The sequence below is a fragment of the Lithobates pipiens genome, unplaced genomic scaffold, assembly GCF_037356315.1.
Source record: "Lithobates pipiens isolate NorthernLeopardFrog02 unplaced genomic scaffold, aLitPip1_a1.2 Scaffold_157, whole genome shotgun sequence".
NCBI lineage: Eukaryota > Metazoa > Chordata > Amphibia > Anura > Ranidae > Lithobates > Lithobates pipiens.
Window position 1 is genome coordinate 1,023,530 of NW_027507746.1, and position 72,089 is coordinate 1,095,618.

General features: G+C 47.5%; 1 protein-coding gene across 1 annotated transcript; it reads right to left on the reverse strand.

Annotated features, from left to right (window-relative positions):
• Nucleotides 1-18,869: 18,869 nt before the first annotated feature.
• Nucleotides 18,870-45,471, reverse strand: LOC143981437 (activated CDC42 kinase 1-like). Its single transcript, XM_077479276.1, is given in 13 exon segments — nucleotides 18,870-20,949; nucleotides 23,103-23,198; nucleotides 24,120-24,511; nucleotides 24,706-24,767; nucleotides 24,843-25,007; nucleotides 26,468-26,562; nucleotides 29,088-29,234; nucleotides 30,583-30,709; nucleotides 30,865-30,987; nucleotides 30,989-31,131; nucleotides 33,474-33,626; nucleotides 33,732-34,052; nucleotides 45,276-45,471. Coding segments are annotated over 13 exon segments (1,950 nt in total). The 5' UTR covers nucleotides 45,279-45,471; the 3' UTR covers nucleotides 18,870-20,826.
• Between the last annotated feature and the right edge of the window lie 26,618 nt (nucleotides 45,472-72,089).

Below are 72,089 nucleotides of genomic sequence, written 5' to 3' on the forward strand. Positions count from 1 at the left end.
GAAATCCAGGGGCAGAACCACTACGACAGAAATCCAGGGGCAGAACCACTACGACAGAAATCCAGGGGCAGAACCACTACGACAGAAATCCAGGGGCAGAACCACTGCGACAGAAATCCAGGGGCAGAACCACTACAACAGAAATCCAGGGGCAGAACCACTACGACAGAAATCCAGGGGCAGAACCACTACCACAGAAATCCAGGGGCAGAACCACTATGACAGAAATCCAGGGGCAGAACCACAATAACAGAAATCCAGGGCCGAACCACTATGACAGAAATCCAGGGGCAGAACCACTACGACAGAAATCCAGGGGCAGAACCACTACGGCAGAAATCCAGGGGCAGAACCACTACGACAGAAATCCAGGGGCAGAACCGCTACAACAGAAATTCAGGGGCAGAACACTGACAAAAATCCAGGGGCAGAAATGCTATGACAGAAATCCAGGGGCAGAAACGCTATGACCGAAAACTAGACAGAACGCTGTGACGAAATGCTGGGCAGAACGCTGTGACAGAAATTCTGGGGCATAACGCTGTGACAGAAATGCTGGCCCGAACACTTGTGACAGAAATGCTGGGCAGAACGCTGTGACAGAAATGCTGGGGCAGAACGCTGTGACAGAAATGCTGGGCAGAACGCTATGACAGAAATGCTGGGCAGAATGCTATGACAGAAATGCTGGGCAGAACGCTATGACAGAAATGCTGGACAGAACGCTATGACAGAAATGCTGGGCAGAACGCTAAGAGAAGCCCCGGATTGGAAGCCTGGAAGGGGGTAGAGGAGGGGCTGGCATGACAGGGTGACTAAGGAGCATTAGAAGGGGTTAAGGTGAGAGAGTGAGGAGAGAGGGGTGTGTCAGCAAGTGTGAACGGAGCTGAAGGGGCGGAGCAATACAAAAAGGGGGCGAAGCCGGGAACGGGGACAGTGAGAGGAAAAGATCAATGGAGGAGGCAGTTTTTCTCACTGCTCCTCCACTTATCAAAATGGCGGACGTGCGGGACCTCGTGGCACAGCTGAGGAGAGCGGCGGCAGAGAGGGGTACAGCATGGCTGCAGCAGCAGGTGGGGGAGATCATAGCGGCAGAAGGGACAGTGGTGAGGGCGGATGAGCGGCAGCAACATGCGCGGAGGTCACGGCATCCGCCGCGTTTTTTACCTGGGCCTGCCACTCGGCCACCTCATGCAGATAGGAGCCCTGTGGAGGCAGAGGATCCAGAAGGACGGATGGATCGGTCGGAGGGATAGCTGGAGCGAGCACCAGGGATCTGAGGCAGAGGCAATCCAAAAAGGGGCGGGACCCACCGGCGGGACGTTCGGCTAGGAAGAAGGGCTGCCAGAGCAGTTTGGAGAGTCGCACGGAGAGGGGCAGGTCCGGTTCACATCGCCGGTCTGCCACGGCGGAGAGGAGTCTGGCTGTACCGCAGCCCAGGCTAGTGGCCTCAGGGGTAGGGGGACAACCGGTCCGAAGGAGAATTGTCAGAGGAGGAGGAGGAACCAGTGCCACCGAGGGAGAGCAGCGGGTCGGCTGTGGGAGGAGTTCCTGGTCAGCCTGGTGAGTCCAACCATTCCATTACTTTGTCTACTGCTTTGCATGATTCCTTGGGGGGGTGCAGATGGGTGCGGAGGTGCCGGTGCAGGTGCAGGTGGCAGTCCAGCCACAGGTGGGGGCAGCTCCTGCTGGGGTGGGTGCAGCGGCGCAGATGGGATACCTGTTAGAGGGCCTGCGGGCATTGGTGGGGAAGTTTGCTGGGGGTCCACAACAGCCAAGTCCAACGGCCCTGTGGACAACGCCGGGTCTGGGGGTGGACGAAACCAGTACGGGGGCCACACCCGCCGTGGCGCCTCCCACAGCGCAAGCAGGGGTAGGGTGGCCACAGACAAGGTGCCGGATAAGGGGAACAAGGATGCGGTGGTGAGGACCGACGTGGTGAGGATTGCGGACGTGGCCAGATGCGAGGTGTACGTCTGCTTCGAGGGCCCGTTAGGAGCGCATCTGAAACCGGAGGTTCGCAAGAAGATTGGGAAGGGTGAGTATGTGGAAATCTTCTCGCTGCTTCCATTGGAGAAGTTCAACTTGGATAGGGTAAAGCCCGATGATTCCAAAAAGGAGGACGAGGAAAAGCAGCGGTACAGGTTGATACCGTGCACTTTTTCAAACTGGCTCCAGGCGTTCGCCATTTTGGCGAGTGTCATAGGCGAGAAGAGCCCCGAGCACTGCTCGGCGTTGTTCTGCTATATGGATGCCATAGGTGAGGCTCACAGGGTATATGGGGGGCTGGCCTGGCTCCGCTACGATGAGCAGTTCAGGCAGCGGAAGTCGGTGCGTCCAGAACTGCGTTGGGATCACAAGGACATCAGCCTCTGGATGAGATTGATGTCCTCGGCGCGGCCGGAAAGAAGTGGGGGGTGTGCTGGCAATTCAATGAAGGTGCCTGCAAGTATGGGGGAGCGTGCAGGTTTAAGCACGAATGCTCGGGCTGTGGGGGAGCCCACAAGCTCGCCAGGTGTTTCAAGAAGGAAAAACAGGCAGGAGACTCTGCTCACAAAAGGGAGGACTCCGGTGATGCTGGAAAGGATGCTGCCTTTCCTAAGTAAGTATCCGGATGGGGAGGCGGTTTGCTTAATGACGTCGGGGTTTCGGGACGGTTTCAGGATTCCGTGTGCTCTGGCGGTGCCGCCGCCGATGACCGGAAACTTAAAATCAGTGTTACAGCACCCGGGGGTGGTGGACGAGAAGTTGGGTAAGGAGGTGGATTTGGGACGCATGGGGGGACCATTCGCAGAAAACCCTGGGGGGACTTGGTGGTGTCACCTTTGGGGGTCGTCCCCAAAAAAGAGGTGGCCAAGTTCCGCCTGATACATCATCTTTCCTTCCCTAAAGGGGGCTTGATGAATGACTTCATCGACCCCGAGGCGTGCACGGTATCGTACACATCGTTTGATGCGGCTGTGCGATGGGTTAGGTGCTATGGGCAGGGGGCACTAATGGCAAAGGCTGATATTGATGATATTGAATCGACTTTCAGACTGCTCCCGGTGCACCCGGATAGCTTTCGGCTGCTGGGGTGTCACTGGCGGGAACAGTTCTATGTGGATAAATGCCTGCCCATGGGTTGCTCGATTTCCTGTGCCTTCTTTGAGGCATTCAACTCCTTTCTGGAATGGGTGGTGAGGGACGTTTCAGGCCTGGAGTCGGTCATCCACTATTTGGACGACTTTCTGTGTGTGCGATTCTGCTGTCCACGTTGCAGCACATCGCAGGCAGGTTTGGGGTCCGACGTCGGAGTTGAGTTTCCTGGGGATTGTGATTGATTCGGTGGCTATGGAGTGCAGGTTGCCTAGCGACAAATTGGAGGCATTGCAGCGGGACATTAGGGAGATTCAGGGGCGGCAGAAGGTTCAGTTGAGAACCTTACAGTCGCTGCTGGGCAAGCTGAATTTTGCCTGCAGGATCATTCCCATGTGGAGGGTTTTCTGCCGATGGCTGTCAGCTGCCACTGCGGGTGTGCAGGTTCCCACTCATTTCATTCGGCTGCGCCGCAAGCATAGGGCTGACTTTCGGGTGTGGCATGACTTTATGTCCACCTACAACGGTAGGGCTATGTGGATGTCCGGCCCGGTGAGCAATTTCGGTGTGGAGTTGGTCACTGACACTGTGGGATCCACTGGCTATGGGGCGTTCTTTCGGGGCCGGTGGAGTGCGGAGCCTTGGCCGCAGTCCTGGAGGACAGCTGGGCTTCTGGGAAATTTGGTACTGCTCGAGCTTTTCCCAGTGGTCCTGGCGTTGGAGCTATGGGGGGAAGATTGCAAAAATGTTAAGCTGTGGATCAACTGCGACAATATGGGGGGGGGGTGCAGGTGGTCAACCGTATGTCAGCCTCCTCCCCGCCGGTCGCACAGCTGCTGTGGCAGTTGGTGTTTAGGTGCTTGCAGTTAAACATTTTTGTTTATGCCGTCCATATCCCTGGGGTGGAGAACTCATTGGCGGACTCTCTATCTCGTTTCCAGTGGGACATGTTCAAGGAGTTGGCACCGAACGCGGAGGCGGTCGGGGTGCCTTGCCCGGACTAGATGTGGGAGCTGCCGTTGGCATCATCGCGGGATGGGTCCGGCGGTCGCTGAGTGAGTCCACCTGGTCAGCCTATTCGAAGGTATGGTTAGAATGGTCAGGTATGGTGAGGGAGATGAGGGTAAGTGGTCGGGGACCCGATGGGAGATTGCTGATGCTGTACTTCGTGACCAGGAATATGGAAGGAGGAGTGTCCGCCTCTTCGCTGGATCGGAAGATGGCGGGTTTGGCGATTTTGTGTAAGTTGATGGGGGAGGAAGACTGGACGAAGGACTTTTGGGTTTGGCAGGCGTTAAAAGGGTATCGGAGGCAGTTCAAACGGCAGGATACTAGGCCACCAGTTACGTTTGCAAACCTGCAGGCGATTTGTGCATGGCTGGGCTCAGTGTGTCCTTTGGGATACGAAGCGTTGCTTTTTACGGCTGCTTTCTCATTGGCGTTTTATGGGGCGTTTCGTATTGGGGAACTGGTGAGACCCTCCAAACGGATGCCGGGTGGTCTGTTGGAGGAGGACGTGACTTTGATGGAAGACTGGGTGTTTGAGGAGATCAAAAACGGACCAACAGGGCAGGGGGACTGTTATTTCTTTGTTTGCGTTCCCGGGATCGGGGGTTTGCCCGGTGGCTGTAGTGCAGAATTTCTGGGCTGTACGTGAGAGGGGGGCAGGTCCTTTCCTGCAGCATTAGAGGATGGGTTGTTCCTGTCAAAATTTCAATTTATAGCCGGCGTTGTTTGAAGGAGGTGGGGTTAGACTGCACGAAATATGCCTCGCACTCCTTCCGTATTGGGGCGGCCACGGAGGCCGCCAAGTGCGGGTTGGATGAGGCGGCTGTTTGGAGAATTGGTAGATGGGAATCTCGTCAATTACGGACATATGTGCGACCACAGTTGGCAAGGGAGTGATGTTTAAAAAAATTAAATAAAAATTTATGAAAACCGTCCTTGGGACGGTATGGCAGGGTGTGTATGGGGATTTTGTGTTGGGGATGCTACCGGTAACTTGGTTGGGGACGCTAACGGTCTCTGTACAGGTGATGTGGGATTTGGGCTGATAGTGCACATGTTCAGTTGTGGTTTGTTTTTCATTTTCAGATGGAGGTTCGCATCGCCTCGTCTGGATTGTTGGGCACTCGTATGTGTGCTGGGGGGCCAGCAGGGGAGATGAGCACCCAGACGGCAGGCAGTTCGGGATTTCCAGACGGGATGCTTGCATAAGATGGTTGGGGATCCCCGGGATGAAGTGGGCTAGAGTGGTGGAAGAGGTGGACAGGTATGCAGGGCTGGACAGGCCCCTGGACGTTTTGGTCATTCATGCCGGGGGGAATGACTTGGGGGTCTGCAAGGTCAGAGACCTGTTGGCGGAGATAAAGGTTGACTTTATGCGTTTGAGGTTTCAGTTCCCAGACACGCTACTGCTCTGGTCGGATATTGTGGCCAGGACGGTTTGGAGGTGGGCAAGGTCTACAGTCAGCATTAATAAGAGAAGGATTAGAGTCAATAAGGTGATAGGACGTTTTGTGGTACAGAACGGGGGAATAGTTATTCGGCATAGAGAGTTGGAGGCTAATGTGGGTCTGTACCTGAGGAGGGATGGGGTCCACCTGTCCGACGTTGGAATCGACCTTTGGTCGATGGGACTACAGGATGGTATTCAGAAGGCCCTGAGGGTGTGGGGTCGCCCTCAAGGTTGAGGTATCTCCCTTTCAGGCTGTGGCGGTTCGTCTGGTGGTCTTTGATGGTTGGCGGTAAATCAGTGGTGATCTAAAAGGGGTGGGGGGCTCAGTGGTGGTATGGGCCCCTCCGGTGTATTCCTGAACGGTGGATGGAATACTGGTGTGTTTTCACTGACGGGAGTTGTCTCCGAGCGGTCACAGCTGGAGGCCTGGTTATGTTAAAATAGGTACCGCAGTGAATTGGTTATTTTGGGGATTATGTTGGGTCACCGTCAGAGATCACCAGACTAAGGTCATGTTATTATATGTTAATGTTAATTTGTTGTATATAGATATTTATATATATATATATATATATATATATATATATATATTTTTTTTTTTTTTGGTTGGAGTAATTTATTGGTTATTGTGTAATAAAGGCTGTTATGGCCATTATACTCCAAAGAAGGTGTGGTGTCATCATTTAGGTAAAAGATTGGAAGGGGGTATTGAGGGGTATAGTAGGTAACAGCAGAATGGAGAGGATCATTTTAGTCTACACTGGTCATGACAGAAATGCTGGACAGAACGCTATGACAGAAATGCTGGACAGAACGCTATGACAGAAATGCTGGGGCAGAACGCTATGACAGAAATGCTGGGGCAGAACGCTATGACAGAAATGCTGGGGCAGAACGCTATGACAGAAATGCTGGGGCAGAACGCTATGACAGAAATGCTGGGGCAGAACGCTATGACAGAAATGCTGGGGCAGAACGCTATGACAGAAATGCTGGGGCAGAACGCTATGACAGAAATGCTGGGGCAGAACGCTATGACAGAAATGCTGGGGCAGAACGCTATGACAGAAATGCTGGGGCAGAACGCTATGACAGAAATGCTGGGCAGAACGCTATGACAGAAATGTTGGACAGAACGCTATGACAGAAATGCTGGACAGAAATGTTGGACAGAACGCTGTGACAGAAATGTTGGACAGAACGCTGTGACAGAAATGTTGGACAGAACGCTGTGACAGAAATGTTGGACAGAACGCTGTGACAGAAATGTTGGACAGAACGCTATGACAGAAATGCTGGACAGAACGCTATGAGAGAAATTCTGGGCAGAACACTGACAGAAATGCTGGGCAGAACGCTGTGACAGAAATGCTGGGCAGAACGCTGTGACAGAAATGCTGGGCAGAAAGCTGTGACAAAAATGCTGGGCAGAACGCTGTGACAGAACGCTGGCAGAACGCTGGCAGAACACTAACGGAAAGATGGCAGAACGCTATGACCGATACGCTGGCAGAATGCTATGACAGAATGCTATGACAGAAAAACGCTGTCAGAACACTATGACAGAAAAATGCTGGACAGAACGCTTTGACAGAAAAATGCTGGCAAAACGCCATGACAGAAAAACCGGGCAGAAACGCTATGACATATGCTGGCAGAACGCTATGACAGAAATGCTGGCAGAACTCTATCACAGAAAAAAATTGGGCAGAACGCTGGCCGCGATAGAACCACTGAAAAAGAAAATAAGAACAAGTAAAAGCAGCAACCTGGTGGACTGAGATCCTCTGTCACTGCTGCAGAGATGCCAGTTAGTGAGAAGAAAAAAAGGAGCGACGGGCGGGTGACCGCCCATCCCCCCTCCGTGAGCACCAGGACCGACCAGGCGTGCTGATAGTGAGGATGGATGAACATATGGAACACCAGCCGATCCCCCGCCACATGAAACAAGGGGAGAGGGGATCTGGCGTGCGGCCGAACCACTAGGCAGGCGCTCCCCCTTTGCAGGAGATGTGTGTGGGGAGCAGAGCCGGCAGCCTATCCCCCCCCCCCCACACACACACACACACACACACACACACACACACACACACACACACCGGAGAATCGCCGGGGCCACCACGTGGAGCTGGGGAGAGAGGAGGCGGGCAGCTGGCTCCCTCGTGGAGCTAGAAGCATGGGGAGTGGGCGGGCACCTGGACGACGGATGCACCCCGCTCCCCCCGGCATGAGCGCCGGGAGAAGCGGGCGGCATGCTATCCAAAGGGAGCCGTAGGTGGTGGAGGATGGATGGACGGCCCCTCGCCCCACCCCCGGATGCCGGGAGGAGCGGGCGGCAACCCCCTCCCCCCGCTGGAACCTGGGCGGCGAGGGTGGATGGCAGGGCGGCCTCCATTGCAGCGGCCGACCATCACCCAGAGAACGCCAACCCTGGCCAGCCTTCCCACATGTCTCCCAAAGCTGCAGTGCTGAAGACACCCGGTGAAGCGTTCATACATACTGGGGGAACATCCTTGTTTCCTAAAGGGCTTTGGTACTCTCAGATAGTCCCACACATCACTGGCATACCTTTGCTCTCGGTTTTTTTCGATCTCCTGCGTGATTTTACTGTGAACATAGGGAAATTCCAACCATACTCTGTAGCCACCCGCTTGTTCAGCAGCCGCTGGGATCGTGAAAGCCTAGGCAGAGCTTAGGCACTTCCATCCCCCAGGAAGCACACAAGAGTTAGGCGATTTCCGTACCATGGTAAAAGGCAATCTCTTAGGTTTGGACAAACTGAAATTTTTGGGTAAAGTCTCGATAATGGTTGTAGGGGTTCCCGCCTGAGGCAATACACTCCCCAAATTCAAGGCTAACCAGTAGGGATGAGCTTAGAGTTCGAGTGAAACTCATGTTCGACTCGAACATTGCCTGTTCGCCTGTTCAGCGAACAGTGAACAATTTGGGTTGTTTGCGGCAAATTCGAAAAGCCGGAACACCCTGTACAAGTCTATGGGAGAAATCTAAAGTGCTAATTTTAAAGGCTAATATGCAAGTTACTGTCCTAAAAAGTGTTTGGGGACCCGGGTCCTGCCCCAGGGGACATGGATCAATGCAAAAAAAAGTTTTAAAAATGGCAGTTTTTTAAGGAGCAGTGATTTTAATAATGATTAAAGTGAAACAATAAAAGTGGAATATTCCTTTAAATTTCGTACCTGGGGAGTGTCTCTAGTATGCCTGTGAAGGGGCGCATGTTTCCCGTGCTTAGAACTGTCCCTGCACAAAGTGTCATTTCGCAAGGAAAAAAAGTCTTTTAAAATCACTTGCGGCTATAATGAATTTTGACGGCTCCCGTAATACAGAGAACACTCAATGAGTGTTCTCTGTATTACGGGAGCCAACAATTCATTCATTGATTGATTAAAAAAAAAAAAAAAAAGAGTGGGGTTCCCCTAAATTCAATTACCAGGCCTTCAGGACCTTCAGGTCTGGTATGGATATTAAGGGGAACCCTGCGTCAAATGTAAAAAAAAAAATTGACGTGGGGTCCCCTTAAAAATCCATACCAGACCCTTTATCTGAGCACGCAACCTGGCAGGCCGCAGGAAAAGAGGGGGGGATGAGAGAGCGGCCCCCCTGCCTCCTGAACCGTACCAGGCCACATGCCATCAACATTGGGAGGATGCTTTGGGGGTTTGTGACCCCTCAAAGCACCATGTCCCCATGTTGATGGGGACAACGGCCTCATCCCCACAACCCTGGCCGGTGGATGTGGGGGTTTGCGGGTGGGGGGCTTATCAGAATATGGAAGCCCCCTTTAACAAGGGGACCCCCAGATCCCAGCCCCCACTGTTTGAAATGGTAAGGGGGTACAAAAGTACCCCTACCATTTCACAAAGAAAGTGTAAAAAATGGTTAAATAAGACAAACACTTTTGAAAAATTCCTTTATTAAAAATAAAAAAAATTAAAAAAAGATTCCAGCTGTAGTAATCCACTCTTGCTATCCAGCGATGGATGATCATCGCTCCGGGGTCCAGCGATGGCTGATCTGATCCAGCGACGGGTGATTTTCAGTCCAGCGCAGTCCATCCATGGATCCGTCTTCTGTCTTCACTGAGGAGACACTGCGGGGATCCCGGCGCCTGACGTTTCTTATATTAGGAGGCGGGGCCACCCGTCACCTGACCCCGCCCCCTCTGATGTTAGTGGGGGAAGCTAGGGCTTTCCCAATGACGTATGGGTGACCCGCCAGAAACCTGCGTTACATCAGGGGGGGGGCGGGGTCACCCATACGTCATTGGGGAACCCCTGGCTTCCCTCACCAGCATCAGAGGGGGCAGGGTCAGGTGACAGGTGGCCTCGCCCTCCTAATATAAGAAACATCAGCGTACTAACATAGGTAAAGTTTATCCAGGGAAATCCGATCGCCTCTTGGGGGATCAGGAAGGAGTTTTTTTCCCCTGCTGTAGCAAATTGGAGCATGCTCTGCTGGGGTTTTTTTTTCGCCTTCCTCTGGATCAATTGTGGGCATAAAATCTGGTATTTGGATTGTACGATTATTTTTTATTTTATTTATTTGTTTTTAAGGTTGAACTGGATGGACTTGTGCCTTTTTTCAACCTGACTAACTATGTAACTATGTAATGGCCTGCAGGGAGATGGGAAAACCAGCAATTGGGCTCGCTTTAGGTGCACACTGAGGAGATGACACAGTACACTGACTGTAATTACTGCAGCTGCCTGCCTGCGTTACAGAAACAGAACAACACCAGAAATAAGGCATAGCTTCAGGTGTATACTGTGCAGGAGGCACACAACATCCACTGTAAATAATGCAGATGCCCCTATTACAGAAACAGAACAACACCAGCAATGAGGGGTAGCTTAGTGTATACTGTGCAGGAGGCACACTACACCCACTCTAACTGCTGCAGCTGCCTGTATTACAGAAACAGAACACCAGTAATAAGGTGTAGCTTCAGGTGTATACTGTGCAGGAGGCACACAACACCCACTGCAGCAGCGCTAGGTTCCCAAGCAACAAAGACACTGTCCCTGCCTATCGTGCTCTTTCCCTGAACGCCGCAACACGCTACACAAGGCTGCCGTGCTGGTGGCCTTATATAGTGTGGGGCGTGTACTAAACCCCCCTGAGCTATAATTGGCCACAGGCAGTACTTCCGGCACTGTGATTGGCCAAGCATGTGGGGTCACAGTGCATGCTTGGCCAATCATGAGCCAGTAATGCACTGCGATGGCGCCGTGCATTGTGGGCCGTGAGCGTGAGTCTCCTGCAATCAAGGCTGGACTGGGACAAAAATTTGGCCCTTAGACTTCATTCACACCAGCCCACTTTAATTTTGCAAACAGGCACAAAAACAGTATATAAAACTATACACAATTGTGCAAAAAAATACATAAGTAGCATAACATAAGGAGTCCTCACTAACCTTTTATTATTTCACTTATTCTCCTCTGTATTTTTCTCCTCTTTCTCACATCACTGCGTGAAGTTGAGGGCAAGCCGTGCAGCCATTACTTTGTCACTGAAATTGGCCCACTGAGCCATCGGCCCACCGGGAGACTCCCTGTAGTCCCGATGGCCAGTACATTTCTTCTGTCCTCCTCAACTGTCCTCTCCAACTGTCCTCCCCTGTGTCCTCCTCTTTCATCATCTGTTCCCCCCTCTACTCTCCTTTACTTCTCCTACAATCTCCTTTTCTTCTGTCCTCCTCTACTCTCCTTCCCTTCTCCTCCACTCTTCTTCCCTTCTCCACTCTCCTCCTCTACTCATTTCCTTTTCATCCACTCTCCTCCTCTCCTCCCCTTCACTTCTCCTCCACTCTCCTTGTCTCCTACTCTCCTCCTCTTATCCTCCACTCTCCTTCTATTATCCTCCACTTTCCTCCTCTACTCTCCTTCCTTTCTCCTCTATTCTCCCCCCTCTACTCACTTTCCTTTCTCCTCCACTCTCCTTCCCTTCTACACTATCCTCCTATACCCTCCTTCCCTTCTCCTTCACTCTCCTTCCCTTCTTCTCTTCCACTTTGCTCATCTACTCTCCTTCCCTTCTTGTCCACTCTCCTCCTCTACTCTCCTTCCCTTCTCCTCCACTCTCCTCCTCTACTCTCTTTCCCTTATCCACTATCCTCCTCTACTCGCCTTCCCTTCTCCTCCTCTACCCTCCTTCCCTTCTCCTCCTCCACTTTGCTCATTTACTCTCCTTTCCTTCTTGTCCAAAGTGGAGGAGGAGAAGGGAAGGAGGGTGGAGGAGGAGAAGGGAAGGAGGGTAGAGGAGGAGAAGGGAAGGCGAGTAGAGGAGGATAGTGGATAAGGGAAAGAGAGTAGAGGAAGAGAGTAGAGGAGGAGAGTGGAGGAGAAGGGAAGGAGAGTAGAGGAGGAGAGTGGAGGAGAAGGGAAGGAGAGTAGAGGAGGAGAGTGGACAAGAAGGGAAGGAGAGTAGAGGAGGAGAGTGGACAAGAAGGGAAGGAGAGTAGATGAGCAAAGTGGAGGAGGAGAAGGGAAGGAGGGTAGAGGAGGAGAATAGAGAAGGGAAGGAGAGAAGAGGATGAGAGTGGAGGATAAGAGGAGGAGAGTGGAAGGAGGGTAGAGGAGGAGAATAGAGGAGAAGGGAAGGAGAGAAGAGGATGAGAGTGGAGGATAAGAGGAGGAGAGTGGAGGATAAGAGGAGGAGAAGGGAAGGAGAGTAGAGGAGGAGAGTGGACAAGAAGGGAAGGAGGGTAGAGGAGGAGAGTGGACAAGAAGGAAAGGAGAGTAGATGAGCACTCTCCTCCTCTACCCTCCTTCCCTTCTCGTCCACTCTCCTCCTCTACTCTCCTTCCCTTCTCCTCCTCTTATCCTCCACTCTCCTCCTCTTATCCTCCACTCTCCTTCCCTTCTCCTCTTCTCTCCTTTCCCCTCCGCTCTTCTCACCTTCTCGTCTCCATCACTCTCCTCCTCTATCCTCCTTCCCTTCTGCCCCACTCTCCTCCTCTACTCTCCTTCCCTTCTTCTCCTTCACCTTGCTCCTCTACTCTCCTTCCCTTCTTGTCCACCCTCCTCCTCTACTCTCCTTCCCATCTCCTCCACTCTCCTCCTTTGCTCTACTTCCCTTCTCCTACGATCTCCTTTTCTTCTGTCCTACTTCACTCTTCTTCTCCACTATCCTCTTCTTTCTCCTTCACTTCTCTTACATCTCCTTCCCTTCTCCACACTGCTCTACTCTCCTCCCTTATGCTTTGCTTTGTGCACTGGTGCTCCTCCCACTATCTCTTCACTGCACTCATCCTTTGCTCTCCTCCTACTTTGTCCTCCTTTGAACTCCTCCTCTGCTTTCCTCCAATGGTCTCCTCTGGAGCTATGTTGTCTCTAAAAACCCCATCCAAGTCTCATGTGAGCAGGGCATGGGACAGACAATGATTGGCCTAACTTAATGACTTGTGATTGATTGAGTGCCTACTAACTAGAGACCTGGGTCAGATCTGGGTTTAATGGTGCCTCCCACATTGAAATGCAAAAACTTTACAAATTGTTATTAAGACAATATCATAATTTAAACACACATGAATAGAGAATGGACAGCTCATCTCATTCAATTAACTATGGAGTAAGAGTAAGAAGGATGGTTATCTCCCATCTTATCCAATGACCCCTGGAGTAGGAGAATGGAGGATGGACAGCTCTCGTCCTATCCAAAGACCTATGGATTGGAGGATGGACAGCTTGCATCTCATGCAATGACCTATAAAATGGGAGCATGGACAGCTCTCATCATGTGGTGCTCACAGCCCACAATGCACTGCGCTATCACAGTGCATTGCTGGCTCATGATTGGCCAAGCATGCACTGTAACCCCACATGCTTGGCCAATCACAGCGCCAGTAGCGAGGAGAGCCATAATCCTGCCTGTGGCCAATTATAGGTCAGGGGGGTTTAGTACATGCCCCACACTATATAAGCCTGCCAGCGTGGCGGCCTTGTGTAGTGTGTTGGCTTGCAGGGGGAGAGCAGGATAGGCAGGGACAGTGTCTTTTTGCTTGTGGACCTAGCGCTGTTACAGTGGGTGTTGTGTGCCTCCTGCACAGTGTACACCTGAAGATACCCCTTATTGCTTTTTTTTCTGTTAAATGTAATTTTGTGCAGCGACTGTTCTAAACATGGGAAACACATGCCACTTCACAGGCATACTACAGACACCCCCTAGACACGATATTTAAAGGAATATTTCACTTTAATAGTCATTAAATTAAGTGCTCCCGAAAAAAAACCCACCATTTTTAAAAAAATGTTTTGCATTGACCCATGTCTCCTTGTCCCCTGGGGCAGGACCCGGGTCCCCAAACCCTTTTTACGACAATAACTTGCATATTAGCCTTTAAAATTAGCACTTTTGATTTAGAACGTTTGAGTCCCATAGACTTCCATGGGGTTCTAAAGTTCGCACGAAGGTTCTGGTGCGAACCGAACCGGGGGGTGTTCGGCTCATCCCTAGTCTGCAATAAGTTTCACACTCCTAACATACAGAGAGAGGTGAGGTGCACTTAAAGTGGAACTATAGTTTCCCCCTTTCAGGTTCTATGCAGAATGACGTTTCAAACAATATCCAGCAATGGTGTGTATGCAGCAACGTGTGTCAGGAAGTGGCCTCCTGATGTTATTTGAGGTTTCCCTACAATTCAAAGCCACTTGTCCATGAGGAAAGCCTGATCTATATGGAGAGGCTTATAACAGTGGCAGCTATGGCTCAATATTTCGGCAAAGCAATGCCAACACCCACCCCCCCAGAGAAACAGGATGGGAATGCGGCGATACCAAGACTCCTCGGCCAATCGGTTGTCAGGAACTGCTGCCTGACTGGCCAGGAGGAGAACCGGGAAGACAAAAAATAGCGAATCTTCCGGATTCTCCACTATTGTCTTCCTGGTATTGCCGCTACCCTTTTTATAAGCCTATTAGAGGCTAAGGCTCTAATCACATGCTTCTGGTGCCCCACATGTAGATTAGGAGAAGAGAGGGAAGAGAAGAATTGATGAAAGAAGGGGGGAGGGAGAGGGCAGAGGAGAGATGGAAGGACGGAGGGAAGAGCAGAGAAAGAAGGGCGGAGAGGAGAGATAGAGATGAGGAGAGGGCAGAAGAAGAGGAGAGAGAAAGTCTTAGTCTTGCTAATAAACATTTTCCTGCAGCTGGTCAAGTTTTCACTTCATCATGTGTGGATCTCTTGTGATAAAACACTTGCCTGTACCCTGCCCAGTTTAGTTCAGTACTGTCCTGCTGTTGAATAGTTTTACATTGCTGTATCATCTTCGGTCTCCTAATTCTTGTAGTAAAGCCCTAATCTCTGCTCCTTGTCGCTAGTACATGTCGGCATAGTCTTGCACATTATAGCTGTCTGGCAACTGACCAATTTTACCTTGCTGGAAAGTGTCCTTCAGTGAGAAATGGGCAAACTGCCACCTATATTCCACTAGTCAAAGCAGGTTAAAGCTCTCCAAAAAAGACCTTTTTAAAGCCAAATGACTCTTATTTGAGTGCTGAAGCTGTATGTTAGCCAAGTGTAGCACTAACCCCCGAAGGAGCTGCTGGTTATTTTTGGGCTTACCGTTACCTTCCGTTCTCCTTGTTGCACATCTAGGGGATGTCCCTTGGTAAATGGCCTGGCAACTTGAGACTGACAATAGATCCACTTGAACGGATTTTATTTGCAAAACTCAGACAATTGAACAGTCTTTCAACTTGGGATCAGAGGGTTGGAAAGGAAACTCAGGTACTCTTAGTGTCAAAGTCAAAAAACATTGAAGAACTTGCTTAATTTGACTGCATCCAGAGAATAGCCATTCGCAGCTGGATGATCACTCAAGTTGGACAGTCCCTCTCTCACAAGGCCTAGCAGCCAACTTGGTGCTTACTCAGGAACAAGTCTCTGCCATGGACATCGTCGTAGAACACGCAGGAAAACTAAGCTTGTAGAACACTTGTAGGATATCTGGATCTTTGAGCCTGCTTGACAATATCCACAAGACCGTATTCTCTTGGTTACTTCAGCCCTTCCAGGCTTTTGCTAAGAAAACCAACCCGTACGTGGTGTTCTTCTGAAGAGTCCTCCCCTGGAATGCTTGAAATACACTGGGTCACTCCCGAACCGGAGACACCCAACCACCTCAGAATCCTCCTTTAGTTTCCCTGCCTTGGGCTAGGGAGCCCAGAGTCATTAAAGTCAAGTGGATCCGCACCCCAGGCCATAGCCTTCCTGGGGGCTGGTCAGGAGGGACCAGGACCATGTAGTCAGTACATCATTATGGACTGGAACCCCAAACCACATGACATCCGCATCTTACGTACCCTCTCCCAGAAGACCAGCAAGAGCGCCATTCTCACTGGGCAGGCTCAAAGAGAGAGCAACTTAAGCACCAGAGCATAGTTCCATACCTGCCAGAAGAGCTAGTGCCCCCTGTGGCCAGGCTGAACATCTCACAGTCCAGTCAGACTGATGCCGAGGCCCAATTTAGATAATTGTACCCAAACTGCAGTTTAGCCAGCTTTAACTTTTGAAAAACAGCATGCTCTTCAGGAGCTGCCGATACACAAACTAATGGCTATAAAGAAAAAAATGCTGTCACTGAAACTGTCCAAGAAAATCACATTTTTCTGTAACACCTCACAGGTTTATGGCATCCCCAATCATGTTATTTAAATGATTTGTGGATGTTCAATGTTGTCCCCAAATTTACATGAAAAGATCCTCCCCTGGTTGTGCAGGATTTTTTGCATTGCTACATGTCTCCAATGGCAGAATGAATGTGGACTTTACTTGGAGCCCTTGTTAGGTTGTCACAGGTGTCCCTGCTTGGGAGGTTCATCTCACTTCCTGTTCAAGGGACAGGACAATCTAGCCCCTCCTCGCTTCAATAAACACAAAAAAGTCACTAGTTCAGACCCAGGTCCTGACAATAATATGTGAGGGTGCTGAAAGGATGAGTTGAAGAGTAGAAAGATAGATTTGGGTAGCATAGAGATGGTATTGGAAGCCATGGGAGGTAATCAGCTGAAAAAAATGAAGGTGGTGTAGAAAAAGAATAAAAGGGGTCTGAGGATGAACTGGGAAATCAGTACAGGAAGAGGAGATGGGAGTTATGAAGATGTAGGTGACACTGAAGGAACATGGTGAGAGGTGAGAGTAGACCCATGAAGAAACAGTCTTGAAGGCTTTGGAAGTGGCGTTTTTTTGAGGAATAGGTTGCCTACTGTATAAAGGCAGCAGAGAGGTCTAGTAGTAAGAGTATGGTGTGATGACCGTTGGTTTATAGCATTTGGTAAGTTGTTAGTGAGTTTTAGAAAGGGTTATGTTAGTTTAATTTTAGGGCAGTTGCTGCTGGCAGAAGATAAAATTAAAGGGCTTAAGAAGGTTATTAGTGAGGTAGCAGCTTCAGGCAGTCGTAGACTAGGTGTTCTAGAAGTCTAGAGGTAAACGGGACCTAGGAGATGGATTGTCGGTTGCTCAGGCAGGTTAATATCACTGCCTGTAGGTGGTGTCTTGTTTCAGCCATTGGAACCATTCCTGGCCCATTTAACCCTTGTCCCTTCACGATACAGAACCATCCTAAAGCCTGGGAAAGGAGAGAGTGCTCGCTAGTGCCCCTAGAGGCGAGCTGAGGCTGTTGCTTAACGGAAGTGTGGCAGCACTTTTTCTTACAAGCAACACTTCACACAGACATAATTATCTCCTAGTAATCCATGGCCCAACGTCTAACTCTTTACATTGTACACAAGGAACACAGTCCTTCATTCCACTTCTCTTGTTTGTGAAGCATTCCTGAGCTGGCGCATTGAACTTCACCAGCCCAGGTGCCCGTCACATCACCCCAGTGACATTGATTCGAATGTTACTCTTGAATACTAGGAAGCTCAACGGTGTACATAACCCATGCTTATTCTTCCCTGAGGCCTCACTCCATTTTCAGTGACTTCTAGACTGGGTCCCTAGGATACCTCGTGCCATGAGTCGGACCCAGTATTGGGGTTCCAGTCACTAGGGAAGAAGTCTATGCATACAAGTTCATTCACTACCAGGGTCTTCTATTACCTATGTCAAGTTGCCACCACTTCCTGACTGGTTGCTTATGCATGCAATACTAGTGTAGAACTACCCACGAAGGAGCTGTTGGTTAGATTTGGGCTTACCAACCGTTACCTTCTGTTCTCCTCGTTTCACGTCTAGGGGTGTGCCGTGGTAAATAGCCCAGTAACTCGAGAGAATGACAACAGATCCACTTGAATGGATTTTATTTGCAAAACAGACAATGAACAGTCTGTTAAATTGGGATCAGAGGGTTGGAAAGGAAGTCCAGGTACTCTTAGTGTCAAAGTCAAAACGTTGAAGAGCTTGCTTACTTTGACTACATCCAGAGAACAGCCATTCACAGCTGGATGATCACTCAAGTTGGACAGTCCCTCTCTCACAAGGTCTAGCAGCCAACAAGGTGCTTACTCAGGAACAAGTCTCTGCCACAGACGTTGTAGAACACGTAGGGAAACTAAACTTGAAGAATACTCTTAGGATACCTGGATCTCTCAGCCAGCTTGGCGATATCCACAAGACCAGATTCTCTTGGGTACTTCAGACCTTCCAGGCTCTTACTAAGAAACCAACCTGTACGTGGTCTTCTGAAGAGTCCTCCCCTGGAATGCTTGAAGTCACTGGATCTCTCCCAAACCGGAGACGGAACCCAACCACCTCAGAATCCTTCTTTAGTTTCCTTGGCTCGGGCTAGCCAGCCCCGAGACATCAAAATCAGGTGGATCCGCACCCCAGGCCATAGCCTTCCTGGGGGCTGGTCAGGAGGACCAGGACCATGAAGCCAGTACATCATTCTTGACCGGAACACCAAACCACGCGACATCCGCATCTTAAATACCCTCCCCCAGAAAGCACAGTGAGAGCACCACTCCGACTGGGTGAGCACCAAGAGAGAGTAACTTAAGCACCTAACCAGACCATAGTTCCATGCCTGCCAGAAGAGACAGTTCCCCCCGTGGCCAGGCTGAACATCTCACAGTCCAGTCAGACTGATGCTGAAGTCTAAATTTAGACAATTGTACCCAAACCAAACTGCAGTTCAGGCATAACTAACTTTGAAAAACACATAGCCCGTGCTCTTCAGGAGCCGTCGCTACACTAGTATTGTAGTCAATAGCAATAAAGCCTCCTTGGAATAGCTTCAGTGCATGTTAGACATGTGTACTTCATCTTTCCTAACTTCTTTTGTCCCCAGAAGTAAACCCCGTTCTGTGATATACCAAACATACATGCACCCCTTTACAGGTGTCCTGAAGTCACTTCAGACCAGGCAAAGTTACACAAAAAACAAAGTTCTTTATTAGAAAAAATGAATAAATTGTTTAAGTATAACAAAATATACAGGCATTTATTTGCTACTACAAATCACCTCTTTGTGCCCCTTAGATGTTTCCTGGTGCACTTTGAGGTGGTCATGCTTTAGATAGGTGAGAAAGTCCTTTTAAAGTCCATATCCCTGGAAGCCCGACTAATCCCACAAGGTGGAGGGAGGGGGGGGGGGGGCAGAAGAAAATTCCGTTACATCCTGGCACAGCTATTCCCTTCCCATCCTGCAGTTACCCTTTTAACTGTTTCTCCCCCCCCCCCCCCCACAGTGGATGGTACATCCCAAAAAAGCCTAGGAAAACCAGACCAGCAGTGTTAACCCTTGCTTTTCAGTACTTACCGACTCTACAGGGCAATATAAGTAAACAGTGCAATTAATTCACATAGCAATATACAATTTTACAAAGCAATGCAAACAAATTATTCAGAACAGTCAAAAATATATACAAAAAATACACACAATATCAAACCCTTTGGAAGCACCTGCTTGCATGCCTTAGCTGAACTGCCGTGTTAAACTGCCGATACACTTATGTAGAAATTACACTTTGGTAGACATTCTTATGGCCAAGTGCCTCAGCCCCCTATATCACTAACCACAGTATGTGTCAATATCTCACATTAGTGACAGACCTGGACGTCATCTGCTGAACCTATGCCTTGGACATGGATTTCTTAATTCCCATTTCATGTCACCCTACCCCAACCCATTGTCATAAAACTCGCTTTGTTTACCACACACGAAAAGTTTGTTAAAAAAATAATTCTTGATAATTTTCCAGATTTTAAAACGGAGTCACACCCCTTGCCTTGAGAGGTGAACTGTGTCCAGAGGGATGGAACATTTCCAAAAATGTTGGCCTCCATGAGTCTCCGTGCCTAGCCACTGATTGTACAGTATACAGCAGCCTTTTTTACCCCCCAAAATATTTCTCAGGTCACTAAATCCAATTCTTTGGGGGTCAATGGAAAGAAAATGCCTCCTACATTGGTGATTAGCAGAAAGAACAAAACCCTTATAGTGGTGGTCAGAATGTTACCATTATAGAAAGCTAAAAAAAGATCAATGGAGATGTCAGGAGACAAATACAGCTGATGCTCATGCACAAGTGCCAGCATACAGATGAGCTCTGGTGTATATGTCGTCGTGCACCAGCGCACCCATGCACGGCCTATCCCAGGTATGGTACAGAGCTGCCCATTTAAAGGAGACCCAGATGTGTGCTAATCCCTGAATCCTGAAATCTGTGTTCCTCTGCTCCTGCTTTTCCTGACTGACCTCCCATTGCTAACCTGGCTTGCTCCTGACCTTGTCTGTGGTACTGACCTTGACCATGCTACTGGAGCTCGCTCTGCCTGCTTTTGAAGTACCAGTTGATCTATGAGCAATAAAGCAATCTACGATATAGTGGAAGCTGACCATCGACAATTCCTCAGTGATGTCCTAACACAAGAGGATCACCAATAAATGTGACGCCATTCTGAAATGTAGCACACGCCATTTCCAAGTCGGACGCCTGAAAGTGCACTCTGGTTCCTCTTGATTAGTATACATCTTTCAGATGAAGCAGAGGCAAAACATTTTGCATGGTGCTGCCCAATTTTACTAAACTGTTCAGCCAAAGCAAATCCTTCAATGAAATTCCTTCGTTACCGGAATCTGAATGTGCTGGGATGTTAGGAGTGATAAAAATGGCAGATGGGATGTTGAAAACATGTCAAGCTCAGAATTAAAAAGAAAAGCCAACCAATGTATCCAGAAGCTTTTTTGTGTGTAGAGCCAGTACAGTCAGAGCTGCGATGGTAAATCCAAATATGTAGAGACATGACTTTCAACACCTTTCTAGGTCACCAGGAATTTTGAATTGATCTGCGTAAAGGGAGGGAAGAAACTTCAGTCAGTCCCATTATTGAGGGTTCTTATGCCGCAGGACATAGCTTGAAGCCGCTTCCAGGTCCCAATTGACGTTCTCTAGGATTTGGCGGCATTCCTCCTTACTGTATTGGCTCATGTTGTACACATGAACCACCTGAAGAGAAAGAAATTCTATGATACAAAGAGCCTCACATTGTAAATTCATGTAAATTCTACCGATTTCAAGAAATATATTTTACAAAAAAGAAACCCACTTCACCATTTGTCATAACAACCCATCATCCATTAAAATGTGACAGATCTGTCATATTAAAAACTGTACCAGGGTGCCCCCACATTCACCATACACAATGTTGCATAAATTGCAAAAATCCTAAATCCATGAAATAGTCATAATAGGTCAAAGTGCAAAGGATTTCTCCTGCAGTGAATATGGAACCGAAGGTTTACACCCCTTTTCTCCATTAATGGGGGATTGAGAATTCCCTCCAACTTGTTCCATCAGTCCCACTGGGGTTGTAATTCAAGATGTCAAAAGGTTGGGTTGTCATAGCAACTCAACTTGGAGTCATGTTTAACAACCAAACCCTCTGACCATCCTAACTTCTGAAAACCCTACCCGATACCCTCAATTTCTGACCACCCCCTCTTCAGACCACCTTACCTTCTTGCCCATCCCTACTTTCTGACCATCCCCCCTTCTGACCACCCAACCTCCAGACAACCAGACCTTCTGACCATCCTAACTTCTGAAAACCCTATATCATGATATCCTCCACTTCTGACCACCCCACCATCTTGGCCACCCAACATCCAGACCACCAAACCTGACAACTCTACCTTTGGGATCCTCCCACCTTCCGACAACCCTTGCCTACATTCTGACCACCACACCTTCTGACAACCCAAAATCCAGACCACCAAACCCGACAACCCCACCTCCGGACCACCCTAACTTCTGTAAACTCTACCTTTGTGATCCCCCCCACCTTCTGACAACCTCACCTACTTTCTGACCATCCCCCTTCTGACAACCCCACCTTCTCACCACCCTAACTTATTATCCCCCCACCGTTTCACCACCCCATCTTCTGACAACCCTCACATTCTGACTGCCCCTACCATCTGACAGCCCTCACCTTAATATTCACTGTACCTTCTTACTGCCCCTGCAGTTTGACAGCACCCATTTTCTGACTATCCCAACTTCTAGCCACCCCATCTTCTGACAATCCCCACCTTCTGATGACCATAACTCCTGACAATCTAGCCTTTTTATTCCCCCCCCCCCCCACCCGCTGATCACCTCACCTTCTGACAGCTTCCACCTTCTGACTACCCCAGTTCCTGACCACACCCCCTTCTGACAATGCCCACCTTCTGACCACAACACCTTCTGACAAGCCTACCTCCTGACAACCCCACCTTCTGTTTCCTCCACCTTTCAATCACCCTACCATCTGACCACGCCACCTTCTGACAACCCCCACCTTCTGGTGAAAGCTTCTTTTCTACCCATAAATGTGTATTGATTCTTCTTTAATATAGTTTAGTTTCTTAATATAGTTGCAATTCTTTATAGTAACTTCAGATCTTAATATGGAATCTGATTTTGCTCTGAAATGTCTTTATATTATAGATTTATATAAAAGATTTAACCTTGAAGTTCATGGTGGTGGTGCTGCAGGCCCATGACATCTTGTGTCCAAGCCACAAAGTATGGTAGAGGGCTGTAGCAGCCATCAAGAAGCTTCTCTAGCAAACTGAAAAGTGTCAAACTCCAACCCAAATTAATTATCACCCATGGATCTTTTCCCTTTTGGTATATTTTCCAATAGTTTCCATTGCTAATTTTATAATGGTACCTTCAGGGTTATTATGCCAATCCACTGGTTTCATAGATTAACCTGGACCAAGAATACAAATGAGGGATCAAGACTTTCCTGATCTCCACACTTGTTCTAGGTCAGTAATGCAGAAAGTATTATAGCCAACCTGGCGAGCTAGCATTCATAGAAGGTCCTCAATGGCCACCAGGAAATCTCACAAGATTGTACTCAAACCTCCAAACAATTCCAGCCTTTGCCAGTTCCAATCTTAGGATAGGTACCCAAAATATTTGGTTAATTCTAATGCTGTGTATAAAAACTCACTCCCATTCCTCTGTAATGAATAAAATTGTTTTACACTCCATGAAGAAAGCTTTGTTCCAAGCACCAATGATAAAGAGGAGACATTTATCAGTGACTTCCAATCTATATTCACCAGTGAGTTGAATAGTTTGCTTATTTATTAGGAAATGGTCACCTTTAAGTGCTTGGTGGCCCGCATCACGTCCCCTCCAAAGAAACGCAGGGCTTCATGGCACTTCCCTGGTGTCACGCCATGGATCTGATCCTCCACCTGCAGAAAAGTAGATCATTGACATTATAAAATATGTCCGCATCAGCCAGAATTTCAGCTACGCCTGTATAATGCACCACTTACATTAAAGTGTACATGTCATGAAAGGAACATGGAGGCTGCTGTTTTGGGTCAGTGTCTGAGGAGCAGCCACAAATAAATTCTCTTTACTGTTGATCCAATGACTCTGCATATTTTATTGGACGTATCATTTATGGATTTGTCAGCATCAAAGTGATCTGGTGAAGGGGCCCTGTATGGGCCCTAAAAGGGATCTATATCTTTATGAGGCATCACACTCATGTGGCCATGCCACTAGGAAAACATCTATTCCCTCATTCAAAAGGAATCGGAGGACCATTGTAGCAGCTTAAGCTATTCTGACTGTGGACCAGCAAACCACGAGGAACATCAATAGATAACAATCTGGGGCAAATCTTTTCTTCTATACAACATTCAGCTCATCACTACCAAGTACAAAGTACTGGTGTCCTGAAGTGCAAAGTACTGAAGGCTCACCAAGACACCCAATCCTCTAGATGAAGAATATCAAGGATGGTGTTGCATCTAAAAAGGAAGTCAAAATACCTGAAGGTCTACATCATGTAGATTGGCTAAGGAGAGGCAGAGGTGCCCCGCTGATCCATCTTTTTCATCTTTCCTCTATTCTGACACTTTAGGTCCTACACATTGAATTTCCTGGTTCTGAGCTCCTCCTGTCACTTTGCATTAGACTGAAGACTATGGGGAATCATGGGAGCCAGAGGGTGACAAAGGGGCACCAGGATAGAGAGGAGTGCTTGCCACCAGAACTCCAGGACTGCAAAGCTAATTTATTGTTATTCCCTTCAACAGCACCCCTCCTCCTACAAAATGCTTGCATATGTTTTTAATAATGCGTAGATCCCTCGGTGTCCTCACCTCTCTGATCTTTCTCAGCAGTTCGCTGTGAGTCATTTTGCTGCTCCATCTTCGAGATTTGCATTCTTGTGTCACTTGAGTGACAATCGGGGCCTCTCCTGGACCCAAATTTGGGTTCGATGGAAATTTATCTTTCTTATTGGAGCTTAAGAACTGACTGGGGCTATGCCTGGTGGGCACAGCCAGAAACCTGTCCTTGGAGGATGTTTTAGGAGGCGTTAGATTTTCCATCAAATTCCCTGGGGGCTGGTCGCTCAGTCTTCGTGCAGACAGTTCACGGGGCAGAGCTGCTGTAGAATTCATATCTGGTCTACAGGGCTTAGGCGAGGGCTGGTTATGAGGCTTGTCCTTTGCCTTGCAGTCATGGATGTTCTCCAGACTTTTAGAAATACCTGTGGGTGCAATTCAGATAAATGTAAGGACATAATGGAAGAAACTGACCAAAACAGCACTAATGACAGAGGTTGGAAGGTAAAAGTGTATTATAACTGATGAAGGTAAGGCAAGGAGAAAGGAAAGAAGGGAAGACATGGAAAGGAGAAGGGAGGAGATGAGAAGGGCCAATGTTCACCACACAGACACTTACGTCGATGCAGTTTTGTATGTCTAGGACCACATCTTTGATCTTCCTTTGCTTTGGCTCTCATGCTGAAAGAAGCAAGAACTCATGAGTATGTGAGAAGTACCGTTACTTCCTTTTGTCAGGGGTGGTAAAAGACTTACTCTTTCTCTGAGTCAACATTCCTAAGAGAAAGCTTTTCCAGACTGTTAGGCAAGTGCAAAGCGTTACAGGCATTGTTAAAGTCCTCTGGACAGATGACACCAGCGGGAAAAGGTCCAATTTTAAGAGTCCTCTTATTCTGTCCCCTCCAGAGCTTAGGTTCAAACCTTTGGGAAGGAATTTACAAAATTCTTATTTAACAATACAAGGAATGTAAATGTACTAATGCAAATAAAAAAAAATAATTTTGTTAGAAAACATCTGGGTTTATATATAGTATAGTTGCCACCAGAGAATCTAAAGCTGGAACAGTCTCGGGCATCTTAAACATGGAGGAGGCACCCCAAAGGTAAGCCCAAGGCCCAGAGTAAATCTCCCACAGGTGGCCTCGGAAAAAATCCCACAAGCAAAACCTGAGTCTATAGCACAATAAATGAAGGCTTTGGCCAATTAGTCTACTGCCACCGTGACCTTCTCTGGATCAAGTAGACTGATCATAAATAGTTGACCACACATGGAATATAGTGAACGATGGATGGATCAAGAATGTTCAGCAAGGAAATATTGATAATGTATGTTAATAGTGGGAAGACAGATAATTGTTAGAAAATGACTGATGACCAGTTATTAGCTGTGTATAATAGGAGATGGACGAATGGTGGGTGGAGGTGGACGAATGGTGGGTGGAGGTGGACGAATGGTGGGTGGAGGTGGACGAATGGTGGGTGGAGGTGGACGAATGGTGGGTGGAGGTGGACGAATGGTGGGTGGAGGTGGACGAATGGTGGGTGGAGGTGGACGAATGGTGGGTGGAGGTGGACGAATGGTGGGTGGAGGTGGACGAATGGTGGGTGGAGGTGGACGAATGGTGGGTGGAGGTGGACGGATGGTGGGTGGAGGTGGACGGATGGTGGGTGGAGGTGGACGGATGGTGGGTGGAGGTGGACGGATGGTGGGTGGAGGTGGACGGATGGTGGGTGGAGGTGGACGGATGGTGGGTGGAGGTGGACGGATGGTGGATGGAGGTGGACAGATGGTGGACAGATGGTGGACAGATGGTGGACAGATGGTGGACAGATGGTGGACAGATGGTGGACAGATGGTGGACAGATGGTGGACAGATGGTGGACAGATGGTGGACAGATGGTGGACAGATGGTGGACAGATGGTGGACAGATGGTGGACAGATGGTGGACAGATGGTGGACAGATGGTGGACAGATGGTGGACAGATGGTGGACAGATGGTGGACAGATGGTGGACAGATGGTGGACAGATGGTGGACAGATGGTGGACAGATGGTGGACAGATGGTGGACAGATGGTGGACAGATGGTGGACAGATGGTGGACAGATGGTGGACAGATGGTGGACAGATGGTGGACAGATGGTGGACAGATGGTGGACAGATGGTGGACAGATGGTGGACAGATGGTGGACAGATGGTGGACAGATGGTGGACAGATGGTGGACGGAGGTGGACGGATGGTTGACGGAGGTGGACGGATGGTTGATGGAGGTGGACGGATGGTTGATGGAGGTGGACGGATGGTTGATGGAGGTGGACGGATGGTTGATGGACGGAGGTGGACGAATGGTGGATGAGTACAGAGAAATATTTTTCCTTACCCAACTTCAATGAAAATGACGGCATCCCCAGCATCCAGGGGCAGACAGGAGAAATTGTCAACTTCCTGCACAACTCGTACCTGAAGAGGTTTCGCCTGTAGAATTAAGAAGATTTCTGTTAAAGAACTATCAAGAGAGGTCACATAATGAGTAAGGAGTCGTATTGGAGTGCAGCAAGGAAATTACAGAAATTGAGACTTTATATTAACACCTCACATTATCAAGTTTCATATGCAGGCAGATGCACTCCACTTTCTCCACTGCAGATGGCACTCAACTGCAGCACAAGTGTAGAGTGGGAGAAAGTCAAGAGGAATGCTCCTCTATGGTTTCCTGGGTCACTGAGAAAGCTATCCGGTTGGATGTCATCCCATGTGACCCTGGTGGCTATCTTGGGTCAAGCAGAGTCTATTTAAGGGTTTGGTGCATATTTTGGGAGTAGTGTAGGTACAGGTCACCCATCTGTCAGGAAATAGCTGCATTCTGCCCACTGAGGCAGACGTTGGCAGCTCTCCCAAGACCTGCTGTGTTCCACATTGCCGTTACAACCTATGAGTGTCCCTGGTCAGGCGCCTTCCCGCCGGGCTGTTTGTAAAGTTGAACTTTGACTTTAATACAAGTTCTGTTTGCTGCAACTGGACCCTGTGTATTTTATACCACCAAGCTGCACCTCCCAATGGGTAGAAGCCTTTAGGAGATAGTCCTCCTGAAATGATTATTGTATAAAGCACAACATTGGAGATATCAGATCATAGTGGGGAAGACTGACTTACTGTATTCGAGATTGGTTTATGGAAACATCGGAGATAGATCTCCTGGAAGTATTTTAAAGAAGAAAGACCACCAGCAGAGGTCAATCACTTCCTAGATCTATTGCAGACCAAATAAGGTGATAACAGACAGACGATATAGATGTATTCATATGAGAGAGGAGGCCAAAGTTGAAGACAGACCCCCAGGTCTGATAAAAGATAAAAGTAAAAGCCAAAAATGGTGATAGTCTTCCAAGTCCATTACATGTTAGGGTAGAGGAAAATATCAGAGATGGATCTCCTGTATCCAAAAAGCCTCCCCTAGATCCATCAGAGGGTACACCTACAGGGCAATATTGCAGACAGTTCATGGGCAGTCCTTTCAGAATTAGAAGATATTTATGTAGCGGATGACATTTTGGACAAAGTGTCATACAAATGTAAATTTAGTTTTTGCCTCCGAATAGGGGTTCTGAGGGTTAATTATGTAGGTTGACCTTGACATCAGTTTGGCTGGGCTATGTTAGAAGTTCTGCTTGGTCATGTGTGAGGTGAGGTGCACATGACAGGCCAGAACCAGGCCTGGTTGGACGTTTTGGGTATCAGCCTTCTCAGAGCCAATCAGCAGGAGTGCCGGGCCTCGCTGAGGAGTCTGGGAGGGGGTACTTAAGATGTTAGGGTCACGTGTTTAGGGAGAGGAGTTCGTGAGGCCCGAGTGGTCTGTTCTGGTTCCAGGACCGGGGTAGACCCGCGAGGGGTCCTGGTCAAAGGGTGTCCGACATCCCAAAACATGTTCCTGTTAGTTACCCCCAATGGACCCGTCTGGTCTGGGTCAGGGATCCGTCTGTTCCCGAGTCTCGGAACCAGCTGGTTCGAGGCGCAGTAACTGAGGGGGGATTCAAGGTGTCCGGGTGTGCTCTCGGCTTGGAGAGGCATCACCGCTCGTGGAAGTGACTGGGGGAGGACTCTTCTGAGGAGGGCCACAAGTGGCATTCTGAGAAGTGCCTGGGAAGGACATTGACAAATCCATGCTTTTCCCACTACTATTAGCTCTTGTACTGAAAATGTCTGATCGGACCGTGTTGTCGGATAATCCGACCGTGTGTGGGCTCCATCTGACTTTTTTGTCGGAATGTCCGACCAACAAAGTTTAAGAGCTGGATATAAAATTTTCCGACATGATCTGATCGGACTTTGTCCGATCGTTTGTAGAGAATTCTGATCGGACAAAGTGCCACGCATGCTCAGATCAAATTAGGAGACCAAAGCTATTGACTACTAGCCTGAACGTAGTCCCGTCGTAACGAACTATCATCACGTTCCTGAACGATCAGATTTTCCGACAACTTTGTCCAACCATGCAACACCAGTTTCGGACTTCCGACCGTGTGTACAAGGGCTTAAGGAGACAGAGAACGTTCCAGGTACTGAAGAAAAAGGTTCCTGTTCACCCTTAGTTACAACCTGTACACGTGCATAGGATTTTTTCAACTTTTGAGTCAACGTGCTTACTGCCATGATCTCTGGCTAAAGATCTGTTCAGCCTTGAAGTACCCAGTTGCGGATGACTACTCTCTGGATGGAATTAGAGACTTTGTTAGATCTGCAGTTCAAGGTACCCGAGTTCTTCACCTGTGCTCTCTGTTCCCATGAGAGACTTATTGGATGTTACAACTGCAAAATAAAACCTTTCAAAAGGACTTTATTTGTGTCGGCGTTCAAGTTGTTGGGTATCAACCCTGGGAACCCCTAGACGTGGAAGGACAAGCCAAGCGGAGGTAACGGATAAGCCCAATAAATTAAGGCCGCCCTACAAGGGGTTATGGCCGCTACATTTAAAACAGATCTCTGATAGACAAGGCACTCACCTCTTGCAGAAGGCTGATGATAGAGGTAAAATTTGGTCTCTCTTTCGGTATATATGCCCAACATTTCATCATCACATTGTACAAAGCAAGAGGACAATCTTCAGGGCACTCCAGCCGCTCAGAATGTCTTTCAATTGCAGCTAAAATCTGGAGAAATGGACACAGTTACCAAACTCAGGACTGGAAAGGTGATTGGTGGTACTTTAAAGCATAATGCTCCAAACTTTCTAAACCGGGGGGAAGTTTACTGTCCTTTCATATTTTAGGGGGACCAGATTCGGACCAGTGGGAGTAAGCAATGCCTCAGGCTTGGTAGTCAGTGGGACTATTCAAAATGATATACAAGGCTGAACCGAACACCCCCCCCCGGTTCGGTTGGCACCAGAACTTGCAAACAGGCAAAAAATTCAGACGAACACACGAACAGAGTTAAAGTCTATGGGACACGAACATGAAAAATAAAAAACGTGCTAATTTTAAAGGCTTATATGCAAGTTGTTGTCATAAAAAGTGTTTGGGGACCCGGGTCTTGCCCCAGGGGACATGGATCAAATGCAAAAAAAAATTAATCACTTACTGACCTCCTGCCACAAGTTTAGGTCACTACTTTCAAGAGGAATATTGTTATGGTAGCAGCTAGCTACCATAACCCAGGTATCCTCTTCTTCAGAGGGCAGTCCGCTTTTAGATAAAACTGGTCTCTGCGGTGGATTCACCATAAGATCACTTATCGGCAGGGGGAGAGGGCCCCCCATTTCCCATTTTTCGGAACAGGGTTCCCCTTAATATTCATACCAGGCACAAGGGGCCTGGCAATGGACTGGGGGGACCCATATCGATTTTTTTCAATAAGTTTTATCTGTATTATGGAGACCCGCCATTTTATTACAGTCTCTAGCAGTTTAAATTTGTTTTTCCTTTAGAAATGCCATTTTGCTGTGGTATTGTTCTTAACACAGGAAAACTGCGCCATTTTACAGGCATAATATAGACACCCCCCAGGCACGATATTTAAAGGAATATTTCATTTTTTATTGTTTCACTTTAGGCAATAAAATCCCTGCTCCCAAAAAAACAGCCCTTTTTAAAAAAAAAATTTTGCTTTGATATATGTCCCCTGAGGCAGGACCCTGGTCCCCAAACACTTTATGGCAATAAATTGCATATAAGCCTTTAACATTAGCATTTTTGCTAATGTTATGTCCCATAGCCTTTAATGGGGTTCTACGGCTTTCGAATTTGCTGCAAACACATAATGTTTGCTGTTCGGCGAACATCAGGCTCATCCCTAATTATATAGCACCGGAGGTCAGTAGCAGGAGAAATAGAGCCCTATCAATGGCACTAATGGGAGAAATAGTACCCTACTGCTGGTGTCAATGAGATGAATTATGTCCCACTGTTGGTGTCAGTAGCAGGAATAGTGCCCCAAGGGTCAGGCGAAGGCAAATGGCCACAATATGCAGAACACTGCTCCACAGGATCTATACATTACCTGTCTCCTATTTACGCCAAGCCACGGTTCCTGTCCATAGGTGAACATCTCCCACATGGTGACCCCGAACATCCAGATATCACTTGAGTGTGAAAACGAGCCAAACTTTAAGCTCTCCGGAGCACACCTACCACACAAAGGGAAAATAATGGACTCATCAGTGATTAAGACTTTCCAAACATAACACAACCTTAGAGTTGGTTAGCATCTTACTCCTCACATTAGAGGACAGATCCTTCAGTCGATTCTACTACCCAACTATGTGCTGAACTCCATCCTCACCATGCAAAGGGGATCTTTCGGCCAGGAGACGTGGTGTAATGGTCATCATTTGCCGCCAAGATCCTCGTCAATCCAAAATCTCTGATCTTTACCATCTTTTCACTGACCACCAACACATTCCTCCCTGTGGATAAACTTGCACGTCTCAAGGTATCTCATCCCAGAGGCAATTTGGATGGAATATAACCACAAGAGCTGCAGAGAATACACGCCATCAAAAGAGTGCAGATGATCGAGTAAGGATCCGAGCGGTGCCAACTCTGTAACCTGAGACACAAAGATAGAAAAAAAGGTCCAAATTATACAGAGACAGTATATACGTAATACCTCTGTGACCATTCAGAAGGAAACACGGGACTCATGTTCCTTTTCTGTGTCACCCTACAGGAGGAGGTCATTATGATGATAGGGGGGGACTGATGTTCTTTCTATATGTGCGCCTCTCTTGTGTAAATGACATTTAGGGCTCACTTACACTTCCTTCAACTTTAACACACATTAAAGATCCTACCGTTTCAATATGCTTCTAAGATACATAGTTACAAAGGTTGAATAAAGACACCAGTCCATCCAGTACAACCTACCTGACGAGTGTCTACAATTGTCCCTATACATTGCACACGCATATTGGTCCCTTCCCTCAAGGAGTCCATAATCCAAGGTCACCATTCATATCCTAGGGCCAATTTTGGACAGACGCCAATTAACCTACCAGCATGTCTTTGGCGTGTGGGAGGAAACCCACGCAGGCACAATGAGAACATGCAAACTCCAGGCAGGTGGTGTCGTGGTTGGGATTCAAACCAGCAACGCTTTTTACTGCTAGGCGAGAGTACTACCCACTACACCACTGTGCCGTCCAACACAAGATGTGTTTGTGATGCTTCGTGGTGCTTTTTTGAAGCTTTAATGAAGCTTAGCAAATGCCCTATATGTGTTGATTGTCGGTTTGTTTTAAAGGGACTCAGTAGAGCCAACAACTCAGTATTACCCCCACTCACCAGATCTCCAGCTCATTAGTACCCCTGTTCAGCAAAACCCCGCTCATTAGCACCTTTGTTCAACAGATGCCCTATTCAGTAGTACCCCCAAGCTCTGCTGATGCCCCATTCAGTAGTACCCCCAGCTTTGTTGATCTCCCACTCAGTAGTATCCTTCAGCTCTGCTGATCTACCGCTTAGTAGCCCCCAGCTTTGCTGATCCCTAAATAGTAGCCCCCAACTCTACCCAACCCCCACTAAGTCGTAACCCCCAGCTCTGCTGATCCTCTAGTTTGCTGATCCTCCCCCCCTGCATACAACAGGCGACATTGCTAGTTTCAGCCAGCTCTCTCCCTTTCCTGAAGGGGCTTTTTGTCTCAAATCTCCCTTTCCTGAAGGGGCTTTTTGTCTCAAAACATGTAGTCTTTGCAGCTGGCTCTTCACATTTCTTAGGCACAGTGGTCTTGGCTTGGCTCTCCTTCCCAGCATTGCCCATAGCTTGTGGCCTTCAGGCTCCACTTCTGCCCAGTTTGTGACATCCTCCCTGAGCGATGGATCACGCAACACGGCCGCCAGTTCTACCTGCCTTGGTATCCTTAGGTGGTCGATCCATACACCCATGAGCCGACCTCACCAACAGCTACCCCCCCAGTGGGCCATTGTGCTGGGACAGACCTCCCTTCCACCCCCAGGAGTTTGGCTGTGCACACCTTTCATCTCACAGTCCAAGCTGACTGATCATAATACCAGGAGCCACCCTGTCACTCTTGCAGCTTCAAACCTCCAGGTATTTCCTCTGGGTTGGCACCATCCCTTGCCTCTGTATGCCCTTGTTTATCCAACAATGTCATGCTTTTAGCAAGGAATGGCATTTTAATTATTTCCCTGGGGTACAGCGCTTTTCTCTCAAATTTAGGTTTGTCTATTCAGTGTCATTGGTTATGAGTTTTGGGATAGCAGCGACCTCAGTTTATGCATTTTCCCATTTTGGACAGTGACTCATGCCCCTGGACTTTTTTGTGTGTATGGACATTGCTAGGTTCTCCTGCTCTGGTCCTCGCAGTTCTGCTGGTCCTTTGCTGCTCAGTCTTCTCTCACCGGTCTCCACTCACCTTTCACTATAGTTGCACACCACATGTGCCGTCTGCTAGTTGCTCTGCTCCGGTGCAGACCCCATTCACCTTTCTGTTGCTCCTCCCTGCACACCACATGTGACGTCTGCGCCAGACGCTTCCAGAATATACACATGAACTAAAAATGACTGCTAATGACATGTTTCATGTTTGTATGTTGGTTTCCTAGTGCATCCTGGGATATCTCATACCTGCAGTACCCCCAATACAAAGCAAAGCTAACTAGGAAGAAAAGCTTCTAAAATGTTGTGGGTACTGTTAGCAAGCTCGTAGACTTCTATGGAGGCTTTGGAGACACTTTGAAGCACCAAGTTGCATGGGGGATCATTTTTGAAGCAAACGTAACCTGTGACCAGGACTGTAAGGTGACCATTTCAGTGACAGGAGCCTTGATTGCTATTCAGAGAGCTTTAATAAAGCGCCTCCAATGCCACATTTTGAAGTGTAAACCAGCCCTAATTCTCTCCCGGTTACCCCAGTAGGTTGAGTCGCTCACCATTTTCATTGGTTGTGTAAGAACCACTCCATAGAGTCGGATGAGATGTGGGTGTTCCAAGGCGTACATCGCATTCACTTCCTGCAGAAAATCCTGAAGGGCTTTAGGGTCACAGTTGGCATTCGCCCGGAGGGTTTTCACAGCAACACTCACCTATAAAGATGTAGTAGATGATTGAGACAGAACATGATGGGGGGGGGGGGGGGGGGGGAGGGGCAGAGACCTCAGAGAACTAGTAAAGATAAAGGGAATACTCACTGTTCTTCCATTGGAAATCCTCCATTCCCCTTTCTTGACCACTCCAAAGCAACCGCCCCCCAGATGCTCCAATAGGTTCAAGTCTCGGTCATTGATCAGACAGCCAGTGTTTTCCCAGGGGGTTTTGGGTGGTATAAAAGCAGGAGATGGGGCAGAGGGCAATGGGCAAATAGGTGAAATAGAGCGGAATGTGAGGGGGGTCGTGAGAAAAGGTGAGAAAGTAGAGGGTAATACAAAAGTTGGAGTCTGGATAGATGGTGGGGTATTCATCGAGTCCTGATTAAATGGTGGCTGGATCTCTTGACTTGTTGCTGCAAACATCTGAAGAAACAGAAAAAGCAGAAAATATGACAATGTTTAGTCTCTTGAGTTGCTTTTAGCTACAACTCATCAATTTAATGGTGTGGAATATGGTGGCTTTCCCTTGGTAGACCTGTATAGATAGAACTGATGGCTCAGTGAATCCTTGGATTTGCCTACTGGGTTGGTAGTCAAGAGCAGAGACATTAGTGGAAGGTGTGAGTTAGGGGGTCCAACAAACATCAATGAGTGGCATTGCTGAAGTGTGGAGTAGGTCATGTGGTGTAGGTTGTGCGATTCAGGTCTTTGTAGAAAAGACCATGTGGTGCAGGTCATTTGGTGGGATACATATAGGGGACACCATAGTGTTTTCCAATAGATGTGCTGGAACTTAACCTAGAAGAAATGGGACTCAACCGCCTAAGCGCATGCGCCGTAGACAGCAGCACGCAGGTGCAGTGGGCAGGCCGCAGATCGCGGCTATATGCCGCGAGTGTCGGCTCCCGTGCGCATGCGCGGGAGTGATGTCATCGTGGCTCCGGGGGAATCACAGCAAGACCCGGAAGTCACTCCGGGATCCATGGCAGCGGCGAACATGAAGACGGAGGACCGCTTCAGGGGCTTCGTTCTCAGGCAAGTTATTCATAATGAGCTAGTATGCTATGCATACTAGCTCATTATGCCTTTGCCTTGCAGGGTGTGTTTTTTTCCCCCTATACTTCCTCTTCAGTGTTTTTAGATCTTTTTGTCAGATGCTACTATGGGATACTGAAGTATACCGAAGTATAATTACAAGCATTCCATAAGTGTCAAAGGTTTTTATTGACAATGACATGACGTTTATGCAAAGAGTCAATAATTGCAGTGTTGACACTTTTTTCAATTCCTCTGAAACTCGCCCCGGCATGCTGTCAATCAAATTCTGCGCAACATCCTGACTGATGGCTGTCCCCCATTCTTCCATAATTACTTGGAGTTTTTCAGAATTTGTTTTTTTTTTGTTCACCCACCACTTGAGGATTGACCCCACGTTCTGAATGGAATTAATGTCTGGGGAGTTTCTTGGCCATGGACCTAAAATGTTCGTGTTTTGGTCCCCAAGCCACTTAATCATCACTTTTGCCTCATGACAAGGTGCTCCATCATGCTGGAAAAGGCACTGTTCATCAAACTGTTCTTGGATGGTTGGAAGTTGCTCTTGAAGGATGTTTTTGCACCATGACCATAGTATAACAGATGCGACTACTTTCCCCATTGCTGTAACCAATACCCCTAAAACTGCTACGTTCCCCTATACTTGACCCACCAGAAAATAAGACCACACCAATCTGGAGTAAATATTGGCCGTAGCGGCCAATAAACTTTATTAAATATTCAAATAAATTAACATAACTGTATAAAACCTGTAATATCAGTTAACTCCTCCCGTTGGTCTTTGCAGGAAAAAACCCACCACTCTAACCACCATATCCATTCCAGCACTGCGGTACCTTAAAACTAAAATAGGCCTCCAGCTGACCTGCTGGCTCGGAGACACAAACCACTGACCGCAGTGCACCCGGTAGCCACCTTCCAGCTAAACCACCGTTAGCTGGACCACCATCCACGGGCCCCATACCACCGATGGGTCCCGAACTCCTTCATATCTGGGGTTTAACCTTCACCTGCAAAGACCAACACCACGCCACCGCACACCAGGGGAAAACCTTACCCTTGTGTGCCCTGCCAAACCCTCAAAGCTCGCTGTAGCCCAACTTGTAACCCCAGGGCCCAAAAGTCAATTCCTACGACATTTAGGTGTACTCCATCTCTCTTCAGGTAACGCCATGTGTCCACCTCCAGTTTCAGGTGACGGACAGCCAACCCCCCATTCCTGACCACAAATCCACTGACCTTGTTCACCTTCTTCCGTGCCCTATTAATCTTGTCCACCGACCTAGCAAACCTCCAGGTGGTCCTGGCCACTAAGTCCGAGCACACTATAATTATATGCGGATAGGCCAGACGAAGCTGCCAAAAATCAAATATCTCGCACCAGATCCAACATGGACTTAAGGCCAAAATCATTGCCCCCCGCATGTAAAACTAACATCGGGGGGCCTATCCAGATGTGCAAACTTATGCACCTCTGACACTGTCCTCCCCCAAAGCATGCCCGGCACCCCCAACCACCTGATACAGGCATCCTGTCTAGAAAAACCCAACTCCCTCCTCTCCGGTCGAGCATCTCCTCTCCAAGCCCCCCAACACACGTAGGAATGGCCTACAATTCAGACCAGGCCCTGTGTTCTTCCTGCAAGAAAAGAAAAAACAACCTCATAACAGTCAATAGCACTTAACACATAACCACTTAACGCACCCCCATGTACCCTCCCAACAAACCTCATTAAACAGGCATCAGATGGGGGCGAACATATGATTTAAACCTCCTGGATTCCCATCTCCCAATCCGCTTAACAGCAGCCTCATCTAAACCCCACCTCACTGCCTCCGTCGCCACCTCTATGCAAAACGAATGGGATGAAAATTGCTGATTTCCCAAACCCAATGCCTCCAAACATTTCTTAAATACCACAATAGATTGAAATCTAGAAAGCGACGACCCATCTTGGTGCACCAATAAGGACCCCCCCACTACCGGGTGCAGTGCAAGGAAACCCCTTACCAACTCTACTGGGCACAGGGGTGAACCGGGCAGTGCAAAAACCTGCACCATCCGGCCCCTTCCCCGCTGGTCCGTTTTCGACTTCCGCACCAACAGTGACATTCTGTCCACCTCACATACCACTTCCGACACCCCTAACCACCCTTCTTCCTTCTTAGAGGGGATCACCAACTCGCTCATCTGGAAAGCCCCAAAAAACACGAATGCAAACGCGGCTTGAAACAAAGCTACCTCGTAAGCCGATGAACAGGTGACCACTAATTGAGTCAACCTACCAAGCAGTTCAAACGACACCGAGCGCCTCGCGTCCCTCCCTGGCTTAGCACTCCGGTAACATCTCACCTCCTGTCTCACCCAGAATTCCTTGGTCATGTCCGGCAAACCTTGAAACTTAAACCAGAACGCCAAACCAGACAATTTCTTGTCCAGCAGCCGCTGATCCTGTTCATGCCCGTCTGAAACCTGCTGAACAAGGGCTAACCATTCCCCCCACACCCTATGGTAGGCTGACCACGTAGCTTCGCTCACCGACCTTCTGATCTATACCGTTACTCATCCAAGGCAATCCTCCAAAGCCACTCAGGACAAGGGACCCCGCACTGTTCCACCTTCGGTGCCAACTCCCGTGAATCTGTCCCACTTAAAGCAAGACAACACGTCCGCAATGACGTTCTCCACTCCCAGGAGGTGAACAGCATAAATGAACACATTCAACTGCAGGCACCGCAATATGAGGTGCCTGAGCAACCTGACCACTGGGGGCGACGTCGCCGTCATTTTGTTGATCACATGAACCACCCCCAAGTTGTCGCCATGAAACCGAACCTTCAAATTCCTAAAGGATTCCCCCATAACTCCACCGCCAGCACCACAGGAAACAACTCCAACAGTACCAAGTTCGTCACGAACCCCGCCTTCTTCCAAGATTCCGGCCACGGCCCCGCACTCCACTTACCCTGGAAAAATGCTCCGAAGCCTGCCGCTCCCGCCGCATCCGTGTACAACTTCGGATCGAAATTACTAACCGGCCCTGACATCCACAGCGCCCTGCTGTGGAAGTTAGCCAGGAACGTGTGCCAGCACGCCAGGTCCTCCCTGTGTACCCTCCCTAAGCGCACATTGTGCTTGGGAGACGTAACCCCTGCGGTACTTGCCGACAGCCACCTCCAAAATACCCTCCCCGTCGGCAAAATGCGACAAGCAAAGTTCAACTTACCCAACAACGATTGTAATGGTCTAAGTTGAACCTTGCATAATCCCATGATCCCACGAATCTCAGCCTTCAGTGCCATCAACTTGTTCTCCGGCAGCCGACATTCCATCCTGTCCGAGTCCAACACTATGCCCAAAAAACTTAACACTGTCGTCGGACCCTCCCGTCTTATCCGGTGCCAAAGGTATGTCAAACTTTTCAGCAATATGCTCCAACGTAGCCAACAGGATCGCGCAAACTTCAGAGGCAGGTGGGCCCACGCAGAGAAAGTCGTCCAAAAGAGTGTATGATCGAATTCACTCCCGCGACATCCCGCACCACCCATTCAATGAATGAACTGTTCAAACAATGCACAGGATATGGAGCATCCCATGGGCAGGCAGCGATCCACGTAGTACTCCTCCCGCCAGTGACAACCTAACAAACGAAAGCTATCCGGATGGACCGGGAGCAAACGGAATGCCGACTCCACATCAGCTTTTGCCATCTTCGCTCCCCGCCCATACTTCCGCACCCAGAACACTGCAGCAAACTATGTATAGGAGACTGCACAAACTTCCGGGTCAATTGCATCATTAACCAAACCCCCTTCTGTTAATGACAAATGATGCATTAACCGGAACTGGTTAGGCTCCTTTTTTGGCACTACCCCCTAAGGTGATACTACCAAGTCCGGAATCGGCACCATCAGGAAGGTGCCCCCCCCATGCAGCCCAATGCCACCTTTTTGCAGTTTTTCTGAAACCACGTTCGCATGCTGCAGGGCCGATCGCAGATTGCGTGTTAATGGGGGAGTGTTGACCAGCCTAGATGGAATCCGAAAACCTTCTGAAAACCCCCATGCCAGCAACTGAACTGCCTCCCTATCGGGGTACCTATCGAGGAAAGGCAGCAACTTTTCCACTCTCACCGGCATTGTCCTCTTTATTAATAGCGTCTCCTGTCTGGCCTTTTCCCTGCTTAAAACAGCGGGACAGGGGGTGTCCGCCGCCACAGCCAGAACATTCGTGCTTGTACTTGCAGGACCCCCCGAACTTGCAGGAGCCCTCATTAAATTGCCAGCACACCCCCTTTTTTCTTGCGGCCTATTGTCCAGGGTTACTTGACCCACCGGACCCCCCTGGAAAAAACGAACTCTGTCTCGCTGAGGTCATCAGGCGCATCCATAGACTGATATCCTTGTGGTCCCACCACAAGGACGGGCGGATCGCCCTACGCTGCCGGAATTGTTCATCGTAGCGCAGCCAAGCTGTTCCCCCGTATACTCTATATGCCTCTCCCACAGCGTCCAGATAGCAAAACAGGGCTGAGCAGTGTTCTGGGTTTTTCTCCCCAGTCACACTCGCCATGATCGCAAATGCCTGCAACCAGTTCGTAAACATCCTGGGAATGAGCCTAAAACGCCTCTTCTCGTCCTTGTTGTCCTCTGGCCTGATCCTATCCAAATTGAACTTTTCCAGCTGTAAAAGCGCAAAAAGTTTGACGTACTCCCCCTTCCATATTTTTTCACGTACCTCCAGTTTCAAGTGTGCCCCAAGGGGCCCCTCAAAGCACACAAACCTCACACTTCACTGCATCCGCCAACCTAACCAGGTCCTGCTTCTTTGCCACCTCACCAGTTGCCTCCCCCGAAGTCTTTTGCACCGCTTCCTTCTCTGCCACTTCAACGACCTCCTTGGCAGCCTTACCCTGATGCCTGGATGGGGTCCCACCAGCCGAAGGTCCCGTCTCCACTGCCGCCATCTGTCCACGGTGCCCATCGCCGTCCAACTGCGACAGCTCTCCTTCCGAATGCTTGGCCAACATCTCTTCTTCACTCGCCGATGGCCCACCAGCTGACACGTCACTGGCTGCCGGGGATCCGCAGTTTGCCAAGCTCTTCCGCAGCATGCTGGACCCGCCCACCAACTTCTTCCTCGCTTTTCCCAGACCAGCGTGTGCCAGCTCACCGTGTCGCCTTCTGTCCCTCCCCGACACGAAGCCTGCCTGCCTCTGCAAGCCCGATGGCCATCATCCCAGGTCTCACCCGTCCAAGCCCCGCCAACTCCAAGCCAGAAGCCAGGGCCTACCTCGCCGTGCCAGTCCCTCTGCTGGGCCCAGCCGCCACGGACCTGCCAGCGTTGTCCCTCACAGGCTCCCTGTTCTGCCACTGTTGCGAGCCCCCCCCCCCTGCAGGCACCGCCACGCGCTTCACGGGCGGCACCAAGCAGGCCCTGCCTGCCATGCCGTTCACTTGCAGAGGGAAGAAGGGGGGTCCGGGGAAAAGTGAGCCGGCCTGGACCGCCGCGCTCGCACACCTCTATCCCCCGCCGACCCAGCCGCCGGAGTACTTCTTCCCAGCGCCGCAGAGAGCCTCTCCTTGAGCCAACCAGGTCCCCTGGAAGCCGCTTCCGCCCTGAGCCTAGCAAATAGCTCCTCGACCCCAGCCACCCTGCAAGCTCGCTCCTCGTGGCCAGAATGAGCTGGGAAGGAACCACTCCCCCCTGTAGCTGTCCTCTGCTCCAGCCTCTCAGCCGGGCTCCAATCCCCTCCTTTCTCTCAAACCAAAACCCCTTTTAGGCCCCTTTAGAGGCCTCTGCTTACCTCATTACACTCCAGCTCCAGGCTTTTCTTTATATGATGCAAGACCTTTCCCAAACATCAATAGAACCAAAACACCAATTATTTCCAGTTTAACCCAACCCTGCTCCATGGACCCACATTCCGACTCCATACAGTTATAATACAATAAAATACAAGAGGATTAAGGTGGCCCTGCTCAGAATAGCTTACAATCTAATGAGTTCAATAGAATGAGCCAGGGAGCACTGCACTGTGGGAACTGTAGTCCAGAGGAGGGACTCTATTGTAATCAAGAGCTTTTGAACTGCATTTCTCAGATGGAGATTGTACACATCAATGTCCAGTGTGCACCATCATTGCTGCATATCGGTAGCCTGAGTGGGATCTGGAGGGATAAATTCAGGTGTGCAGAGACTGTCACCTGGGTGCAGAGCAGAGAGTGGACTGATCACAAATGTGACTGGATGTGAGCTCCAATATCACTGGGACTGGAGCTGCTGTGGGGATTTACTATCTTGTCCTAGAGAGATTGAGCCCTCTAGGAACTCACTCTACACCCATTAAGTAGCCTTACTGCTGCCTGCAGGCTTTACTGTGACTATTCTCAGGTGTACCAACTGTAAAATTGGGCCCCAATGCTAGGCAGCCGAAGAGTGAGGACTAAAGGGCATCCCTTTATAGCTGCTACACAGACTTGAAAAACAGGACGGACTTTTACATAACAGATGTCTTTTTGGTTAATTGTTCATGTTAATTGATTATATATATATATATATATATATATATATATACATACACACATATATACATACATTTATATATTTATGTTTGTTAATAAATTAAGGCTGCTACGGCCTGTTTTACTCCAGAAGTTGTTTGGCTCTTATTGATAAGGTGGGGCAAAGGTTAGAGTATGAGGGTTGGTAGCATTAACAAGGTACATCTTATACAATAGTCAAGTGTCTTGGTTTAAAAGAGGGGCCCATGAGCAGGGTTGGCTTATAATTGAAAATTGGTGACTGATTGGTGTTGGCTCTCTGTTGATGTTTGGGAAACAGAATAGGTGCATCGAAGCTACTACCTTCAATGTAATGCCTGGTGAGCCTCAAAAACACAGAACTCAGCCTGGGAAGTTTCTGCAAACTGCCATGTAATTCATGCAAAAAAAGGGAGGAAGGCTGGTGCCATGGAAGTGAGCTAAAACATTGCGGGTGAACAGTCAAAAAAGCACTTCAGGGATGGCCTTCACAGGCTGGACACAGAGCAGAGTCAGGCAAGCCTGGTCAGTAACTAGCAGGCACAGAGCAGCATGCAGAAGAATAGTCAGGTAGTCAAGCAGAAGGATCAGGCAGGGACATGGTCGAAGGGCAAGCCAGGGGTCGGTTCAGGCAGTGTTCAAGCATACTCAGATGAATAGCAGAACGGCAACAGGAGATCAAGCATAGGAATAGGAAACATGTAGCAAAACACTGTAGACCATAAGGCAAGGTCTTAGTGCAGCAAAGCTGTTTAAATAGCCCACTTGGCACCAATCCAGTGGTGTGCACACACACACACGTCGGTGAGCACATGCATTTGCACATATGTGGTTGCCCGAGTGCAGTTCTGGCTAAAAGGAAATCTCCGTCTGCACATAACTATCCGCCCGAGTATATTTTGTCTTTCCTGACACCTTAATCATGGCTCAACCATGATTAAGGCCTGATGGTGGAAACATGTTGGATTTTTTGGACTGTTGTTCACCTGCAATAGTAAAATGATGTTTTAGCCGACTTCCATGGCACCAGCCTTTCTCCCCTTTTTGCATCAATGTTTGTGAAAGGTTGGCGTCGCTTAGCCAGAATGCCAGGTCCATGGCATTTGGCAATTTGTCCATGGCAAACATGTTTCACTTTAATCAGTAAATCACTCTTCATTTAAAAAAATGTTTTTACACAAACTTTACAAACTTTTTTCATTGATACACGTCCCTCAGGACATGCTTACCTGCATTTAAACCTTCAAAATGGGTACTTTACCAGATCGGGGTGGCATAGACTTCAATGGGGTTCCTTATTTGGTTCCTAACGTTTGTGATGTTCTGGAACGAAGTTGTGAAAGTTCCGAACAGGGGATCGTTCGACCTCTATTTATGAAGTGGTTTATTTATTTTTCTAATATTTTGTAAAGTTTATGTATCTTATAAACTGAATTATCTGGAATGAGGGGCCCATGGAGCAGGGTTGGGATATTATTGGTGTTTGAATTGTTGATGTTTGGAATGGTTACGTAACATATACTGTAAATAGAATTCGTTGGAAGCTTTACGTCTGACCCGCACCCCTCTGTGTTTAGGTAAAATTCCTAGATGGCAACAAGACCAGAAAGGTTTGTTCTGCGCCTGGTTTCCAGAGAAGTTCTGCCTTTGTCTATAGACTGAGGACAATATAAGATTTATGACCCTTTCACCAAAGTTTACAATCTGCCACCAGGCACTGATGTGGCCTCTGCTCCTTCCACCCTCACGGCTTTACAATCACAGCCATGACACTATGAAATCTGTACTCTTGTTTACATGATATACAATAGCATATGCACGCAATCCAAAGTGAGTGACAGTATGTGAAGGAGCTCCACTACCATTCTGCATGGAGGGTAAGTAGTAGCCTCAGTCTCCTCCTGCCCTAAGGGGTCTCCAATGGTGGATCCAGCAGTTGCTGGTGTTAATATTGGTTTTGGTGTTGCTTTTTTAGAAACATTAATTTCCCGTATTAAACATTTTAGGTATAGTTTTGGCTTCACGAAAAACACTATACGAGTGCCATGGTCATAAATGAATGAAAAAATATGTTGCGCTAAATAAAACAAAAACTAAATAAAACATCAGGTGAGTCCAAAGAGTCACAACCGTGACATAAATAAGTGAATTTTTGACCGTTGTATCACCAACTTCCTCCATCTTGTGAGACCACCACCAGTAATCAAGATGTGCCCTTACCAGAAAGCATTGACCGCCTATTACGGGAGGTCAACATAGGCTTGTGCATCTGGGATACTCCAAACCTGCAGTGAGGTCACCCAGCAAAAACTCCAAACAGCCAGCGAGGGAGATATCGGGTTCTCTCAATCCAACCGTGAAATCATATCATGTACCCCAAATAAGAGATGAACGCCAAAATAGTGTAAAACCTTTTTTTCCCACCAGGATTTAACAAAAAAATGTGTAAAAAAACCCAGCATAGGCCGAACACGTTGGTTTGCAAACGTGTATCTTCAAATCGGGATGACAGAAAATGACGCTATCGCCCGAAGTGATTTCGTCACAAGGACTTCTTCCGGGCATGGTCATACCATGGTTGTACATCAGGTTAAGTAATTAATTGCCGTATTTTTCAATCTATAATGGCCACTTTTTGCAACGCAGTGCAGTTTTCTAAACAGTATGTTGTCGTCAAGGTCTTTTCTACTTATCTTTTAGGTATTTTCCAAACAAACATGTTTAATCGAGCAGAAAAAAAAATAGGACATGTTGAGTTTGAAGAGCATGCTAAAAATAAGTGGTAGTGACATTTAACGTCTTTGTACAGGTTTTAGCTAAGCTCGCAATATCGTCTAAGTAAATGGGATTACACTAAATGAAATTTCTAAATACTAATCCATATACTATTCAATCATTACTAAGACATATTAAAACATAACTCTTATGATATCTCTAACACTGGAGGAAGTGTCTTCTCTGAACCAAGACTGACAATTTTCAGATCCTACAAGGTCAATGATGGCCAACTGTATTATTGTCTTCTCCATGACCCCAGAGAGTATTGCCCTACTCGCAGTCTGGACCATTCTGTTCCTCCACCTCCAGACTGATTGCCCTCCAAGTCAGCGTTACCCCCAACCACTCCAAGGCTATCCCTCTACTAGGAAAATCCTAGAAGATTTGGGAAGGACCTGTACCCCACCATATGGAACTAAAGGGCCACTGAGCCCCGCCGTCACCAACAAGACAAAATGCTACAAAGCAGCAATGAACAGATCAGGATACCGGCAAGTTGGAAAAGTTGGTCCGTCGGATATTCCGACGGAAACAGTCCGATGCAGACCACACACAGTCGGAATATCCGACAAAACGGTCCGATAGGACATTCCGTCGGAATCTCCAACCGTGTGTACAAGGGCTCACATGTTCTGTAACACTTTATAGCGCCACAAAGTGTTGGTGGTGCTGATGCACAATATGGGAATGGTATTAACACAAGGAACCTCCGTGGCTCGATGCCTCAACATTTATTATGTTCCAGAGACAACAAGACAAGCAAAATGTGAATAAAGGACTGGATGATTTTCACCCATGAGTCCTAAAAGAGTTGAGTTATATCTAAGCCATTGTTTCTAAATGTTTAAAGACCGAGCAATGACTGGCTTGGTACCAATGGACGTTAATATCCGTGTTGCCTATAGCTACAGCTCTACAAGTGTAACTTCTGTTTATAGAGGAGATAATGAAGGGAATACAAAGAGAACACATACACATAGAATATGCTAGACTAAAATACCATATGTGATGGCCAAAAATGATTCACAAAAGATGAAAGTGAGGAAGCAATGCTTCCTTTCTATGAGGACGTAAGCTGAGGCTGTGGAAAGCGTGTATCTGAATATTGTTGAAGCATTTGGTACACTTCCCTATGGGTGACTAATGCCTCAGTTAACATAAGGAAAGACCACATAGTATGGAAAAAAAAACAAAAAAGGTGAAATGCTGAATATGAAGCTCCACAACGGACAGTCTATAGTAAATTGAAATAACTTTTGCTAAACTTACCATACAGAAGGTCCAGCTTCAAAGAGATGACAGGTGTCCCGTTTTCTTTCAGCCCCCCCAAGGTTACATGAGCTCTTCTCGGTGCCTCGGTACCTGATATGATCTATGTCCTCTCTATCCAGGGAAATCTTGTGAGTCTGATGCCCTGCAGGTACAGATGAGAGCAGTGTGAGTAGGGATGTAGCAGATGCAGGTAGGACAGGTATATGACTGCGGGCTGAAACAACTCCTCTTTTTATGGAAGGGAGGGGAGAGCAGTGAGGGAGGCAGAATTTGGGCTCTACATACAGCATACTACTGTGAAAAGGGCAATTGAACCTCAACTGCGCAAATTCCACACCATGTAAAAATAGTAAAGAAAAAAAACAAAACAAAAAAAGCTGCTCCCTATAAAGTGAAGTGAAAAAAACACCTTACTGATTAGTGACGGTAATTTAGGGGCACTCTAAATAAATTATTCTAAACGTGAAAAATGAATCAAACATATCAATAACCAAAATGACATTGATACAAAATATTAGGAACATGATCTAATCACCATACAAATAAAGCATAATGAAAACATAAAATACCATAGGGACTAGTAGACAATCACATAAAAAGTCCCAACAAACATGTCTTTATAAATTCCTTGATGGAAAATTCTTGGATGACCCAAGTGCAGAAACAAATGTTTTAAATTGTGGTATAGCAGCAGATCCAAAGGGCTTGCGACTCCCTCCACCAAGAAAACAGCAATACACCACTTGTGAAGATACAAGTCCAAACTGCTTACCAGATTTGTTTGACCACTTTAATTTAAAAAAGTCAAACAGCGCCTGTACAGGTAAATGCCTGCTCCTATAGATGCTGGTGGAAATAACAGGATAATACTTCCCCCCTTCACAGACTCAGGCGGTATATATGAAAAAATACAAAAGAATCCATAGCGTAATACTGATTTTAATTAAAAAAAATATACATAAAAACAAACAACCATATGAAATAGATGCCAATAGTCTGCAGGAGATCTGGTGAAAAAAATTAAATAAATACTAATAGTCTGCAGGAGATCTGCAAAAAAAATGAAATAGATGCTAATAGTTTGCAGGAGATCTTATTAAAACAAATGGTAATCTGCAAAAAAATTAAAAATGAAATAGATAGTATCTATATTCTATTATGTTCTATTGTTCTAGTCTATTCTCCATTTCGATTCTAATCTCTTCTATTCAAATTTGAATCCATTCTATTCGAAATTCAAATTTATTCTATTCAAATTCGAATTTCAGAAGATGGTTGTATATTCTTTCTATTTTATTCTATTAAATTATATTTTTCTATTTGAAATAGAAATTTTGGAAGATGGTTACTTATATACATCTGCCACATCAACTTCTCATACTTGCAGTGTACCAGTGCAAAAACACACACATCTTATTTAATTTATATTTATGGTATCAATGAAGTTGTCAGCATGCCTGATTGAAGAAGTCACGGATGTCGATCGCAAGGCAAGTACATATGCTGTATGTCATTGTCCACCTGCCACAAGTTGTGTATTGTCCACCTGCCACAAGTTGTGTATTGTCCACCTGCCACAAGTTGTGTATTGTCCACCTGCCACAAGTTGTGTATTGTCCACCTGCCACAAGTTGTGTATTGTCCACCTGCCACAAGTTGTGTATTGTCCACTTGCCACATGACTGGCCACGAGTGCCACGTGACCAGTTTGTGGATTGTCCACTTGCCACATCACCTGCCACCAAGTGACCCCAGATATGGGCAATATGCCAAGTACTTTTCTGCAGCAGAGAATGACATTTTGCGACCCGACTTTGGGGCCTCATATCTCAGGGTCACTTATAGCTATAAACACCAAATTTGGTATGCAAACACAATAGAACTAGCACTACAACATTTCCAAATTTGGAGTTTCTAGCTCCAAGTGATCCTGAGATACATGGCCCTAAACTCGGATCTCAAAATATTTCCGAATAATGTTGAAATCATTTCCGAATAATGTTGAAATCATTTCCGAATAATGTTGAAATCATTTCCGAATAATGTTAAAATCATTTCCGAATAATGTTAAAATCATTTCCGAATAATGTTAAAATCATTTCCGAATAATGTTAAAATCATTTCCGAATAATGTTAAAATCATTTCCGAATAATGTTAAAATCATTTCCGAATAATGTTAAAATCATTTCCGAATAATGTTAAAATCATTTCCGAATAATGTTAAAATCATTTCCGAATAATGTTAAAATCATTTCGAATAATGTTAAAATCATTGCGAAACCGGTAGAAATATTTTCGAATGTGACCGATTTTTCTAATTCGGTAGAAAACAAAACCCAAATACGAATTTAACGAATATAACTAAACTAAATTAACGAATTAAAACGAAACAAAACTGAACTAATTTTATCCTTTTGCACATGTCTACTGAGAGCATCCTGGGTCCCATGATGGACGGTGGTTCCTGGTATCCGGAACATTTTTTCTCTTTAGCAAAGAAAAGAAATCAAACGTTTCCTTCTTTCTCCCTCAACACATTCATGTGGTGCCTTGTGCAGGAAAAGAACAGGCAAGACTCCTCCCACTGGTTTCTCCAGTCACGCAACTCACAAGCTTTTCTCAACTCCGCCCACAGTATATGTGCCAGGCAGTGGCCCGCGATCACTCCTTGTAAAAATGGCGCAGTCCAAAAAAAAACACACCCTCTACCGTATAAATTCCATACAAACAGTTCTCTTTAGTTGCGAGAGGTCCCGGGTTCAAATCCCGGACTCGAACCCCCACATGTAGCACTGACCCCCGAAGGAGCTGCTGGTTTTATTTAGGCTTACTGTTAAGCTCACTTGTTTGCTTCTCCGTCTTGGGGTTCCTGTGGTAGATGGCCCAAAGAATGTGGAAACTGACATTGAATCCTCTTTTGGGTTATTTATTTAGAACAAAACAGTCTCTCAATAAAGGGGGGAAGAGGAGTGAGTTCAGGCACTTAGATTGCAAGAAGGAAGTCTTTAGAGAAAAAATCCAGAGAATAAACTTTCACAACTGGATTTAACAACCCCCAGATAGATCTCCTCTCACTAGGCCTAGCAGCCGGTGGGGTGCTCAACAGTCTCTGCCACAGACTTGTGAGATGCACTTGAGCGTTACCGAGGGATGTGAATAAATTGAAAGAACTGACATACGTTACCAGTTTCTCTCAGCCGTTCCGGTGATACCGTATGCGTGTTGATCCAGGTTGCGTCCTTCAACTAAGCCTCCTTCAGAGAAGCCAGCCTTTGGTCTTCTCCTGAAAGATTCCTCCCCTGGGGTTCTTCAGTTGCTGGGCCTCTCCCTTCAGATGAGACAGCACCGGACCATCCCGGGATCAGTAGGCCCTGAAATTCGCTCAGGCCTGTCCCTGCAGTTGCGTCACCTCGGGCCAGCTGGTCCCGAGACTCGAGATGCATAGTTCCGCACCCCAGGCCAGGTGGGCCATGGGGCTGGGTCAGGAGGACCACCAGAAACAGACAAAAAATCCCCCGCCAACGTGGCATCGGTACCTTAAATGCCACCCTCCAGAATGCACAGCAGGAAAACACTCCCACTGGGCTGGTTCCAAGATAAGTGGCATTCAATGCACCCAGCTAGACTGCGTTCCTATTCTTGCCGGCGGTGACAACGACACCTGCGGTCAAGGAGAACCCAGTGCAATCCAGCTGGACTGGCAAGGAGTGGCCAGAGCAAACCCTCGCCAACCGTCCCAAGAAAATTGTACCCTTACCTACCATCTCTGTCCACTATCATTGAACCCCTACCCAATAGCCAGATAACAAGAGAAAAATTAGTGTAAGAGGTCTTTAAGAGCATACAGTATCTCACAAAAGTGAGTACACCTCTTACATTTTTGTAAATATTCTATTATATCTTTTCATGTGACAACACTGAAGAAATGACACTTGTCTACAACGTAAAGTAGTGAGTGTACAGCTTGTATAACAGTGTAAATTTCCTGTCCCCTCAAAATAACACACAGCCATTAATGTCTAAACCACTGGCAACAAAAGTGGGTACACCCCTAAGTAGAAAAGTCAAATTGGGCCCAAAGTGTCAATATTTTGTGTGGCCACCATTATTTTCCAGCACTGCCTTACCCCTTTTGGGCATGGAGGTCACCAGAGCTTCACAGGTTGTCACTGGAGTCCTCTTCCCCTCCTCCATGACAACATCACGGAGTTGGTGGAATTAGAGACCTTGCGCTCCTCCACCTTCCGATTGAGGATGTCCCACAGATCCTCAATAGGGTTTAGGTCTGGAGACATACTTGGCGAGTCCATCACCTTTACCCTCAGATTCTTTAGCAAGGCAGTAGTGATTTAGGAGGTGTATTCGGTGTCATGTTGTAATATTGCCCTGTGGCCCAGTCTCTGAAGGGAGGGGATCATGCTCTGCTTCAGTATGTCACAGTACATGTTGGCATTCATGGTCCCCTCAATGATCTGTAGCCCCCCAGTGCCGGCAGCACTCATGCAGCCCCAGACCATGACACTCCCACCACCATGCCTGACTGTAGGCAAGACACACTTGTCTTTATCCTCCTCCCCTGGTTGCCCCCACACACGCTTGTCACCATCTGACACCAAATAAGTTTATCTTGGTCTCATCAGACCACAGGACATGGTTCCAGTAATCCATGTCCTTAGTCTGCTTGCCTTCAGCAAACTGTTTGCAGGCTTTGTGCATCATCTTTAGAAGAGGCTTGCTTCGGGGATGACAGCCATGCAGGCCAATTTGATGCAGTGTGCGGCGAATGGTCAGAACACTGACAGGCTGACCCCCCACCCCTTCAACCTCTGCAGCAATGCTGGCAGCACTCATACGTCTATTTCCCAAAGATAATCTCTGGATATGACACTGAGCACGTGACCTCAACTTCTTTGGTGGACCATGGTGAGGCCTGTTCTGAGTGGAACCTGTCCTGTTATACCGCTGTATGGTCTTGGCCACCATGCTGCAGGTCAGTTTCAGGGTCTTGGCAATCAACTTATAGCCTAGGCCATATTTATGTAGAGCAACAATTTTTTTTTTTCAGAATTAACACATCTGCTCCCCATTGACACCAGAGACCTTGTAACACTAACGAGTCACATGACACTGGGAAGGGAAAATGGCTAATTGGGCCCAATGTGGACATTTTCACTTAGGGGTGTACTCACTTTTGTTTCCAGCGGTTTAGACATTAATGGCTGTGTGTTGAGTTATTTTGAGAGGTTGAGAGTGATTTTTTTTAGCCTACCATGTGAAAGATGCAATAGTGTCATGTCAGCGATGCCAACTGCCCATTAATTTACGGGCAGCCCGTGAATTTCAGCCAGTTTCGGGCTGCTCATGAATGCCCGTTACGGGCAGCGTTGCCAGTAAAAATGATGGCTGCTGGCTGACAGTGCTACTGTGCATGCGCCATCCCGAAGCCTACCAGGCTCGGGAAATGTCACCTATTTTCGGCCAGACGGGCGCATGCACAGTTATGCCGTGCCATTGTTTGAATTAAAGATCCATCGCTGCTCTCTCCTTTGAGTCCTCTCTGGATTGTCCTGGAGTCGAGAGCAGATGTTTGCATCGCCCACAGGTGTGCCTGACTCTGCTCATTGATTGTAGCGATGGAGGTGGGAGGCTCAGATATGGGAGCTGAAGGCTGGACCACCGGGGGCACTGAAAGGGGACAGCCGCTACCCAGCACTGACTGCAACTTGGGTGAGTGTGTGGGAGAGTGAGGGGCATCTGTTGGAGAGAAGAAGCTCCCTCATTAATATGTCTGCCCCGTGACCATCCTCACCATACTGGGCCGCCTCCTGTCCGCACGGCCGCCTCCTGTCCGCACGGCCGCCTCCTGTCCGCACGGCCGCCTCCTGTCCGCACGGCCGTCTCCTGTCCATATCTTCCGACCACCTCTGACATGTCCATATACTCTGACCATGTCCTCTGCCATGTCCGTATCCCCTGACCATCTCCTGTATCATATCTACAATCCAGAGGCGTAATACCTTTAGGGCCCCCGATGCAAGAAATCACGAAAGGCCCTCCCTGACCCTGTCCCGGGGCCCTTTGCATTGGTCTTAGGGCCCTTTACTCCCATCGCAGGGGCCCTTTATTACGGCAAACAAAAAAAGAAAATGTGGCCAAGGAGACACCAACTCAGGCTACTCTGTATTAGAAATGTAAAAAAGCTTGTTATCAAATAATCATAAATATACTCAATAAGGCTACTTTCACAGGCATCGGCGGTAAGGGGCGCTATTTTTAGCGAACCTCAATCGTCATTTTAGCGGTGCTATTCAGCCAAAAGCGGGGCGGTTTTAAGGGTTAAAACCGCCCACAAATTGTTTTCAATGGTCAGGGGCGCTTTAGGAGTGGTGTATACAAAGATGCGCGGCTGCAAAGATGCGACTTGCAGGACAGGGGGTCACCAATGCATCATTGGGTAAGCCAGGCTTTCCCACATGCGTCAGAGGGGGGCGGGGTCAGGTGACGGATGGCCCCGCCCTCCTCATAAGAAATGTCAGGTTGCTGGGGTACCCGCAGTGTCCCCGTCAGTGGAGACAGAGAATGGATGCGCTGGAGGGAGAGATCCCCCGTCGCTGGATCAGATCAGCCATCGCTGGACCCCGGAGAGATGATCATCCGCCACTGGATAGCAAGAGTGGATTACCACCGCTGGAATCTTTACATTTTTTAGATTTTTAATAAAGGACTTTTTCAACGGTGTACGTGTCCAACATTCTTTTACACTTTCTTTGTGAAATGGTAGGGGTACTTTTGTACCTCCTTAACATTTCAAACAGGGGGGGACCGGGATCTGGGGGTCCCCTTGTTAAAGGGGGCTTCCAGATTCTGATAAGCCCCCCGCCCGCAGACCCCCACAACCACTGCCCAGGGTTGTGGGGATGAGACCCTTGTCCCCATCAACATGGGGACATGGTGCTTTGAGGGGTCACAGACCCCCAAAGCATCCTCCCAATGTTGAGGGCATGTGGCCTGGTACGGTTCAGGAGGGAGGGGGGGCGCTCTCTCGTCCCCCCCTCTTTTCCTGCGGCCTGCCAGGTTGCGTGCTCGGATAAAGGGTCTGGTATGGATTTTTAGGGGGAACTCCACGCCATTTTTTTTTAAATTTGCCGTGGAGTTCCTCTTAAAATCCATACCAGACCTGAAGGGCCTGGTAATTTATTTGGGGGAACCCCAGGCTTTTTTATCAATTACTTTCAATAAGTGTTCTCTGTATTAGGGGAGCCGACAATATAGCCTCAAGTGATTTTAAAAGACTTTTTCCTTGCGAAATGACACTTTGTGCAGGGACAGTTCTAAGCACGGGAAACATGCGCCCCTTCACAGGTATACTATAGACACCCCCCAGGTACGAAATGTAAAGATATATTTCACTTTTGTTTCACTCTAATCATTAAACTCACTGCTCCCGAGAAAACGGTCATTTTTAAAACTTTTTTTGCATTAATCCATGTCCCCTGGGACAGGGCCCAGGTCCCCAAACACTTTTTAGGACAGAAACTTGCATATTAGCCTTTAAAATCAGCACTTTCGATTTCTCCCATAGACTTGTACAGGGTGTTCCGTGGCTTTTCGAATTTGACGCGAACAGCCCAAATTGTTCACCGAACAGGCGATGTTCGAGTCAAACTCAAAGCTCATCCCTACTCACTGTGAATGAATGGCCATATGGACCGATAGGAAGCCATCATCCTTTGTTGCTGGATCCAGTGGAGGCCCCAAACCGCGATCTCTGTGGCGTTTTTTTCCCCCATATTGAGGTAAGAATATAGAGAGCACTAAGTGGAGCACAGGAAGATCGCACATCGCAAACCACACTATTGAAGACTTTATTTTGAGACTTTGTTGCACATAAGCACTTTTTGTATTCTTGCACCTTTATGTCAGAGCTAATGGGCAATTACATCGCAATTATCTGATTATATGGAATTGATTATTTCATTAATCATACTGAGAATAGACCATTTACCTTATATATAGGATTTGCTATTGCACTGTGCTTACGTGTATATATTATATATATATATATATATATATATATATATATACACACACACACTTTTTTGATATATTGTTACACGTAAGCACTTTTTGCACTCTTGCACCTTTATTTCAGAGCTAATGTACTATTACATCGCGATCATCTGATTATATGGAATTGATTATTTTATTACTCATATACTGGGAATAGCAATTCTTATTAACCTTATATATAGGATTTGTTATTGCACTGCGTTTACGCATATTTACCCATGCAGGATCACTAGTATATCATTGTTTACTGAAGCTGCATACGGTTGTTTGCGCAGCAATATTTACACATTCATTTTATGATATGCACAGCTGTTAAAGTGGTTGTAAACCCTCAGAGCACAACTTAATCTTATCAGAAACTAGATAACACAAGCAGCTAATCACTGCCTGCGAAAGTGAAATTACTTGTGTATTTTTCCATGAAAACAACCTCCATCTTTGATGACGTCATGCGCGATTGCGCAGTATGTTCTCTCATTAGCGGCATGTATATATACCGTTTTTCGTATTTCCTGTCTGTAATTGTGTGCGCGCGAGATCCCCCTCTGAACGGCACAGAGGAGAGATCTCGCGATGATGCAGCTAAGATTACAGTCTTCCCGATACTCCCCCTTGTGACCGAATAAGACGTCACACAGGGGGGGGGGGGGCGCTACAGCGCATGCGCGAGATTTCAGCAGGGATACTAACTAGGGGCTGAAATGATTTCCGCATAGGTTTCAGAAAACTGAAGAATGGCGCAGACGATACCTGGAAGATACTACAGAATCAATCAAAAAAAAAAAAAGGTACCGCTAAAGCTCGTTTCGGCGCAATTCAGATTTCTCTTGTTTGGCAATGTAAAATAACATTGTAATATTAGAAAATAAAGAGTTTGTTGGCGGGGTTTACTTCCTCTTTAATAAGTTGCACCGATCACTCTTTAGATCACACCGACTAAAACATTTTAGTTGATTAAATGAATACTATTTTAGTCGACTAAAACTAAAACAATTGAGATGACTAAAATACGACTAAAACTAAAATGCCATTTTAGTCAAAAGACTATGACTACAACTACATTGCAATTAATGAAATGTACAGGAGATTTTAGTCGACTAAAACGTAGGACATTTTAGTCGACTAAAATGTACTGGAGATTTAGTCGACTAAATACGACTAAAACAATTGCAGAAGACTAAAATGGGACTAAAACTAAAATGCCATTTTAGTCCTAAGACTAAAATTAACACTGTGATGCTACTTATAGAACGGGGAGCCCACACACCATGTAAATAAGTTTTCTTCTTCAATGAGGGGCACTGATATTGCTGCACTCATGGGCACCGATGAGGTCGCCCTGATGAGGCGGCACTGATGGGCACTCACAGGGCCGCTGATAGGCCAGTACGACTGGCCCTGTTGTACCGGGCCCGGCCAGCAGGGGGGTCCGGGCAAGCTGAGCAGATAATATTAAAAAAAAAATCCTCCAGCCATGGCCGATCCGGCTCAACTACCAACCAACTCGCATGAAAAGTGCTGGTATCTTCAATCTAAAGAAGGCAATCCTAAATTTACTTGTATTCAATTAGAAACATTTTATAAGAGATAGGGACTTTAAGGAAAACAAGGTCTGATAAGACCCAATGATTCCATCCCTAGGGACTTTAAATGATAACACGGCCTGGTAAGGTCGTGAATATCCATCCCAATTACATTAACCATCAAGGGGGGGAAATAATTTACAAAAGGGGGGGGAGGGTGGGACTTTAAATGCAGCACATGGAAGCAAAACAATAAAAGGGCGAATGTGGAGAAGTTTTATTGGTACATCCATCTAGATATACAAAAATACATGTTAATGATACAAATAAATAAATACAAAATGATAATGCCAGATAACATACATATAATGATACATATGATAATAAATCCATTAAAAATACACTACAATTAAGTGCATTTATAATATAAAGTAAACAGAACCATATAAGAATAAATATAAAAATAAATATACATATATATAATAAATTCATATGATGTAAACAATAAAGTCTTCCCTCATTCGTCTCTAAGGGACATGGTATATGACAATACTTTAAAGGTAAAATCCGCAGGACCTATGACCTCACTAAAGCTGAAGGGGGAGTAAGAATTCTATACTGACATAGAGGTCTTAATACAATTTGGTAAATATATAGAAACCGGTAGCTCTACGCGTTTCGTGACTTAACCGCCACTCATCAGGAGCGAGCATATATGGGATCTAGGAAAAGAAATTTTTATATAAAAATAGAGAAATTAATTAAATATATATCAAAAATAAATAAATAAATTATATATATAAATAACTAGAGAAGCAAGGTTGAATAGATAATCCCAACCAAAGCTAACTTACTAGAATTCGCTATGTAGCCGATGCGGTAATGGGACTGAAAACGCGGCCCGGAAAACAGCTCCAACCGGGAGCTGAGGTGGACAAACACCCAGCACCGATATGGGCGATAGCCAGGGTGAGTGACTCGCATGGGACAGGTCCCTGCGAGTCACTCACCCTGGCTATCGCCCATATCGGTGCTGGGTGTTTGTCCACCTCAGCTCCCGGTTGGAGCTGTTTTCCGGGCCGCGTTTTCAGTCCCATTACCGCATCGGCTACATAGCGAATTCTAGTAAGTTAGCTTTGGTTGGGATTATCTATTCAACCTTGCTTCTCTAGTTATTTATATATATAATTTATTTATTTATTTTTGATATATATTTAATTAATTTCTCTATTTTTATATAAAAATTTATTTTCCTAGATCCCATATATGCTCGCTCCTGATGAGTGGCGGTTAAGTCACGAAACGCGTAGAGCTACCGGTTTCTATATATTTACCAAATTGTATTAAGACCTCTATGTCAGTATAGAATTCTTACTCCCCCTTCAGCTTTAGTGAGGTCATAGGTCCTGCGGATTTTACCTTTAAAGTATTGTCATATACCATGTCCTTTAGAGACGAATGAGGGAAGACTTTATTGTTTACATCATATGCATTTATTATATATATGTATATTTATTTTTATATTTATTCTTATATGGTTCTGTTTACTTTATATTATAAATGCACTTAATTGTAGTGTATTTTTAATGGATTTATTATCATATGTATCATTATATGTATGTTATCTGGCATTATCATTTTGTATTTATTTATTTGTATCATTACCATGTATTTTTGTATATCTAGATGGATGTACCAATAAAACTTCTCCACATTCGCCCTTTTATTGTTTTGCTTCCATGTGCTGCATTTAAAGTCCCACCCTCCCCCCCCTTTTGTAAATTATTTCCCCCCCTTGATGGTTATTGTATTCAATTAGCACATGTTCCAGCACTTTTCATGCAAGTACACAGTATATTAATAGTATTGTCTAACCTATGCATTAAGTATGGGGGTTTAGTCATTCCTTTTTTTGCGGCACTTATATGTTTTCTATTAGGGGCATGTAATTGTGAGTAAGCATTGCACCAGAGGATCACGCAACTACAATCCCTCTGTTAAGGATTGGTCAAACTGACACTAGGTTTAGCGCCACTATTTTTCTACATAATTTCACATTATGGTATTAGCGGCATGGGTGGCACTGTCTGCAGCAGAATATGGCATTGGTGGCACTGTCTGCAGGTAGCACATGCGTTATGGCCCATAAGACATGTGCTGCCTGCAGACAGTGCCACCCATGCTGCCAATGCCATATTGTGCTGCAGACAGTGCCACCCATGACGCTAATGTCATAACGCATGTGATGCCTTCAGAGAAAGTGCCATCCACGCTGCCAATGGCATTATGCCATTGGCAGCATGGGTGGCACTGTCTGCAGCACAATATGTCATTGGCGGCATGGGTGCACTGTCAGCAATTAGCACATGCTTTATGCCATTAGTGTCATGGCTGGCACTGTTTGCAGCACGTTACAGCATTGGCGGCACTGTCTGCTGGTAGCACATGCTTTATGGCCCATAACGCATGTGCTGTCTGCAGAGACAGTGCCACCTGTGCCGCCAATGCCATAATGTGCTACAGATAGTGCCGCCAATGCTGTAATGTGCTGCAGACAGTGCCAGCCATACCTATCACTTGTAGACAAACATGCACTTTGTTTCAAGGCGGGGTCTGGGGAGGGGCTGGGACAGGGCGGGGCTGAAGGAGGGACCATGGGCAGGGGGGCCAGGGGTGGAGCTGTACGAGGCCCCATAATTACTATCAGCGGCCCTGGGCACTCATAGGCAGCACTGATGGGTGCCCCTGATGGACACCGATGGGTGCCCCTGATGGACACCGATGGGTGCCCCTGATGGACACCGATGGGTGCCCCTGATGGACACCGATGGGTGCCCCTGATGGACACCGATGGGTGCCCCTGATGGACACCGATGGGTGCCCCTGATGGACACCGATGGGTGCCCCTGATGGACACCGATGGGTGCCCCTGATGGGCATTATGTTATATAATGGTGCCAGTCAGTGCCCATTTGTGGGCACCAATTGGGCATAATTTGTACATGTGGATGGCCATGGGGTACATACCTGGCCATCCACATGTTGCCCTCTTCCCTGGCGGTCCTGGCGGCTCTCCTGGTGGTCTAGTGTGGGCATCCCGGGGGGGCTGCACTAATCATCGCAGACCCCCCCCCCATCAGGAGAGCCACCGATTGGCTCTCCACTATTCATGTCTGTCAGACACAAGTGAGGAAAAGCCGATCAAGAAAAGCTTTTCCTGTTGACACCGTGAGCAACCGTGATTGGACATGGCTGATCACGTGGTAGAGAGCCATTGGAGGCTCTTTACCAAGATCGGGGGAGCGGTGTGTCAGGCCGAAACACCGCTCCACCGATCGCCAGGATGCGCGCCCCCACAGATGTGCGGTGGCTGTTATCCTGAGGGACGTCATATGACGACCGTCATTCTGCTATCGGCCGGGCGGGAAGGGGTCAAGCTTCCCTCAGATGCCGGGTCACTTCTGTGAAGCAGTTGATGCTGATCCCTGCTGGATCCGAGCTGTGAGAACGTTAACACTCTGATGTGCGTACTCGGCTTCCGGGGGTTATACCGGGATGATGCACGCACCTGCAGGCATCATCCCGGTACCATTTTTTCAAGCGGGCGATTGGCTATCCAGCCATAACCGATGCAGCTAAAAGACGCTCGGCTCTTATGCCGGAGGAGCGGGAGGGGACGTCCCCCCCTCCCACCGCTGTTACCGGTGCTACCGCTCGATCGGGAGCACCGAATTGCACATCCGCTGCCTCCGGCTGCTAGGGAGGAACTGGAATGACGCCATAAGCGGCTTCATTCCAGTCTCCTAATAGTAAACACGGAAGCGACGTCATGACGTCACTTCCCGTTTACTCGGCTGCCAATGGCGCCGGTTTAAAAAAAATATACGGTATTCAGAATCGCAGTTTTTGGCTATCTGAATACATTGAATTGTAAAGGAGGGATTGGAGGTCTTTTAGACCCCCGATCCCTCCATAAAGAGTACCTGTCACCACCTATTACTGTCACAAGGGATTTTTACATTCCTTGTGACAGCAATAAAAGTGATCAATTTTTTTTTTTTTTTTAAACAATTTATAATTTTTAAAATAAATAAAACTTTTTTAAAGCGCCCGCCGTCCCCGCGAGCTCACGAAGCAAAGAAAAAGCATACGGAAGTCGCGCCCGCATATGTAAACGGTGTTCAAATCACACATGTGAGGTATCGCCGCGATCGTCAGAGCGAGAGCAATAATTCTAGCACTAGACCTCCTCTGTAACTCTAACCTGGTAACCGTAAAAAAAAAATTTTTTAAACGTCGCCTATTGAGATTTTTAAGTACCGTACTTTGTTGCGATTCCACAAGTGCGTGCAATTATAAAGTGTGACATGTTTGGTATCCATTTACTCGGCGTATCATCTTTCACATTATGCAAAAAAATTGGGCTAATTTTACTGATTCATTTTTTTTTTTATTCATGAACCTGTCCCTTTTCCCAAACAGGTGCGTTTAAAACACCGCTGCGCAAATTCTGTGTGACAAAATATTGCAACAATCGCCGTTTTATTCTCCAGAGTCTCTGCTAAAAAAATATATATAATGTTTGGGGTTTCCAAGTAATTTTCTAGCAAAAAATATGGATTTTAACTTGTAAACACCAAATGCCAAAAATAGGCTTAGTCATGAAAGAGTTATACACATTGCTAACAGCACTAGCTACAGGCTTACAGTTTAAATGCTAATAGTTGCACAGTTTAGCCCCAAAAACAGACATTTTGGGTACTTTTTTGCAGTGGCAGTTAAAAAATTGGTCCCATTTGTAAATTTTGGCGTCTTGCCAGTAAATTTCACATGGGGGGGTTGGCAACACTGGTCATGGTTATGCCGTAATCTTTCTCTGCTTACCTCTCCTCATGTGTTCAGCCTAAGAGGCCAGCCACTCTCACCTGGCTGTTTATATAGCCTCTCCTCTAAGCATGGCTCCACCCCCTCCAGGCCCTATCAGGGAACCCTGTATTAACCACTTAAGCCCCGAACCATTTTGCTGGCCAAAGACCAGAGCACTTTTGGCGATTCGGCACTGCGTCGTTTTAACTGACAATTGCGCGGTCGAGTGACGTGGCTCCCAAACTATTTTTTTCCCCCACAAATAGAGCTTTCTTTCGGTGGTATTTGATCACCCCTGCGGTTTTTATTTTTTGTGCTATAAACAAAAAAAGAGCGACAATTTTAACAAAAAAAATCATTATTTTTTACATTTTGCTATAATAAATATCCCCCAAAAATGTCTAAAAAAAAAACATTTTTTTCCTCAGTTTAGGCCGATATGTATTTGTCTACATATTTTTGGTAAAAAAAATCGCAATAAGCGGTTATTGATTGGTTTGCGCAAAAGTTATAACGTTTAGAAAATAGGGGATAGTTTTATGGCATTTTTGTTTATCATTTTTTTTTCTTTTACTAGCAATGGCGGCGATAAGCGATTTTTATTGTGAATGCGACATTATGGCGGACACATCATTCCTGTCATTCCTGTGTTTATGACACTGGCGGTGAAGGGGTTAACCACTAGGTGGCAGTGTAGGGGCTACGTGTGTCCTAGGGGCGTGTTTCTAACTGTGGGGGGGGGTGTGGCTGTGTTGTAGACATCACTGATCTCTGCTCCAATAACAGGGAGCAGAGATCAGTGTCACTGTTGCTAGGCAGAACGGAGAGATGCTCGTTTACTTTAGCATCTCCCCATGAGACGATCACGGGTATCCCCGCGGCGATTGAGTCCGCGGGACCCGCGATCAGACTCACGGAGGTTCCGACCAGCTCTGGCGGTGCGCACGCGATGGCACGGTGGCAAATTTAAAGGGACGTACCTGTACGCCAATTTGCCTGTCCGTGCCATTCTGCCGACGTACATCGGCGTGCGCCGGTCGGGAAGTGGTTAACCTGTGCTGTGCAAGCCAGCGGGGCTGATCAACCATTGTGTATTTGGCTTCCTGTTTCCTGTGTGCTCTTCCTATGTCTCTGTTACCAACCTTGGCGTGTTCTCGATTATTCCTCTCTGCTCGTGACCCGGACCCTTTGGCATGTCCTGGCTATCCCTGTTTGCCTGTGACCCTGAACCTTTGACGTGTACTCTGTTGTTGCTGTCTGCTAGTTGCCCTGACCTCTGCCTTATCTCTTTACTATCCTTGTTCCAGCCTGCTGCTTCCTTCTCCTGTAGTCTACTGTGAGACCCTGGGGTGCCATGACCTGGAGCCAGACTACAGCGTGGTCCATCCTCACCACTGGAGGCTCTGGGGAACACCCGCTGGCTCTTAGACTCCGCGCCCTGGGGAATCTATGCTCCAGCTCCCACTGGGATCTGTGTTAGTGATCCAGTAGACCTGCTTCCTGAACTTCCCTGGGTACAATCCACAGCAGTCAGTCCTAGGGTCCACTATCTTAGTGGTGCACTTATGACTCCTACGGAGTGTATCTGTCAGTTGGTCTCAGGTGACCTGACAGTTTGTTCAGCCATGGACCCTGCTGATGTGCCGCTATCTGCAGATGACCCGTTGCTGTGCCTAGTTTGCAGGCTTGAGACCCCGGGAATCGCATCAGACCCAGGTGATGCGATTCCTTCTGTATTTGGCCTCTGGTTTGAACAGGCCTCATTAGGATCCTCGGTTCAACAACCTCAACTGCTATCTGCTGCTGCACCTTCACATCCTTTACCACTTGCCAGCTCTGTGCCGCTTTTCTGGGGACTCCAAGGCTTGCAGGGGGTTCCTTAACCAGTGCACAATTCATTTTGAGCTCCACCCCCAAAACTTCCTGTCCAGTCAGGTAAAGGTAGCCTATATTATATCCCTCCTGTCCCACGAGGTGATAGCCTGGGCTGCCCCTGTGCGGGAACTGAATGATCCAGTGGTTTCTACTCTGGTTTCTTGAAACTTTTTCGGAATATCTTCGAGGAACCAGGTCGTGTCTCCTCAGCGGCCAGCGCTCTTTTACGTTTCCGTCAAGAGTCCGCGTCTGTGGGACAGTATGCTCTTCAGTTCCGTATCCTCACAGCTGAATTGAGATGGAATAATGAGGCCCTAGTTGCAACCTTTTTACATGGCCTCTCTGATAGAGTGAAGGATGAATTAGCAGGAAGATCCCTTCCTGCTGATCTGGACAGTGTCATCACCTTGTGTAACCAGATCGATATTCGCTTTCAGGAGAGGGCCCTGGAAAAAAGACGCCAGCACTCCCCGTTCTTTAGGCAGTCCCTTCTCTTCGATCCAAGGAGCACCCCCTGCCTGCTGAGGAACCTATGCAGCTTAGCCGGACCAAGTTATCTCCCGAAGAACGCGCTAGGCACAGAACTCTGGGCCTGTGCCTCTACTGTGAGGTCAAAGGTCATTTTCGTGACACTTGTTCTCCACATCCGGAAAAACGCTTGGGGCTAATACATCTGGAAGGTGGAGTATTAGACCCTGAGATATCACCTTCACCTTCTCATCTTCTCCTTTCTGTATTCCTTCATGTCGGTGCTTCCTCTCGTTCGGTCTCGGCACATCTGGATTCTGGAGCGGATGACAATTTCTTGGATTGGGAAACTGCATCCTCCATGAGACTTAACCTTTTGCCCCTTACAACGCCATTGGTGGTCTTGGCGATTGATGGCACTGTTCTCCCAGGGGGTCCTATCTGCTTACAGACCCTTCCTGCTAAAATGTCGGTAGGGACACTCCACCAGGAGTGGATATCCTTCCTTGTCTTACCTAAGGCTTCATCTCCTATCATATTAGGTTTTCCTTGGTTATGGCTCCATTCTCCACACGTTGATTGGTCTGCTGGACAGATCCTGGCTTGGGGTTCCTCCTTTTTCTCTTCCTGCCTACTCAAGGTTACCCCAAAAAAGAAACTTCCTGTTGCCACCATCCCAGTATCTTCTGCTCTTCCCACTGTATATAGCGATTTCTGGGATGTGTCCTGCAATAGTCAGACTGATGCACTTTCTAGATCATGTGGCACTCTGGATGAGGAGCCCACCTATGAACTTGAGCCAATCATTCACTTCAGTTTGCATAACCATTTACCTTTGCCTGTCCCTAATCTCCCTTGCACACACAGCCAGGCTAACTTATCCGCAAGTTCCACAGTCGCTACGCACTATGATGCGATTGAGATGGTTGCTACACCTGGCGATACTATTCAGTCGGCCTCTGCACCAGTTATGCCAGTCCAGCTCATGCCCAGTGAGCTTCCTGCTTTTTCTTATTCAGGACCTTCTGTAACCTGGTCTCACCCTACTACTACTATGTCCATTCAAACCTGTCTAAGAGGCTCAAGCCATCCTTTGGATAGACTGCCCCATTCGGCCAGGCGGAGTTTTCAAACTTTTTTTCAGGACTCTCTGCATTCTGCTTGTGTTTCAGCTATCCAGCTTGACTCCTGTGACACATCACCTTCTAACCAACCTGGTTTCAGGGATCCACTGACCTCTGCCCAGTCTGATGCTCCTGTGCTGGATGTCCAGCTCATCTTTAAGAGTCTGGGGGACCCTGCTCAGACTCCTGATGGTCTTCTCATGTACTTACCCATTCCTAAGAAGCCTTTTGTCCTCAATAAACCCTCTCGTCCTCTCCCTACCTCGGTTTTGGTCTCTGAGGATAATCTAAAGTACGAGGTTAGTCAAGTTCTGGATTCCTGGGACTGTAGAGGCATTCTCCAGTACCTCGTACATTGGAAAGGGTTTGGTCCTGAGGAGAGGTCTTGGAAAGAGCTTTGCTCCTCGTCTGTTGAGGCGGTTTCATCTGGAGTTTCTGGAGTTTCCCTTTAAGCCTGGACCCAGGCAGGGGAGGGGGAGGCCTTGTAAGAGGGGGGTACTGTCATGGTTATGCAGTAATCTTTCTCTGTCGGCTTACTTCTCCTCATGGGTTCAGACTAAGAGGCCAGCCACTCTCACCTGGCTGTTTTTATAACCTCTCTTCTAAGCACGCCCCAGGCCCTATCAGGGAACCCTATATTAACCTGTGCACTGCAAGCCAGCGGTGCTGATCAACCATTGTGTGTTTGGCTTCCTGTTTCCTGCTTGCTGTGTGCTCTTCATTTGTCTGCTAACAACCTTGGAGTGTTCTCGACTATTCCTGTCTGCTCGTGACCCTGACTCTTTGGTGTGTCCCCCATTATCCTTGTTTGCCTGTGACCCTGAACCTTTAGCGTGTACTCCGTTGTTTCTGTCTGCTAGTTGCCCTGACCTCTGCCTTATCTCTTTACTATCCTTGTTGTTCCAGCCTGCTGCTTCCTTCTCCTGTAGTCTACCGTGAGCTTTGAGACCCTGGGGGCCATGACCTGGAGCCAGACTGCAGCCCAGTCCATCCTCAACACTAGAGGCTCTGGTGAACACCTGCTGGCTCTTATGCCCTGTACACACTCGGAAATTCGGCTAGCAAAAGACAGATGAGAGCTTTTCATCGGAAAATGTGTCCGTGTGTAGGCTCCATCGGACTTTTGCTGGAGGTAATTTCGACCAGCAAAAGATTGAGAGCATGTTCTCAATTTTTCCAACGGAAAAGGTTTCTATTAGAAATTCTGATCGTCTGTGGCAATTCCGACATGCAAAATTCCAACGCATGCTCATCGTAGTGTTGTACGTCACTGCGTTCTTGACGGTGAGAATTTGGAGTGACTGTGTGAAGGCAACACAAGCTAGAGCGGCATTCCATCGGAAAAAACATCCAAGGCTTTTCTGACGAGAATTCCGATCATCTGTACACAGAATTATGCCGCGTACACACGGGCGGACTGTATGGCGTACTTAGTCCGTCGAAACACATTTCAGCGGACAGTCCGCTCGTGTGTGGGCTTCAGTGGACTTTTTCAGCGTGCAGTCTGGCGTACTAAGAATTTCGGATTTTTCGAAATTCTGTCCGTCGTACTTTGGTTTCAGCGGACAATCCGCTCGTCAGTAGGCTAGTTCGACGGACTAAGAATGGCGCATGCCCAGAAAGGATTTACACGGCGGAAGGGTGCTTTGCTGTGTATTGGACTTCCTATTTCTAGTCCCGTCGTACGTGCTGTACACGTCATCGCGCAAGCTTTCGACGGACTGTTTGTGCATCCGTGTGTGGTCAAGTCCGTTCAGTCAAAAGTATGACGGACTGTCCGTCGGATTGTATGACGGACTAAGTACGCCATACAGTCCGCTCGTGTGTACGCAGCATCAGACTCTGCGCCCTGGGGAATCTATGCTCTAGCTTCCACTGGGATCTGTTTTAGTGATCCAGTAGACTTGCTTCCTGAACCTCCCTGGCTATTATCTGCAGCAGTCAGTTCTAGGGTCTACTATCTTAGCGGTGCACTTCTGACTCCTACGGAGTGCACCTGTCACCTGGTCTCAGGTGACCTGACAAATAGAAGTTCACCAAGGTCAGAAACAATAGAGATACTCCCAAATTGCAGTTTATCCAGCTCTTTAATGAGTCACTATAAGCCGCGCTGAATCGTGAGCACCTGGCTGCAGAGTCTATGGCATGATCTTCTTGTTTATACATGTTCCTGTGTTTAAAAACTGAATTATTAGGAGAGAAAAAAAAGAGGTTGCTGTTAATCAATTGTCTACCATATTTACTTTTACTAACAATCACACTATGAATGGACACATTGACCTAAGAAGCAGAGACTACCTTAAGAGAAGGGAGAAATATAGAGAGCAGTGAGTGGTGGTAGAGGGTAAGCTGAGGAGCTAACCAGTAGGTGACTACACCCATTGGAGACTAGTAGAGCCTTTTCCCTTATGCCGTGTACACACGATCAGAATTCTCGTCAGAAAAGCCTTGGATGGTTTTTCTGACAGAATGCCGCTCAAGCTTGTGTTGCCTACACACGGTCACACCAAATTCCGACCGTCAAGAGCGCGGTGGCATACAACACTACGATGAGCCGCGAAAATGAAGTTCAATGCTTCTGAGCATGCGTCGGAATTTTGCACATCGGAATTGCCACAGACGATCGAATAGAAACTTTTTCCGTTGGAAAAATTGAGAACATGCTCTCATCGGTCTTTTGCTGGCCGAATTTCCAATTGTGTGCACGCGGCATAAGGCTCTTCTGATGGGAAGCTGGTCTGGTAGAATGCTGGAGTAGAAGAGTTCTGGAGTACTGCAGAGGCTACTTACTATGCAGGTCCAGTCACTAAGTGGTTATATGCTGGGGTAGCTACACTGTGCTAAGTGTGAGCTCTGCCTACATACCGGAAAGAGATATATACGCTTCACCATTTGAAACATCATCAATTCCATACACAGCACTATTCAACCTATACTTCCTATTCAAGGGCTGCATATCCACACTTATCACCAATGGGGCAGATCTCTCTTGCAGGTAGACTATTGACTATACATAAGGTCAATACATATTCTTGTATTGCGTTCAAAGTATGTTACCATGCATTATTGCCAATGTATACATCAATCGCCCCTATTCTCCTATGGTGACCTACTGAGATTCATGGCTGATGAACCTGATGAACCTTTATTGGTTGTGGGGGATTTCAATATTTATCTGAATCCGTACATGGATAAATATGGTACTGCCTGGAATGGCCTTCCTTATGTCTGAAGCAGGGCCGGATGATTTAGTCTGATCTGGGGGTGCATTATAAAAAGTCAGGGGGCATAATGTCATCAGTGTAACAGAGATGCAGGAAACTCCTTATATGTGCTTCCTTAGATCAAGTATCACTATCATAACCCCCATCAGGGATCCTCACGAGTGCCGCCTTTACATCAGGTGTTCCCAAAGAAGTGCCCCCTTGCATCAGGTATCCCCAACAGAGTGCCCTGTTACATCAGGTGTCCCCAACAGAGTGCCTTCTTACATCGGGTGTCCCCAAGGGAGTGCTTCTTTACATATGGTGTCCCCAAGGGAGTGCTTCCTTATATATGGTGTCCCTTTCAGAGTGCCCCCTTACATCAGGTGTCCCTGTCAGAGTGCCCCCTTGAGTCAGATGTCCCCATCAGTGTGCCCCCTTACTTCAGGTGTCCCCATTAGAGTGCCCCATTATATCAAGTGCCCCCATCAGTGTGCCCCTTACATCAAGTACCCCCATCAGAGTGTCCTATACATCAGTTGTCCCCATCAGAGTGTCCCTTACATTAGGTGTCCTTATCAGAGCGTGCCCCCTTACATCAGGAGCCCCATCAGAATGCCCCATTACATCTGGTGCCCCCATTAAATTTCCCTATACATCAGTTGTCCCCATCAGAATGTCCCTTACATTAGGTGTCCTTATCAGAGAGTGCCCCCTTACATCAGGTGTCCCATCACAATGCCCCATTACATTAGGTGTCCCCATCAGCGTGCCCTTTACATTAGGTGTCCTTATCAAAGTGTCCCCTTACATCAGGTGTCCCCATCAGAATGCCCGATTACATCAGTTGTCCCCATCAGAGTGCCCCTTACATCAGTTGTCCCCATTAGAGTGCCTAATGAATCAGTAAATGCACTCTTAGAGACCTGGGGGGGGGGGCACAACTAAAATCTGGGGGGGCACATCCCACCCCAGCACCCTCATCGCTTGGTCTGGAGTTTGAAATACCACACTGAACATCGTTATTCATATTTTTGCCCACATGGCACTGGGAAACACCATTATCTTGCCCTACCTTACACATGTAGAATATTCTGCTCGGGGCCCATCAAATCGTCCCCCCCCCCATCCTTTTTCGGAAGTATAAGAGCAGCCCATATTGAGGTGGATTCTGAAATATCAACCATTACTAGTTGAATCTTTTTATAACCCATGACAGAATTATTCAGTATATGTGGGAGTTCCTAGAAGTAAGTAAACCATCTGCACATATTTGTGACATGGGGCGCCCTGAAGGCTTATCTGAAAGGTATTCTCATTGCCAAGAATGATATCTCAAATCAAACGGGCCTCTACAGGATGGGGAACTCATGTAATGAAAACTGTTACTCAGACTAAACTTAACTATTTGGCACATTCATCACCTGAGCTACAGCAGCAGCATTTACGTGCTTTCATGGTTGGCTGGTTTTGGCTCCAAAGCACCTACCCCCATCTCCAGCTCTGCTAAAACACGGTCCTTCCTGCTGAGTCCAAACCCTCCACCATCTTGTTCCCCACTCTTGGCCACAGGCCTCCACACAACATTTCCAGCCGTAGACCAAGGAAGGAATGTCCACACAAGAAATACATTCTGTGCACTTTACTGGTGGTATTCAGGAAATGGCATTGCAGACATACATTACGGAGCCACTTGTCATTACACAGTCAATCACATTTAGTGGACGGTCCATAGTAGTCACAACTGGATGCATGTGCAGCACCTCAGAAGCCATCTTTCTTAGAGTCTCTCCTCGGCCTGGGGTCATTCATTCTCGCAGGACTGAAATCTCTATAGTCACCCCCTTGCTAGGTACATCTCTCCCAGGAAAAAGCCTCACACAGGGATCTCCAGCCTGGTCTAAAGGGCCTTTTGTATTCCACTGTAGCCCCCACCTCCATAAGGGAAGGAATGACTACAGCCTGCTTCTCCTGTAAACAGGTCCACTCCACCGGGCCTCCTGCCCTGTTCAGGGTCTACGTGTGCTGGCTACACCCTCACAGGTGTGGGGTGTTTAGTTACCTTGCCCATTTTGTGTGCACGCTCCTCCCCAACAAGCTTATATGAGGGTGCTGACTCACCCCTGACATCACTGAGAGACGGCTCTACCTAAAAAGGCCTAACACCTGCTGTCACTACTTGCTGTACCATACACTATTCTGGTACAGAGCCACATAGTGGAGGAGTAGATAACTGCACCTGCCTACATCCTCGTCCTTGCAGAGGCTCGAATAAAGTTTTTTATGCAGCAAGCATTTTTTGATGGGGGGGGACACAGGGCACCTCTTTATAGCCAAATACTAACCACCTCTGGCTTACATCAGTGCCGTCGCTGGTCGTAAAGCAACATAACCCCCCAGATTTGGCCTCTGTGTCTTGCTACTTCTACTTCGATCTATACAGCAGGAAAGTATCGTATGTGGACAGGGCAGGACTTAGGGTGGTGGGGGCCCCTGGGCTTGAGTCACTTTTGGGCCCTACCTTCTATACATTACCGTATTTATCGACGTATAACACGTGCCAGCGTATAACACGCACCCCAAGTTTAGGAGGGAATTTTAAGGAAAAAAACTTTTAGGAGGGAAGTTTAAGGAAAAAAACTTACATTTAAATGCCCATCAATGCAGCCTTATCAGTGTCCATCTGCAGCCTTGTCCATCCATCTGCAGCCTTGTCCAGTGTCATTTGCAGCCTTGTTATTTGCAGCCTTGCCATTGCAGCCTTGAAGTTTAAAAATGGGGCCGCTGAGATACAGAGTTCTGTGTATCTCAGCAGCTCTCGGGTCCTCTCGGCCGCTCTCAGGTCCTCTCAGCGGATCTTGGGTCCTCTTGGCGGCTCTTGGGTCCTCTCACAGTCCCGAGCAGAGCCGAGAGTAGCCAAGTCTACTCGACTCGGCTCGCAGTCACGCTCAGTTCCTGTGTTATGTCCATCAGAGGGAGGGACTGGGCGTGACTGTGATCAGAGCCAAGCCAAGTACACTCGGCTGTGTATCTCAGGGGCCTGCGGGGCCCCCTATTGGGCGGGGCCCATGGGCTTGAGCCCAGTCAAGCCCAATGGTAAGTCCAGCCCTGTATGTGAAGGACGCCCCGTTATAATTTCTAGACTCAGTCACTTTGCCTACTCTTACCTCTAAAGCAAGCACCAAGCTAGACTCCCCTATTACCCTGAAGGAGCTACAATCGGCTCCATCCGATACACCTAACAACAAAGCTCCCCGGGGCTGATGGGAGAAATATGTAAAACTTATGGGGACATTCTTCTCCCAGAACTCCCAGAAATCTTAATTATCTCTTAGTAGTGGCCACCATTGCATAGGAGGAATCCCTTCAGTTCTCCCATATAGAGTTTATCTCCCATGGTTGAAACACAGGTACTTTCGTTCTATTACTAGGGTAAGACCCACTAATTCGGGGTACTTTGTCAAAGTAAGTGGGCTTAGCACTATATGACCATGTTCAGGTGTTTTTAACTAGTGTAGCACCCTGCTCCTAATGAGCAGACGCTATTGTTTTTGTAAATTTAAGTTTGTCTGCAGCTGCAGTTTGGTTCAGACTAATTATGTCAAAGTTCTGGTTTCTGTACCAGTTCAGCTGGGTTGTGCTGGTTTCCACTTGGCCGTGGGTGTCGCTGTCACCACTGGGAAATGCAACAAGCTGAATGCATTGGGTACCCCTTTTACTCAGAAATAGCCCAGTGGGAGTGGTTCACCCCCTGTGCATTCTGGGTACTTAAAGTACAGGCGCCATATTTTTGTGGTTTGTTATCCCGACCTCCTGGCCCTCCTGGCCTGAGGTGTGTGCTGCCTGTCTCTGGCCAGCTGGCCCGAGGCATTGTAACTTAAATGGTGGGCCCAAAAGTCTTGGGGCCTACCGATCCAGGGATGGTCCTGTGCTGTCTTGCCTGCGGGGAGAAGCCAAGCGACTGGAGAATCCAGGGGAGGACTTTCTCAGGCGAGGACCGAGCAACAAGGCTGGTATCTCAGAAAGAGCCTGGAGACTCAGTTGGAGGACGCATCCCGGGTCACCTACCACACAGTACTGCTGGACTGGCTGAAAGAAACTGGTACTGTGTGACAGTTCTTTAATTTCTCAACAAGCTGATGGTTGTACCTTCCTGTGGCAGAAGATTGTGTTATAGTGACAAGTCTGTGGCAGAGACTTTGTTGGAGCATCTCACCGGCTGCTAGGTCAGTGAGAGAGGCCTATCCGGTGGTTGCTAGATCCAGCCTGTGGAAGCCATTTGTCCTCTGGATCAAGGAAATACCTCTAACCCGCAATTACAAGGCACCTGAATTCCCCTTAACCCTCAATCCCTCTATTGCAAAACTTCATGTTCTTTCAAATAAATCTTTGGAAAAAGGAATAAGTGTCGGAGCCAATATTTTTTAATCCACTCTACAACGGGACCCCTAAGACGGACACAGTGAACAGGTGAGGTAACGGTAAGCCCAAAGAAAACCAGCAGCTCGTTCGGGGGTCAGTGCTACACTAGCCTTGCAGAATAAATGTAATTTTTGCATGTGTGCGATGTAATCTGTTTTGTACTGTTTTTGGTCTTACAGCAGCACCATCTTGAATGTAAAGAGAGGCCCAGGGGGGGGGGCGAGAGGAACAAAGTGGAGCATAGCAGAAGGGCCAGCATGACTAGTGTGAGAAGGGTGCAGCAAGGGTTAATTTATTTGGGAAGTGTTTGGCTCAGGAAGGGGGGTGGCCAAGTAAGCAACAGGAGGGGAGGGGTTTGGTTAGGTACGAGGAGGAGGAGGGGTTCCCGGGCATTCGAGTGGGGAGACAGGAGGGAAGAAGTTTCCCACCCACCCTCCCTGATTGTTGTTTTTGTGTGTTGTTTGCTGTACTCATTTTTACCTTTTAGGTGCGGTTGTGGATTCATGGCAGCATTCTGTAAAGTGGTGGTGGTGGTCTTGTATGGTGGTAACTGACCCAGGAGATGGAAGTGTGGGGGACTCATTAGTGCCATGGGCTCCCTTGGTACAGCTAACACGGGTTAGCTGAGGATGGTAAAGTGGACACTGCGGGTAAGGAGTTGTCTCCGGGCTGAAGTTATCACGGCCGGAGGCCTATTACGGTAGCGGGCCCGCAGTGTAGAAGATGATATGTGATTTGGGGAAGTGCCGCACAAGACCACCGGGGAAAAGAACTGATAGTTTGTTTGGTTATTATTATTATGGTTAAAGTTGATATATATTTATATTTTGTAAATAAAGGCTGCTGTGGCCAGTTATACCCCAAAAAGCAAGTGTGGTCTCGTTCTTATAGTTAAGATGGCGGTAAACGGGTTGGGGTGTAATAAAGGGGTAGCAGGCAGTTGCATAAGGTGGTGTACCTCTTATCTGCACTGGTCAAGCATTTTAGGGTGTGCCCACAAGTATGTTTTTGTATGTTGTTTGTTGTTTGTTTTTTTAATTACCTAATCCCAGACTTTGGGATGCATTTTTTGAAGTGGATAGGGTAGAGAAAGAACACCCATCTGTTAGGGAAAGTGATAGTGGCTGGGAGAGGTTTCAGACGAGTAGGGATAGCCGAGGCATATGCCATCCTACATCGGAAGCCTTCCTATTGGGACCGGACCGGCTAGGCCACATTCCGCCCTCTGAAACAGATGCTGTCAGTGCATCTGAACCTAC